The sequence below is a fragment of the Lactuca sativa genome, chromosome 2, assembly GCF_002870075.4.
Source record: "Lactuca sativa cultivar Salinas chromosome 2, Lsat_Salinas_v11, whole genome shotgun sequence".
Classification (NCBI taxonomy): Eukaryota; Viridiplantae; Streptophyta; class Magnoliopsida; order Asterales; family Asteraceae; genus Lactuca; species Lactuca sativa.
The window spans coordinates 177,678,161-177,750,249 of record NC_056624.2 but is presented as its reverse complement, the minus strand read 5'-3'; the positions used below and the strand labels follow the sequence as shown (position 1 = coordinate 177,750,249).

At 38.5% G+C, this 72,089-nt stretch overlaps 1 protein-coding gene across 3 annotated transcripts; it reads right to left on the bottom strand.

The window, feature by feature from the left end:
- Positions 1 to 22,482: 22,482 nt before the first annotated feature.
- LOC111902737 (uncharacterized) lies at positions 22,483 to 24,223 on the bottom strand. 3 transcript variants are annotated; one of them, XM_023898546.3, is made up of 4 exons: positions 24,001 to 24,140; positions 23,691 to 23,917; positions 22,902 to 23,354; positions 22,483 to 22,815 (listed from the first exon to the last, which is right to left on the bottom strand). In XM_023898546.3, exons 3-4 carry the CDS (start codon positions 23,343 to 23,345, stop codon positions 22,663 to 22,665), a joined length of 597 nt encoding a protein of 198 aa, XP_023754314.1. In that variant the 5' UTR covers positions 23,346 to 23,354; positions 23,691 to 23,917; positions 24,001 to 24,140; the 3' UTR covers positions 22,483 to 22,662. The 3 variants fall into 3 exon arrangements, with proteins under 3 accessions (XP_023754314.1, XP_023754313.1, XP_023754312.1); XM_023898545.3 differs by having other exon boundaries at positions 23,691 to 23,909; positions 24,001 to 24,139; XM_023898544.3 differs by lacking the exon at positions 23,691 to 23,917 and having other exon boundaries at positions 24,001 to 24,223.
- Between the last annotated feature and the right edge of the window lie 47,866 nt (positions 24,224 to 72,089).

The window sequence follows — 72,089 nt, the reverse complement described above, 5'->3', positions numbered from 1 at the left end:
GCGTTCCAGAGTGCTTAGTGTAGATTAATGTGATTGTGATTATCAAGTTATTAATTCAAGGTAAGTATATTTATTCGTCTATGTAGATACCAAATGTTATTCATGAATGAAATTTGTAGCTTGATCTGTCTCCTTCATTTTTTTATGGTTTCTTCACTTGGTGTAATTTATGATTAAGTAAAGATTAGTACTTTGTATTCAGGTTTTCGTTTAGGACTTTGGACAAATTAATATTCTATTTTTTTGCAACATGCTACTGCAATGTGAATGGAACAACTTGTGAATCTTAAATCACTTTTGATGCAATTTGTTAACTGTAGTTTTTGGATTTTTGAAGTTTTCGGGACAAAAAGTGAAATTCCTTTTAGAGTTGTAGTGGACTTGAGGAAAATAAGTGCACTGTACGATGTAACTTTTCCTGTTTATAATCTCTAAAAATCAACATTATAAGAACCAACATTTTGTAGTTTATATAGGGTTAATTGTAAAAAAAAAATAGCAACACCTGTATTTATTTAGGTTTATCGCCTATTTATAATGTTAAATTATGATTTTGATTATTATGTTTTATGTAGTTACCATAGCAGCAAAATTCATTCGATTGTGGTCTATTCCTGTTGCACTATGTTAAATTCTGATACGATTAGTTCAGATATTTTTTTTTATAGGAAATAGCATATATAAATGCTTAGAGATTAATTTCTAACCTTTTTTTTTATAGGAAATAGCAAACCTGAACCCTTTCTGCAAAAAGAAGAAATAGAAGCTATGGAAGATGACACAAAGAGTTTAAGTGTAATCCAAACGGATCTTACACTCTCACAGAAGCCTGAAATCACAGTGGATCAACTTAGAAATTAGAATGAGGTAAATTTTGAAGTTGATGACACCAAGAACAGTTCAACAAGTGTTGATTTAAGTGTAATCCGAATGGATGTTACACTCTTACAGAAGCCTGAAATCACAGTGGATCAAATTAAGGATAAGAATGAATCGAATTCTGAAATGGATGACATCAAGAACAGTTTAGCAAATGGTGTGTTTGCATTTTTATTCCCAAATATAATAATTTCTCTCTTTTTTTAATATAATTTTCTCACAATCTTTTACCCTTTCCAGGAATATCCAGAAAGGCTTATGCTGACATACAAACCAGAAGAAGACATCGACCCTCAAGAGGTGACAGAAATATATTATATTATTATATATAGTAATTACTGCAGGCCATGTTCCTTCAATCATAAGTCGATTTTCAAAACATGTTTTAATACCAAACTAAGTTTTTATAATTTTAGGTGATTAATAAATAACGTATTATATTATTATATTCTAAGCCAAATAACCAGGAAATCCTTTCCTTCAATCCAAAGGATCAAAAAGATTCGGCAAAACAGCACGTGTTATTACCAAATAAAGAACAAAAGATTAGATTTTACACATTGAATGAGAAGAAGTAAACAAAGAGGTTTGAATGGTATTATATGAAATTACCATTTTATCCTCGTTGATCAAATTAACTATTAACATGAAAATAAATGTACATCAATATAAACCACTAACAGAACCTAAAAAGAAGTGCAGATCTTGTATGTGCTTAAGGGTCATGAGGAATAAATGCTAGCAAGTCTTCTTTCGTTCCTTTAATATTTTGAACATTGAATATTTTAGACCCAAAGCATTATGTGAAGTATGGTATATTTAATAAGTGATCATCCATGCCATTGACTCCATTCATTTTTTGTTTTCTAGTTTATTTTTTAAACAACAATTGATTGAAAATAAAAGCACAGACCTCTGATTCTTTGAGGACAAAACTAGATTGGGATGCCCTCGGCTATTGGTGCATGAGTATAACTGATTTTTTCAGTTTTGCTACCACTAATACAGCCATTTTACTTGAAACAGTTGCTCATAGGATTCTAACTGTTATAGACAGTGACATGGTCATGGTCCTCTCCTCTGGTATGTATGCTATTCTTCAGAAACCCATATATCTCATAAAATGACACAATTACCCTCTACAAAATAGTAAAATTTCATGTATAATAGGTGAAATGATGGAATATGATGCGCCCTCCAAGCTAATGGAGTTGGATCTTATTTCTCAAAGCTTGTTGCTGAGTACTGGTCCAGCTGTAGGAGATGATCCACGGGTAATTTCTTTTCAAGTTAAAAGTAAAAGTAAAATTTCTTATTATTCGTTATATGTAGATATGTATATGTATGTGTATATATGTATACACATATACATATATCTATTAATTCATTATTCTTTATGAAGATTTAAACTTGATAGTAGATGATAATAATGGAAATCTGGAAGAATAATATGCAAGTTATACAAAACTTTCAAAAGGCTATTTTGGGTATTACATAGGGAGGGATCTTATAACATTGTAACATAATAACATTGTAAAATGGAAACACTGCAGTGCTCACAAATTCTACATGTTTGCCACCTGCAGATGTGGTACTTGTTAACTTGGGCATGCCAACCAATTCAAGAACATCTGCAATTTTTGTTCCACCCCATATTGCTGACACAATCACAACAAAACACAACTTAGGTATTTGGTTTCTTCTTTTTGATTTGATAATGTCATTTAAGATGCAAAATCCCTACTTCTGGAATCTCAAATCAACCCTAATTATGAAAACAATCCTGCTACATACATGGGATTAATATGTGTCATAATTCATGAATCCTTAGACAATTGCATTTGACCATTTTTTGACGTGTATTTTATAGTGTCATTTTCTTTGAATCTTGATAAAAAAATATACCTTTTTGGAGAATCCTTCTTAAATTATAGCATCAAATCCTACACTTGATCCCTTTGTTTGCTGCGTAATTTGATAATGTAGTTCATTAGCTATGACTAATCCTACAAACACATAAATAAATTTGATTCATGTCCCTTTGTTTACTTGTATGCCTTTTGCCTTTATAATTGATGATGTAAGATGTAAAATCCCTACTTCTTGAATCTTGAATCAACCCCATATGCGAAAACAACCATTATGGTTTGAAAATATTAACTTTTTCACCTTAGAATGTAAGATCAACCCCATTCCTTGAATCTTGAATATTGAATCAACCCCATTTAAGATGTAAAATCTATTTATTTCTAATGTGAAATTTAATTTTAAAATTAAAATTACTGTTTACTAAATATTGTTACTGTTGACAAAAACCAAGTAATTGTTTCTTGTATGGAGAAGAGATGGTCTGATGGAGGAGATTGTATGTCTCAGGGTACCCTTCAAAACTTAATACGAACTCATGACAACAGAAATTGCAGCTTCTGACAAGAGCAAACTCAGTTTGTGCTTCATGTTTATCTTTAGGGGGAACGACAATGCAAGGGCGTTCTCATCAAAAAGGTACCCTTCAAAACTTGCTACACCACACTCTACACCTAAAATTGGTCCAAAGGCAACTAATGTTGAATCATCAAATCAAGCAAATGTTGATCTTCTAATGTTGTTCTTTTACAATGTTGTTCTTTAACAGGTGGTTGGAACTGGACCTAAAGTTGGTTGCTGATATAGGAATAGTGGGTGCTCCAAATGCAGGAAAAAACATGTTTTTAAGTGTTATTAGTGTTAGACATGTAGTGTTGTTTTGACATGTAATGCTTAAGTAACTTGTTTGAGATGTGATATTTTTTTGAAATGAATTATCGTTCGTATGATAATTTCAATCTGTTGTTAAAAAAAATATTATATATAGATTTACTAATTTTCAAATTAAGTTTGCATTTAATATTAAATGCAAATTTAATTTGAAAATTAGTAAATCTATAAATAATTTTTTTTTAACATTTAAAATTACGATACGCAAAAATGTGTGTCATCTTCATTTATGACATGACCTTTCTTGACAGGAGCATCCATGATACGCACTGCGTGTCATTAACACGCACGTCGTAAGGTTACGATGCGCGAATGCGTGTCGTCTTCATTTATGACGGGGCCTTCCTTGATACGCATTGTGTGTCATAAACACGCGTCGTAAATGAGCGTCGTAAATGCGCGTCGTCTATAGACGATGCGCAAAAGCGCGTCGTCTCTCTTTATGACAGGGTCTTCCTTGACGCGCATTTGCGCTTCGTCTGAGCCTTTTACGACGCGTAATGAGCGTCGTAAAAGGCTGTTTTTCTAGTAGTGGTTGGCGCTCAACCCGAGGAGGAAACTCCGGTTGAACCGATTGACAAGTCCTTACCTCTTAGACGTTTCGAAAGAGTTAGGTTTCAACCCCAGTTATATGGTTTTCATATTACTATAGAAGGAGATACATATATTAGTGATAGTACACTAATAAATTTGGTCGAACCTAACAACTATAAGGAAGCCATGGCAGGCCCGGAGTCTGCAAAGTGGAAAGAGGCGATGGACAGCAAGATTCAGTCTATGTATGACAACCAAGTTTGGAATTTTGTTGACAATGTACCAGGTCGTAAGACGGTCAGGTGTAAATGGATATTCAATAAGAAGACCTACATGGATGGGAATGTGCACACTTATAAGGCGCGATTGGTCGCAAAGGGTTTCACTTAATCTCCTAGAGTTCACTATGATGAAACCTTCTCACCGGTTGCGAAGATAAAGTCTATTAGGGTGGTGTTGGCCATTGCTGCATTTCATGACTACGAAATATGGCAGATGCATGTCAAAAACTCTTTCCTTAATGGCAAGTTGGCTGAGGATGTTTACATGGCTCAACCAGAGGGTTTTGTCAATGCGAAGCATCCCAATAGAGTGTGTAAGCTTGAGAAGTCCATTTATGGACTTAAGCAAGCGTCTTGCAGATGGAACCTTTGTTTCGATGAGAAAGTCAAAGAGTTTGGTTTTCTATGAAGCAAGGATGAATCATGTGTATATATCAAAGCCAGTGGGAGTATAGTAAGCTTCCTCGTATTGTATGTCGATGACATACTACTCATAGGAAACGAGATCCCGACACTGCAGCAAGTTAAGTCCTGGCTCGGGAAGTGCTTCGCTATGAAGGACTTCGGAGAGGCTGCCTATATTCTCGGAATAACGATAGTGAGAAAAAGAAGTAAGAGACTAATAGGACTTAGTCAGAACATTTACTTGGACAAGGTACTAAAATGTTTTAGTATGGAGAATTCAAAGAAGGGAGAATTACCAATCCAAACTAATGCCAAATTGAGTAAGACTCAAAGTCCGAGTACCGAAGTCGAGATAGCAGAAATGAGCCAAGTACCATACGCTTCCATAGTTGGCTCGCTTATGTATGTTATAACTTGTACTCACCCTGATGTGGCCTTCGCTTTGAGCATGGCCAACAGATATCAAGGGAACCCTGGCAAAGCACATTGGACCGCAGCCAAGAATATTTTTAAGTACCTTCGGAGGACAAAGGAATGGTTTCTAGTCCTCGATGGGAGTGATGACTTAAAGGTGTGAGGGTATAGTGACGCCAGTTTTCAGACCGACAGGGACAACTATCGTTCGCAGTCGGGCTGGGTCTTTACCCTAAATGGAGGAGCAATGACATGGAAAAGTTCCAAGCAAGAGACCGTAGTTGATTTAACGTGCGAATCAGAGTACATTGCAGCGAGCGAAGTGTCAAAGGAGGCAGCATGGTTGAAGAACTTCATTAGAATTTGGAGTTGTGCTAGCCATACAGGAGCCTATGTAAATTTTGTGTGATAATGATGGAGTTGTTGCCTTGACCAAGGAACCGAGGGATCATGGTAGATCTTGACATATCGATAGAAAATATCACTTTATTCGACATCGGGTGGAAGAAGGACTCCTCATAGTGAAGAGGGTATCGTCAGAGGATAACCCAGCAGATCTGCTTACGAAGGGATTGAGCAGGGTTAAGCACATGCATCACGCTAGGAGCATCGGGCAGAAGGATGATATTAGTTTAGATTAGATAGTTTAGAAATGTGTAATAGATAAATTGTAATTAACATTTGATGATTAAAAAAAATAGTATTATTTATTAGTAAGGTTACTGTCCTATGTTAATTGTTTACCTATTGTTTCATTTTGCATGTTTTGACTTCCTAAATAATAAGATTATTAAAACCGTCCACAGTCGTTCATATGTTGGAAGTAGATATGAATGAAGACTGTCATAAATTGGTGTGTAGATTGTCTAAAGTATTTTGGACATAGCAAAAGTTTGCTACAACGTTCGTGAGTGCTTATGAACAAGAGTTGAGCATTGTAATAAACCCACGCTTGCTGGAATCACTTCATGGAATTCATCACAAGTGATCGCAAGACGATAAAATCATATGGTCTTAAAACCTAGATATATGGTTTATTGTTTGCTAATTGGTTGTGCATTGATAATGCGTAAACGCATCAGTAACTTGATGTTATAAAACGCATTGTTGTGTATGATTTGATTAGTGGATGGTAAATGCATATAAGTCAAAGTGTATCTGTTCCTTTTATCCTAATAGGTTAAAAGTGATATCAGGTCCCCTCGATGGTTTGATTTGACTTATGTGTCGGGCCCGGTCAGGACTGAATTAATATGTTCAATTAAGTTCTATGTCAAATGAATCAGAGATCGAGAAACGAACTACTGGACAATAAGTATGACTATTTTCCATGTAATTGTCCGCGTGATATCTAGAATAGAGGATTATATGATCCCTTATCTTAAGGACATGTTATTGATAAGATCAAGAGTTTTGAGAACTATCATTGCTAATCAGATCCAGAAGTTCCATTTGCATTTATAGTTATTAGACTTATCCAAGTGGGAGACTATTGGATTAGTGTTTAAGTTCATAACTGTATTTGGTATGTACTTGACCCGGTTGTGCATGGTCCTTTTGGGTTGCCTTCACCAAAGCAACTTGAATGGAGGAATAATATAGAAAGAGGTGATTATGATTTATTAATATATTATAAGACTAATACATTAAAATAGAAATCATATTTGTTTAATTAACATTGGTTAATAATTAATTAAGAATTAGTTTTGTGATCAAAAGAAGTTAATTAAACTTAAGGGGTTGAACCGTAATTATGTGATAGTTACAAAGTTGGGCAAGGAAACCCTAGTAGATAGGGTGGACGAATTCTCGGGATAAAGGCTTAAGGGGCTGAACTATAATTATGTGATAGTTATAAAGTTGGGAAAAGAAACCCTAGTAGTTAGGGGGGACGAATTCTAGGGATAAAGCCTTAAGAATTCGTCCATGATAGGGATTCTAGAATTATCTTATGGGCTGCTTGGTGGCTAAGTAACCAGATAAGGATAATGACTGAAACCCTAATTCCTACACCTATGTAAAGGACCCCTAGGCATGGTAATTTCGACTACTTGAACCCTAGAAGTCCTAGAGCCGAAATTCTCCTCTACCCCCCCCCCCCTCTCTCTCTCTCTATTCCTCTAATTGCTATTGGTGTTTGTGATTAACTAGAGCCACAAAACTTGAGGTGCTAAAGTTCTCAAGGCTTCAAGATCTTCAATCAACAACAAGGTAAACATCTAGATCTGTTTTGTTGTGTTAATTTCGATTATATACACTAGATCTAGGGTTTGAAAGTCTTGGATGAATGCATGTACAATTAGAGAAACCTAGATCCAAGCATTAGGGTTTGCATGAGCACATAGGATGTTATTTTGGCTTAAACCCATCACTTACTTGAGTTATGTGCTATTATGCATTTTGTCTATGTGATATATATGCTATATTTTGTTTTTATCAAGATTGGACCGGAGGGTCCAAACCGAGTTGTGGGACCGGAGGGTTTCCACTGAGACAGGACTGGAGGTTCCAACCCGAGCTGTGAGACCAGAGGGTCCTCACTGAGACACATGAACAGAGGGTCCACATCGAGACGCATGAGACCGGAGGGTCCATGCTGAGTTATAGCCATGAGAGGTTTATTATTTATGTATGTGGTATTTTTGGGAACTCACTAAGCTTCGTGCTTACCGTGTTGTGTGATATGTGTTTCAGGTACTTCTTAGGACCGCGGGAAGGCACCAGCGTGATTGTACACACTTGTTCAAGATTATGTTGAGGGTTTTGGGATTTGACTTTTGTTGTGGATTTATGTTGACATTGAGACACTTATGGTTCTTATGAAATATAAAATATGAGTTTTATGTGTTTTAAAAAAAATGAAAATTTTGGTTTGAAATTTTTCATCGTTACAAGTTCGTATCAGAGCCTTGGTTTGAGGGATTCGGGTGCACCTTCGGGTATGTCTAGACTCAAACTAAGAAATTGAGAATTTTTTTCAAAAGAAATGATTTTTCTAAACCGAGTAAGAGATTTTAAGAGAAAAAGAGAAGAAGCAATGTGTACAATCAACCAGAGCACGAACGGTGGTTTCCCAAAATACCCTAAAATGTTTACTTTTCGGAGATATTTATGAGATATTAGTGATGCATGCTTGAGAGTAGGCTAGGTACTTCATATTCTAGGGCTAGAGTTGCCTGATTTGTGATGCCTTAGCCTATGAGATGCTTTTGATCAGTGTTATCTGTTATTTGCTCTGAGTATGTGTTGAGTTCTGAGTCAAGAGAAAATCTAGGAAGAGATACCTAGATGAGCATATAAATAGCCTACTGAAAGATTAGCCTGATATTTGTGAGAGATAGAGTACTTGTGAATTAGAATCCTAGGAGGAGGACTTGGAATGACTAAAGGTTGGTGCGGAAGGTAGTATTGGGCCTGTACTGCTGAAAGCACCGGATCTGTATGCCACCCAAGTAAGAATCTTGAGGATACTAAGGAGCCTGTAGGGGCGGGAATCGAGTGTGAGTATGATCAAGCGTCAAGCGAATTTATGATAATTTTTGTGTTGTGTTTCAGAGACATCATGGTGGGTACACGCCACAACCCTCGGAGTAGCGGGACCAGTGATGAGGAGATTTGCAGGATCATCCATGACAAGTTGGTTGCAACCATTTGAAAGGCAATACCAGAGATGTTTGGGTCTATGAAGACCATTCTAACTGAGACATTCGACGAGAAATACATTGTTGTTACTGAGGTTGTTGTTGCTGTAGCCACAACGGTTGTTGTTGCGGCTAGGCCACAGGAAGGTGACTCATTGTTTTGGAAGCTCAGCAACATGAAGCCACCAGAGTTTGATGGGACACAGGATCCGATTGCTTCCATGAGATGCATTGCTAACATTGAGGGGGTGCTTTTATACTTGTTCATTCCCAGAGCATCTGTGAGTTCGATTCGACCTGAACCAACTTCGCTTGGGAACGAAGGACTGGTGGAAGTTTGTGACGACTGATTTTACCCCGGCAAATCATGCTGCAGTGACTTGGGAGAGGTTCACCAAGTTTTTTCGAGATGAGTATGTTCCCCGGGTGGAGAGGGAGCGATTGGCACAGGAGTTTCTGTCTCTCAAGCAGAAGACATAGTCGGTGACTGAGATTACGAGGATGTTCCATGAGAGGGCGTTGTTCTGCCCTGAGCAAGTGTCCACCAAGCAGGCGTGTGTGAGTCGTTATTTGAGCATCTTGAGGAGAGACATTCGGGATTTCGTGGTAAACTCGTCTTATCGAACATTGGCTGAGTTGCAGACCAATGACAGGAGAAGTAAGATTAAGTTGGAGATTCAATCTAGAGAGGAGGTAGAGCAGTAGGGGAGATATAGGAGACCAACACGGCTGCAACCAGCGGCTAAGCGGGCGTATGATTCCAAGTTTCTATCCAACTGAAAACTTGGGCAATGAGAAGCTTTCCTTATTTGGTAAATTTAGACACTACCACAAATGAAAGAATCAAATTCATATTTCCATTATTGCTAAAACATACAAACATCAATTTTCCATAAGTGCCATTGCAAGGACATATAAAATAAAACAAAATTTTATTGATTTATCAAATGCATAAAAACTTTCCTTACAATGCAACTTTAAATGAAAACTATGCTATTACATATTTTCTAGCAATCTATCATAACTCTCTAAGTAGTAGCTCAAAAATCCGATCTTCGAACCATGTGATTGAGATCCATCTTCGTGATCAGATTCGACATACACTTTCTTTAAGTTTCCTTCCCATTGTTTGATCCTGCCAAATACCAAAATGTAATCGAGTCACATTTTGTATTAAGAATCATCAATAAGGATCTTAAAAGAGTTAGATAGTGGACTTACCTGAAGCAGAGTCAAATCCTTTTTTATTTTTACCTTCTCTCTTAAATCTTTCAGGTAGTTAGGGCAGTTTTGCAACCAATGCCCCTTCTCTTGACAATGAAAACATATAGACTCTTTGGGAATGGTACACGGGACTATCATAGACTTAACTTTTCCCTTAGTCAACCAGGTTGACCAAGGCCAATCCCTTTCCATTGGGAGGATAAATCTTTTCTGGACTTCCAATGTTACCATTGTCAATGTCCATGGAAGTTTGAGAAATAGACCTTCCACCCATATTTGGTTGACCATTGCGCCACATCATTTCTGACTCAGCAGCAACAAGCAAATAAGATAGATCTGTTAGGGTCATGTCGTGATCTGTCACATAGTAGTTCTTAATGAACTCACTATAAGACTCAGGAAGTAATTGAAGAACCCAGTAGCCAACTTCCTTAGGACAATGCCACCCAACATTCTCAACCTGTCAAAGTGTGACTTCATTCCTAATACATGAGTGCACACAGGTCTTCCATCTTTATGTTTCATTGCTAGTAGGGCTTGAGTGACCTTGAATTTTTCAAATCTTCGAGCTTGTGGGTCAGGGAGAATAAATGGAGGAGGTGGAGGTAGAGAAGTATGATTTCCATGAGATTTGGGAAGATCACAATTGTCTAAACCAGACATGTACAATGGGAGATATTCAATTTAGTTGATTTAAAGTCCTTAATATAACACCCAATATAAAATATTAAGGCTAGGACCCAACACGATATTTTATAACTTGGAAGAGGGATGTCGTAATCCAAGCTATAGAATATTTGAAGGTAGGTGAATGACGATTCACCAATTTCCACCATGAAAAACGAAATAAATTATTAGGTTTTAATTGGATTTGAAACTCCTAGATCTTTTGAGATTCATTGAACTTTCAATAGCCTGTTTCAATCTCGAGTGTGCCCTTCAAATTTTGTGGCTGGGATTCCGAGGATCACAAAACAAGATGTAAGGAACCATGCAAATTACTTGGTACCCTTAATATTTACCCCTCAATCGATGTGTCGGTTAACCAAATGCGCTCCACCGATACTATGATAAATATTAAGTTACCCTTTGCCTACCTTTTTAAGTCCAGCAAGTGTGCCGGTTAACCACACGCGCTCCACTAACCGTCTTAAGAAAAGTGTAAAGTGTAATTTCATGGATTAGCACCTTATTCACATTTTCATAAAGTAACTAAGATTGGGAATTATAAAAAATATTTAGTTACTTTATATTTATCATTAATAACTTTATTGAATAGAGAATTCTAGTCCTTGTCCTACCCGTTCGGCTAACGACCCTCCACCGATCAAGGAGGCAGTGGGTGAGAGTGGACACCCATTAAGCTACGATTTTATAGGCAGCAACCTTATATCCCTCTTATAGACCGACTTCATGAATGAGGCCTACTAACAGTAAAGCGACTTGTTCTTATACATATATATATATATATATATATATATATATATATATATTATTGACTTATAATATTATAAAGTATAAGGGTTGAATTTTAACTTTTAAAATTCTAGGGGTTTAACTTGGAATTAAAGTATTCATAAGGGAAAACTTTTCAAATTCCAAAACTTGAGGGCAAGTTTTGAAACTATTAAAAACCATTCAATTCCATAACTTCTGTGTTTAAAGTAGTTTTAATTCAAAAAACTCTTCAAGTTCCATAACTTGAGGACAAGTTATGGAAGACTTTAAACTATTAAAAGAATATGAATTTTCTTTGTTCATAACCTATAGAAATATTTATGAGTTTTATGAATCTTAAATGTGACTTTTCATATAACTTGAGGACAAGTTACAAGAACACATTTTAGAACCAACTCTTAGATTAATTTGGATTGAAAACAACAATTTCATATAACTTTTCTATTAAACTAAGCAACTCATAAGAACAACATAATTTAATCAAATTTTTTCATGTAGTTAGCCTAATAATTAAACTAATACAAAACATGAATCTATTGACAATTATCTTTGAAATTCAATTAGCATGAACCACATCAAAAACAGGTTTATAAGTTGAAAAAAGTTTAGGGTAATGTTTCTAGTCCAATTCCAGCCAAAACAGTCGAAGATATGTTGTCTGGGGGTCCAACTCGTCGAGTGCATGAACCAACTCGGCGAGTTGGATGAATTTAGCCTTGAACTCTTCGAGTCCCTTCATGGACTCGGCGAGTCTGCTCAGCCAATTTTGCAAGTATAACAAGAAAACAAGCCTAGGCTCTGATACCACTGAAGGGTTTTGAGCATTCTAACACTCCTATGGTGTACATGCAACCCTAGAAACCTTGGATCTATGTTTTATCTGTGATACATGCAAAATTGATTTTCCAAGGTTCTTAACCTATCTAGCATACAAGGGAACTTTTAATCATAAAAGATAGTAAGAAAACATACCTTGTAGTACTTTGGATTCCTTGAGAACCTTGTGAGCCTAGCACCCCAAGTGTGATGCCTCAAATATCTCACATAACACCAAATTCACTTGGAATAAACTTTGAGAGAAATGTCACACTCTTAAAATCGGCTAGCCCTCTTCTTACTTGTTTAAGTCCGATTTTGGTGAACACATGGATCCTTATATAGTGTGCTACAATTAGGGTTACACCATGTAAACCCTAATTGTCATGACCGTTCATTTCCATGACCCATGGGTTCAAAGACACCATGGAGCATCCTATGGGTTTTAGCCCAACTTGATAATCCATGGAGCATTAGCCCACCATACAAGTATGGGTGATTTACACAATCAACCCATATATTTAAGTAGTCTTCTTTTGATCACTTAATTAATATCAAATTAATTCTTGATCAATACTAACTAAATAATCCTATTAATATATTAGAACTTATAATATATTAATAAACCATATGTGTTATTTCTCTCATTTTAGTCTATCCAAATGCATGATGCCATGCAACCCAAATGGACCATGCTGATCGGGTCAAGTACATCCCAGAATAGTTATGAACTTAGACACCTAATCCAACAATTCCGGTCTCCATTGTTTCAGGCCGTGATGTTCGGTTTACCTCCCTTTTTTGGAAAAAGTTCCATGAGGAACTAGGCATGAGGTTGCACTTCAGCACAGGTTATCATCTGCAGACCGACGGCCAGAGTGAGCTGTCGATAAAGAATCTTAAGGATATGTTGCGAGCATGTGTGGGAGCTGGGACTCATACCTACCTCTTGTAGAGTACTCCTACAAGAACAGTTTTCACTCTTGCATTGGTGCTCCGCCTTTTGAGCTCTTGTATGGGCGGAGGTGTCATACCCCAGTCTTTTGGGGCGATGTTGGTCATAGGGTTATGGGGCAGACCGAGGTGGTCCTTCAGATTATGGATGTGATTTAGAAGATCAAGCAAAGATTGTAGACTGCTCAAAGTCTACAGAAGAGATATGCCAACCGGCACCGATCCGAGTTGGAGTTCCAGGTAGGTGACATGGTGTTACTGAAGGTATCAACTTGGAAAGGTGTGATTCGCTAAAGGCAGAGGGGGAAATTGGGTCCCTGATATATTGGGCCATTCCAGATTATTGCCAGGGTTGGCAAGGTTGCCTAAACATTGGATCTTCCTAGGGAGCTCAGTCAGATCCATATCACTTTCCATGTTTCGCATCTGTGAAAGTGCGTATTGGATGAGGATGTAGTTGTGTCATTGGACGATATTCATGTTGATGAGTGCATGAACTAGGTTGAGAGGCATGTAGTTATTCTGGAGATAAAGGTGAAGGCTTTGTGTATGAGTGCCTCACCCTTTTAGGTTTTGAGGAGTTTTTAAACATCTTTATGGATCATTTAGCCTCACCCTTTCAGTCTCCAAGTCCTTGAGTCATTCTTAGCAAACCCTAACCCCATAAAAGAGTGTTTTGAGCTTAAAGTGTGTTATTTGTGTGCTTAAAAGAGAAGTGACTACATCAAGGAGTCTAGGAAGGAAAGCATGCATGTAGATCTTGGATAATCATCTTCTTGGGAAGCTCCAGAAGGTAAAAATTTTCTACCTTTATGCTTGGTTTGATTAGATCCCATCTTGGTAGCTTTATTGTGTTCTTCTGTCCCAAAAAGTCCCATTGTTGTGCATGCTTTGTGTTGGACGTTTTGGGTTGTCCTTTCAGGCCCTAACAAGAGTTCTAAGCCATAAAAATGAGGTCCCTTTAGCTAGTTTAGCTCCATGCTTCTTATGGAAGGTCTTAATGGATTAAGACCATGTATTAAGGACTTTTTGGACATCTAAAGTCATAAAGTTGGAGACTTTATGACTCTAAGGTGCATTTGGACCATGGATTTGAAATTTGTGCTTAAGCCGTTAAGCACTTATTGAAGTTTGGACTCTGCGAGGGTACACCCCGCGTAAGAGGGAGTACGTCCTGCGTACTCGGTCATCCACCCTATTGTGGGTCAATGCGAGGCTCATTGTACGTCCTGCGTACCGAAGGAGTACGCCCTACATACGCCTTCTAATGGATTTCGGATTTTGGGCTTCGAGTTTTGGGCCACCTTTTAGGCTTGAATGCTTGGGCCCATATTGGTCTACCTAAGTATGAGTGCTTTGGGCCAAGTGAAGAGTTGGACCATAGGATAAGGCCCAATAAAGGAGTTTGGGCCCAATTTGGAAAATTAGGCCAATGATGGGCCTTGTATAATTTTAGGCTTTTGGATCAAGAATTGGGCCTGGGTCTTGGCCCAATTATGGATAGGGTAAAGTAGCCATTTACCCTAATTTAAGGTCATTAGTCAAGGATGGTATTCAATTGTTAATTGGTTGTTTATTTTGTTGTGATAGTTCGGGATTTTAGTGGGCCAGCGACTAGAGGTTTTTTGTCTGATTCGTCAGTGTGAGGTGAGTGTTCCTCGTTGTACTTTTGGTTCAAACGCACCAAGGCCGTCCCCTTTTGGATGGTTATCCTGATTATTGCATGATTGAGTATTATAGTGATTAGTTAGATCTGTGTCCTGGTAGATATGTTGATGTTATACTTAGTGGTCTATAAGATCTGCCTGTTTGTTATTGACTAGTTAACTGCATGATTATTTATTATATATATATATATATATATATATATATATATATATACATGTGTGTATGTGTGTATGTGTGTGTCGACACAGGGTATGAGTGGTTGGGTTAAGGTGGACCTGCTTTGTGTTAAAGGCCAACAGACCCAGGGTGTCCCGGATAGACTGAACACCAGTGGGGCATACTAGTCAGGTCAAACGCCCGGAGAACGTTCCAGATACGCTGAAGGACCGAATAGGCATACCAGTCATGCTGAAAGTTTTGTGAGCGTACCAGATAGACTGTAGGCCGGTGGGGCGTTCCAGTCAAATAGAAGGCTTTGTATGCATGTTGTTTATTGTATTATTTTGCTTTTGTGTTGTATTGGTACTTTGGGGGGGGGGGACTCACTAAGCTTTGGGCTTACAATTTTGGATTATGTTTCAGGTACCTCATAGGATCGCAAAAAGGCAAATGCGTGATCATGCACCTCCTCATGTTATGTTTTGTGATTTTAGGAATAACTCTGATGATGAACATGTTTTTAAAACTACAATGTAAACAATTATGATTTTGGTTGGTTTGAAAAAGTTAAAATTTTTTTTGAAATTTTATGAATGTTACATGTAGGCAGCTGTCTGAAGCAATGTTCATTAAGTATGTTGGTGATGCTACCGTTGTCTATGTAGATACGCTAAACTTGCATTTGGCGTATGTAGGCAGTAATCAGGAATGGATCCCTGGGATCCTAGTTGGTTGGCTTTACTTCATCTATCGAGAACCCGATATTGATCATGCTTCAAGATAATACCTCAATGATTTCCTCCTCGTTGTGGGGTTCACGTCTCTTACAGGGCCTGGTGATGGTGAAGATGTTGCTCTTTTTGTCTTGGTGTTTGCATGCGTCTTTTTGAAAACATGTAACTGAATGGTAGATATTTTTTTTCTTGTTACAACCAATGGGTTGTTTGTTCGTAGAATTATTACATTTAAAGAGAAAGAGAAAAAAAAGAAGCAGAGAGTGTTAGAGATAAGAATCGAAGACCATAATTTTTTATTAGTGTGGGGTAAGATTCATGTGTGCAGATAGATTAGAGAGAAGAAAGAGTTCCATAAAAATGGGTCTTAAAACGAGTCATAATGGATTAAGAGAGCAATTGAAGTTTACATGCATAGAAGAATTGTTGTAGAAATGCACTCTGCCAAATCCCAGTTCTGACGACATGAGCTTCTATTTCTCCGGTCGTGAGGCATATACCATCGCGATTCGAAATTCGATTTTAATCATACTCACGACGTAACTTCTTTATTCACACGATGTGAGCCATCAGATATTGCATTTCACTCTTTTCTTTCAACCTTACAATATGGAGTATGCTATCCCACATTATGATGCGTTACTTTGAAGATTTTATGCACCACACTTTTCAAAGATGCAATTTTTTTATTGCATTTTATTCGGCACATTCAAAGTTAGCTGCCTTAGTCTAGTTCCAGTTATATATTCAAGATGTTCAAGCTTTCCACACACTTTCAAGAATTCGATCCTGCCACTACTACATCAGGGGAGTTTGTTCCTTTTTCTCCCTTTTACTGCTTTTATGTGGTTAAATTATTTTAGCATACAATGAGGGCATTATATGAAATAAGTTTGGGGTAGGGGTTGTAAAAGAAAAAGGAATTTAAGTTTAAACTGGAAAATAAAAATTGCTAGATTAGAAAATTTTAAAAATTTATAAACTTGAAAATTGTTCAATTTGGAATCTAGTGATAATTAAAAACTTAAGTTGCTAGTGTTGTGTGGGATGATCCAATGCGAACTCAAATGTTTAATTGAGTCAACATATGTTATAGTATGTTTATCGTTTCCCATTTCTGGTGAAAAGTCATGGGATATGAAAGGTAATCTGGTAGTTTGAATGACATAAAAAGTTTTGCAGCAAATACCATAAATGTATCCAGGAAGGCTTATGTAGTCATTACACCATAGACTAATATCTCTAACCAATAAAGGTTGAAGTTAAGCTCCCTTGATTAAGCATATGCTTTTATTTTTAGAATTTTATATTTGAGCGAAAAAGTGATATATATATATATATATATATATATATATATATATATATATATATATATATATATATATTATATAAGAGAAAGTTACAAAAGTGGAAAGAATTTTGAAAAAGCTATCAAAGTATGAAGATAAAGAGATAAAAAATTCTAAAGAATAAAAAAATTGAAGATACCAAAAATCAACCTATAAGGTCACACCTTATGACCTGATGAGTCAAACACATGACACGCTGATAGATCAGTGTTAGCAACTACTACATCTACATTGCTAGCGTATCAAGCTTATCAGCATCAGCTGATAGTACGGTTATCCGATTGTAATCTTTTGTATATTATGTATATAGATAAGTATAGAATAGATCATAGATCTGGTATCTTTGTGATAAGATCGGTTCTTAGTATATGTTAGACGCAATCCCCTCAATCAATGGATTCACATGTATAGATTAGTATATATACAACATTAGGGAAAACCCTAATGTTGCAATCGTGGCTTTGTGTCAATCGTCTTTGTGACAAACCCATCTTATTGGTGAGGAAAAAACCTCTTTCTTGGTGAAAGAAACAATTTAGAGAACTACTATGTTATTTACTTTATGTTCATTGTTTTTCTTAGATTAGTTTTATATTTGTTCTTAATACTTGAAGTGTATCCAATAGATACAAAGCTACAATTGGTATCAGAGCGGGTTTTTGATACACTCAAGTTATTATGTTGACTTTAAGAAATTCCAAATCCTTTGGTCTCAACCAAATTTCTTCGTTCGATGAACACAACTTCTCCATGTGGAAAACCAAGGTCATCGTGGTTCTTGAAACCATAGACTATGAGCTGAGAAAGATTGTTGAAAAAGGTCCCCATGCTCCTATGTACCAACCCATGGTTAACAATGCTCCCGTTGGCCCCCTGAAGCAAAAGCTAGAGACGATTTATGATGACAATGACAAAAGAGTTCTTAGTCTTGATGTAAAAGCCGGGGCTGCTATTGGAAACTCTCTTACATACCACATGTATCATCTCGTATAGATGTGTGAATCCACCCAAGAGATGATAGACACACTGATCGTGGCTTATGAAGGCACCGTGGAAGTCCAGGCTACGACCATCAATAACTTTAATCAAAGATACAAGCATTTATTTGCTCAACAAGGTGAGTCTCTTACCCAAACCTTCAATAGGTTTAACTACTTGGTTAATGATATGTGTAGGATGGGAATCGTCAAGCACTCATCACAGATGGTTCTGAAGTTTCTTGATTCTCTTGGGAAAAGCTGGGAACATCATGTTGATGTTATTAAGAACGGTGAGAAGATTGATACCACGGATCTGAATTCTTTGTTCGGTAATCTGCAAAATTAAGAAGAGACCAAAGCTCTTCGTAAAGAAATCATGAAGGACCCGAACAAGGAAAAGTTTGTTGTACTGGTGTCACGAAAGGAAACAATGAAGCACATCAGCGAGTTAGATAATTCAAATCAGGGTGAAGAAAGTGATGAAGATCTCACTGATGAGCTTGTTGCCAGCGTTGCACTTATCGTTAAGCGTTACGAAGAAAGCAGAGCAAATGGGGTTAGAAGAGCTCAGCTCAAGGGAAGCAGTTCATCAAGGAGATCCACTTCTAACAAGAGAAACTCAGGTAATTGCTTTAATTGTGGAAGCCCTGATCATTTTGCTAGGGACTGTAAGGAGAAGAAAGAAGCCCAAAGTCCTGAGAACTATGAAGTTTTGTACAAGAAGTTGGTGGCTCATATGAAGAAGGAAAACATCTCTTTGCCAAAAAGCTTTCATTGCAAAAAAAGAGGATCATGAAGAATGGGTGGATGAAGAGGAGACATTTGAAGATGAGGGGTTGAATGTTAAGGGTTCCATGGCACTTTTCAATGATTCCCTTGATGGCATTCATGACGTTGATGGTTCTCAGGCTGGTAAAGGACCAAGTCCAAATCTAGGTCAAACTTGGTACCTAGACAGTGGAAGCTCTAGACACTTGACCGGTTAGAAGTCCCTTTTAACAGATTTTGCAGATAAGGATGGTCTAATGGTAACATTTGGTGATAATAGTGGAAGAGTTGTTACAGGCGTTGGAACTTTTGAATGCATGAAGATTAAGTTGGAGGATGTGTTTTATGTAGAAGGTCTGAAAGGCAACTTCATCTCCATTAGTCAACTTTGTGATTCTGGTTACAAAGTTCTTTTCAACCGTCATCAGGGAAAAGTGTTTGATTCTAAAAACAAAATCACGCTTTCTGCTCTCAAGGAGAAAGATATTTATATGGTTTGATTTATTAGTTTAGACGTTGATAGATTATTTTTGTTTTATGCTTTGCTACTTTTGAACATAAGAAACTATTTTTTTCATTTACTATATTTTTCGTGCATTAAAATTTTCTTTTGTTTTACCAAAGGAGTATACATTGTAAATACACATTTTGCTACTAACATTGCCAATATTTGTTCTTCTCTTTCCTCTGTATGTGTTAGGACCTTCTATCTCCATCTCGACAAAGATCTTAATTTATAAGATCATCATGTCATTACTTGAATGCATCACCTTTCTTGTAAGAGCTAGTTGACACTGACTCTACATCCTTTCTTTAGCACCAACTGCCCTCTCACTCAAGTTGATGCTCATGTTGATAAACATGTTGCTTCCCATTGATGAGACCAGATAGGAGAGAATTGTGACAAAGGATGTTCTTCTAGATAGATATATCCTCTGCCTTGAACAACCTATTTCAGTTGCAATGAGATGAAGTGAAGTTTTGTGACCTGGTGTGACTAACTTCTAAAGAAGTTGTCACTAAAACTCCATCACCTCAAATATCCAAAGGCGTCTTCAACAAGATAGTGATCCCACCTTCTCTTACCTCGGGGATCTCAATGTATGGAACCTTCAAGTTCTGTCTTGGTGACTCTCATAACTTGAAGGTTACAAAGATTGGATCCCTCTAACTCGTTGGTTACAAAGACTGGTACATGTTCTTTTTTTCCTTGGTGAACATGAAGATTGGAATCAATCTGTAGAACCTCAACGATTAAAGGAATTATCCTTCCTTGTTTACCATGAATTGTGTTGTTTTTTTGTGATAAGGTTGATCTTGTTTGTTCTCTTTTATACCAGAAGTTTCAAGTGGTAGATATCTCGAAAAATGGAAGTGCATTAATTACCATTCAATTCCAAAAGATTTGATGGAACGAGTCTTTATCACCATTCTGAAAAAGTTGCACATATTGTTTAAGCTATTTTCTTGTTTAACTAACTCTTTTGTTTGTATTCTTATATTGTTTATTCTTTTGTACTATTTTGTAAAGGAATCTGACGGTGATAATTTGAGCCTAGTATGCAAATTTTGACACATCATCGTCCCTAGAAGCATGTTGTTGTATGTGACTAAATCTCTCTAAGTTTCTCATCAATGAGACCATCTACTAAGAACATTGAGTCGCCCTCTCATGCTGATTGTCTAGCATTGTCTAAACTCTCAAAATGAGATTGCCTGGTCCAAATAAAAAATTATTGATAGAAAGGTTGGGGTGTTTATATTTAATTTAATCATCTTTACTTGACCCTGTCCCTAGAAGTATGTTTGTCGTATGCATCAAGTCTCATGTTTTGCTAAAATATTGAGCAAAGCCTAATGTCTTGCCCCGATTGCATAGTCATCAGCGTAAGAGATATTTGTTTGGTCCGTAAATAACAAAGGGTTGTTCATGTCCCTAACCTCCTAGTTTGAGGTATGCCATAGTACCATTATGATTTAACGGTGAATCTTTGATTCTAGATTGCAACTTACTCCATGATACGAAAGTTTAAACCACTTCTTATTGACGAGTAAAACTGTTAGTGATTCACACCGATTTCACCTCAGCATGACTGAAACAATCCATTCTCTCATTTATCTTCTTAATAAAACTTGATGATTCACTGTGTAAAACCACACACTGATAAAAGTTTGCAATTATGTGTCGATGGTTAGCCTATGTACCATAGACTATCACACGCACCAATCCATTATTGCCTTGATATTTTTCTTTAGAATTTTATGAAGCATATGATACTAGATGCTAATGAGAATTCGAAAAATCTTTGTCGATGGGTACATTTCATTCCGGAATGTATTACACGCAACATACCACTCTTGTCTTTTTTCTTCTAATAAAAGTAATTAATGATTATTGATGAGATCTCGCAATACTATACAATATGTTTCATCTTCTTCATTTTGTTTATGTACAAGTCTTTTAGTCTTTTTCATGTCTTTCTTGGTCAACAGAATCATTGTTGTCTTCGAGTAAATTCCAAGCAACCCTTAAGGCTTTAAACAAATATATATACTTTCACCTATAGGATAAGTTTCATTCTTAGGTTTGGGGTAGTGGGTGGCAAAGAGTCGACATTTGCTTGGCATGCCACACAAACACCACCCCTCAAACATGACATGGCAAAATGGCATCTTAGTGGCGATGAGAGAGAGAGAGAAAGAGAGAGAGAGAGATTATTTATTTTGTTTTTTTTTTTACCAAGTTGACCCACCTCATAAAAATCTCTTACTATTTATGTTGTGTGACAAAAATGATATGATAAATATTATATGGTTTCAAAGAGGATGTGGGGGTATGGCATGCCATGCTCTACTCCCCCAAGCCTTAGTTTAGTAATTAATTGATGATATTACCCTGCCACTAAAAGCAACTCAAACCATAAATCACTAAATTTGTGATTGTTTAACACTAAATTGATGTTTGCATTCCAACCAAACACAACTCAAACCATAAATCACTAAATTGGTGAATGTTTAACACTAAATTGGTGTTTGCATTCCAACCAAACGCTAAAGGTGTGATTTTTAGAGGCCAAGTAGTTTGACCTTTATATATGGTGTGTAAAGCTATTCCAAACACTAAAATGACGTTTTTTTAAAATTGATTAGAAAGAAAAACACCACTTTATTGGCCTTTATAATTATGTTTTAGTAGGGTTGGTCTAACAAAAAAAAACAAATTCCAAAGCCACAGTAGAAACAACTTTGATAGTTGGTAAATCATGAGCTATGATGACTAGAATAGAAATAGTGGTTCTTTTTCTTTCCATCAAAAAAAAAAAAAGAATGACATTTTGAGAGGTGTGACAAACCCAGTACAACCAACACCAATTTATGTTAAGTTTAGATGGGTAAAATGGTCATTTTGAGCAGAAAAAACAATTATAAATGTCTATGAAGCCACATTTGAAAAAAAAAAATAAACATTTTTAACCACCAGATCCAATAGCCTAACATAATAGTAGTGCTTAAAGCATCATTTGAACATTTATACATTCACATAGATAGCCTAAAGTATAACATGTGCATTTAGAATAATTTCTTAGAAGACAAAAAAAAAACGATAAAAGCTACTCCACCATTATATTTTAATCTAAAAATCAAAAATCATTATAGCTTGAACCATAACGAGCTCCCAATCGCCTAAATGTCCCATCACCTTGTGCACTATCGATCAACTCATACTTCTTAAAATTTGCTTTCAAACTCACTTCCTGTTGATTATGCAACTTCTCTTCTTCTTCCATTTGTTTCTGAAATTCACCATAAAATGATTAAAATCAAACATCAAAACTATTTATTTCATACTTCAAACAATTATATACCAAACGCAAACTACCTCCATGAGAAAGGAGGCCTCAACAGCATGCTTTTTGGTCAAATTCTTTAACTTTTTGGCAACATCAAAGTTGGGATGACTTGGATCCATCCAATAACATACAATCTTTTCGCGACGCATTTTAGGGCGATCATCAAACATTTCAATTTTAGCTTTTTGTGCTCTCACAGGTCTTGGCATACCAGATATCATAAATGGTGAGTCACTTATTTCTTTCACGATTTCTTGAGCTTGTTTTGCTGTTTCCATTTCCACTAAAGCAGCATAAATGGTGCATGAGTTGAAGTATGTGGGGATAAACTGAACATTTTTGACAGTTGCAAACTGATCAAGTGCAGTTTTTAAAACAGCTTCAGTCACCTGATTTGAGATGTTGTCAAGGTAAATTGTTCTTTCCACCTTTTCTATAAATGTCTCGTATTCTTCCTCCGATGATGGTTCCATTAAATTGATCTATTTGGGAAAGATATCAAAAACCAACAAATTTGGTTTACACTTGAAGTTGATGCGTGTAAATTTATCATCAAATAAACTCTTAACTACATGTTTAATCTAAACTATGTGGATTTGTACAGCAGTGCATTCCATTCCTAACCATAGGTAAAGGACCAATTGATCAAATGAGTGATTAAGAAAACTCAAAAAAAAAAAAAAAGCTAATAACAGATAATCGATCAGTCATCTAAAAGCTAAAATGAAAGTTGTTCAATCGAACAAGTGAAGATGATGAGATAACCGGTGGCAGTTCGAACAAAAAAAAAAGCAGGAATAAGAGAGGGTTTTTCTTACCGCTGGAAGGAGGCCGGAGCTCAGACAAAGCGGCGCTGGACGGAGGCGAAAAAGATCCAAGGAGAAGGAAGAAATCGCGTCAAAGGCTAAGAAGCAGGAAAAGGGCAAATATGGGCAATTTCTCAGTCGGCGTCTTTTTTAGGGGACCGAATATCAAACGGATCAAATATAATGCATCACATTATGTCACGGATCAAATATAATGCATCACATTATGTCCTACAAAACTAACATGTATAAGATTGTAATAACTTCTCATAGCTTAGGGCTTACAAAATTAAGAAACTAAAATTAGGTTTAGGGCACTTACTTGAGAATAGTAGAAGAAGAGGAAATTGTGGAGATTCCACTGTGGAATCGCCAATGAGAGGAGCCGAGCAGCCGGCAGCGTGCGTCGTCGAAAGAGCGACGGAGACACTGTTCGGAGAGCTTTTTGTTCAGCGTCGAAGTAATCGTTCATACGCCACCAACTCCATCAATCACCACATGAAATTTGAAAAGTGAAAACATACCTTTTTTGTTGGACCGGATTACGCAACATAGCCCATTCAGGGTTTTTTAATATGTTGTTTTAATATTATTAAGAGAACCCAATCTTTTAAAAAACCGATTTTTTCAGTTGAACTGATGTGGTGATCGGTTTTCAGGTTAATCGATTTGATCATCGGTTCTCGTGTTAATCAGTTTGACCGTTGGTTCAACTAGTTTGTATAATTTTAGGACGTGCTTTTATGAAAAATCATAAGTACTTTTCAGCTTATAGTTTATATCTTATAAGTTGATAAGTTAAGGATCTCTTACTTATGGATTTTGACTTATTATCGATATGGCATCAGTATAAGCTATTTTTATCCAAACATCATGTTTAGCTTATACGAGTGTGGAACCGATAATAAGTTAAAAAGCTCCATTTTTAAGCTTTGTTAGAAATCCCCTTAATTTTTTTCCTATACACACATAGACATCTACAAGTTTAAACATTAAAAAACACGTAAATACAAGTTCAATCTAAAGACATTAAAATACATAACCGTAAGTTTTACATTAATCTACGTACATCAAAAATAGAATAAAATAAAATACAAAAAAATATAGTTTTAGATGAATACAAACACATTAAAAAAAACTTTATAACATTTACTACGTATTTTTATTCAAAGAAACCCAAATAAATGTGAAAAAAAAAAACAAAGTTTGTTATGAAAATGATTAATTTCTATGTGTTTTTATTTAATTTAACCGGTTCAACCGGATTTTTGTAAAAACTAATTAGTTCATTCCGGTTCTGAAATAGACATAAAATCGGTGCTAGTTGAAATGTTCTCCTTTCCGATTAAACCGGTCGGTTCAAACCGTTTTTTAAAACATTGAGAGAAACAACAAAAATACATAAAATTCATAATATTTTAGACTTTCAGTTATTTTAATAGTTTATTTATTAAATCTTAGCTTTATATTAATATAAGTTCGATGTTTTTTATATATCAATTACTTCAACATGGTATGATCTGCAATACCATATTAACAATTATTAAGAAAATTTTGATATATTATAACACTAGGTGCAAGACCCGTGTATTATACGGGTTTATAAAAAAGAAAAGTTTAATATAAAGTTATATGTACTTTAATTTAATCTACTATAATAAATGAAGATTTTTTTGCTACATGTTACATTCTCATTCAATTTGTCAAATGTAATTTTGTGGTTATTTTGAATTAATTTTTTTTCACATGTCATAAGTTTTTTATTTTATTAAACTTTATATAATATTTTAATATAATTATTACAATAACTTTTAATAAATGGATATTAATTTCAATTACTATACTAAGACATAACTATACTAAGACATAGTCTTTTTGTTCATCTCTATTCTCAGCCCAATTTCGTATTGGGCCAGAAGTATTGGACTAATTAAGCCCTTTTTTTGTCCAAAAGAGTTTACATTTTAACTTTTACAAGTATAGTCCTGTGTAGAGAGTCTATTATCAGTTTTCAACTTCTCATCCCCACTTTGTTTAAGTTATCTTCCAGATTTTAAAAATAAATAAATAAATAAGAGTCATTTTTGGTATGAGTCACAATCCCCTTTACATCCACCGTTACAATTGTCAACATCACGACCCATGATGAAATCATTTCGTTAATGGTGCAGTCAATATGTTCCAACAATTATAAGGTTTTCTTTTACATTATATATATATATATATATATATATATATATATATATATATATATATATATATATATATCAAGTAACGCAACTAGTAAGTCCTACCAGTTGTTAAAAAAAAATAGTTATTATTATGCATCAAATGATATGAGTCTATCCTTAGGTTCTATTCGGTAGAGACTAAAGAGCCAATGGAAATAATGATTAGTGTCGATTTGTTTATTTGTGTTATATGCATGTTAGAGGAAGAAAGACGATGTAACGTTTTTTTATTGAAACACGTGATTCAATAAAAACAATTTGATGTTTGCTTCTTGTTTTTTTAATCCTTTAATGGAATTGGTTTATACTACAATGAATCAATGAATATGTGATGATAATATATATATCATGTATCACTGGTAGAACCCTTAAGGAGCTTGAAGGGGCAACGGTTTTTTAGCCTACTGATACCAATAAACAATTAAACATATTAATTAGTTTTTGAAAATGTCAAAACTGATGTATTTCTTAGCAAACTCCACAATATAATCCCTAAAACATTAAAGAGACTACCAATTTCATTATGAAAGTAATTAATATAATCCCTATAAAACAATAAATAAAAAAATAGAGTCTAGTTTACTTATTAGCTCAATTTCAATATTTAAAAAAAAAAAAAAAAAAAAAAAAAAAAAAAAATTATCGACATAGAGTGCTCACCAGAAATAAGATTGGACAACTCCTTCTTGACTTGCTCATGGGTGAGCTTATGAATATTGGTCCCCTTCAACCAACCCTTTCTATAGATCCAAAACATGGGCCAAAAACCCCCCATAAACATAGCTTTCATGTTTCTTGGCTGGGATCCTACATTCAACGAGTAGTTAAAATAAATGAATTTAAAACATTCTCCCTTTAATCCTTTCATACATAGACTTTGTGATATGTTTCCCATTATATCTCTTTAACAAACATTCTTGACTGGGATCCTACATTCAAACGAGTAGTTAAAATAAATGAATTTAAAACATAGAATAAAACTGATTGAAAATGACCAAGGCTGCATCTTTTCATAATCTTGCATATAGTATGTTATGATTTGTTAATTTAGGTGCAACAACACTAACTATGTTTGAGAATTTTACAACTACAATAAAGATATCATTTTCAACAATGAACCCTAAAAACAACTTTCCAAAGTAAAATTAAAGATGGGTTTTTATATGGCTTATTGGTTTGTATTTCGAAAAAAAACTTCTGTAAAAGATTAGTTTAGAGACAATTATACCAAACATGAAAATATTGACATGCTTTATTTTTTATAAACAATGTAAGAATATTTTTTAATAATTATCCTAAAAATGAGTGAATTAGTTTCGATAATATTAAATAAATAACTTAAAGTGAAAAAATGAAAAGAGATAATAGTACTTTTTAAATTTTAACCTTTAATGGCTAGAATAATTTAAATTCTAACAGATGAATTACTAGCCGTTATCAAGCAGTCAAATCAGTTGTTAGTCCAGTATAAATAGAGATGGTTTGCCTCACGATTTTCTTTACTCTTTTAGCTCCTACTTTCAACGTTCATTGAGTATCATTTGAAGGTATTTTTCTCGTTTTATTTAATCTCGATCATTGGCAAGAAATCTACTCGTTCTCATGGAACCATCATCATCATTCCTAATGATGATTTTACAGATCAAAAGATTTTATCTTACGAGGAAACTTGCACTTTTACCGATGATGACATCGAAATGTTGAATTCGTCTAGACTTTTCTTATTGGCATTGTTTTTAGGCTCTTTGACGCTAAGATTCAACCTGATTTCATTTCTTCTACTTGGGTCTGTCTTCCCTAGTATCCTTTTACCCTTGGGCTTTCCTATCCTTTCTCTGAAATTGTTTCTGAGTTTTTCAAGATCAAAAATATGTCATACATCCAAGCTATGCCAACAATTTGGAGGATCTCTATTGGCTCGATCATTTGAATCGTTCTAGGGATCTTTCCATCGGTATGAATGAATTAACTCATGCTTACGATCTTACAACTTTTAGAAATTCCCGCTTTTTGTTGAAGGTCAAAGCCAATAGATTTCCCCGCATATTGAAGTTCAAGTACAATGACGCTTGGAAAGGGAAATATTTCTTTGTCAGGCGTGACTCCATTCCCAATAAGAACCTTTTACCTCAGTCTTGGATTAGAAAGGGTAGGATTCTACATTTCTATTAGGAGGATTCTGGTACTCACTTCTCTTATCTTTTTTGGTGTTTTGCAGCCTTTAAGTTCGACAAGCTGGTCCCTCCCGCTGATGATATAGAGAACATAATGAAAACATTCTTCACTTTGTCTGAATCAGAGAGGTATTTCAAGCTTAAACAACTCGATTTTCAAGAGAGCTCATCTAACACCATCTCCATGTCGAAAGGTAAAAAATCCAAGCTTTTCCTCTTTTTATCGTATGAGGGATCCTGACTTATTGTTCGGCTCTGGATCCAAAAGCACTCATTTTGGCGGCCATTTTACCCTCGTTGATATGGATACAACTATGTCCAGTGGTCAGTTGGTGGTGAAGAAATAGAAGACCTCGCCTTACATTCCTACTACAAGAGCTCCTATAGATTTGGCCGTGACAACTCCAGGATCTCGAAAAAGAAAAACTTCTGAGGCTGCGGATTAGTGCCTTGAGAACCTCAGTATCGAAGATTCCTTCGGGAAATTGACTTCCTTTCTCAGGCGGTGAGCTAGTTATTTTTCTTTACTTGTCCTTTTTATTGACATTGTACTTATTTCAGGTTTCTGCTCATGTTTCTCGATTCACCGCCGATCTTAGGATCTGTGCTAAAAGAGTTGAACATGCTTTGAAGGAGCAAGAGAAGCTTTGGAGGGCAACCAGCGAGGATCTTCTTTCGAGGGTGGAGAAGTTGAGCAAACAAAAGGCTGAGAAGCAGGAAGAGCTGTTGGATTAGGTGTCTAAGCCCATAACTATAATTGGTATGTACTTGAATTTATAGTAGCATAGTCCTTTTGGGTTGCCTTTATACTAGCAACTAGACAGGATGACCTATTGATATAGAGGAAGAATTTCTTATTTGGAACAATAAATTAATATATAAAATGATTTATCAATGTATTATGTAAATAATATATTAATTTGAAATCATGTTATTTAATTAATATCTAAACAAAAATTAAATTGAAATTAATTTTAGGACTAAAGGAATTAATTAAAAGTGCGGGGGCTATTTAGCAATTTTCTGATAGTAGTGAAATTGGGCTTTTAGACCTCCCTAATGAGGGTTGGACGAAAATTTCTAGGGAGGCCCTAGAATTTTCGTCCAAGGCCTATTGGATAAGGGTTCATTGGCTGCTTTGGCCTTAAGCTAAGGAATTAGGGTTTCCTCCTTAAAACCCTAGCTTTGGCCCTAAGCTACTGACAGCTATATAAAGGGCCTTAACCCCTCTTGATTTCGGCCAAGTCATTAAAACCCTAAGGATAACCGGAATTTTGAAGTATATTCCTCCTCTCTCCTCCCATCCTCTTGCTAAGTGTGTTTGTGAGCCATTAGAGGTGTTACACTTGTGACACTTGCTCTCAAGTCCAAGATCTTCAAGGATTTCATTGTTATTACAACATAACAATCAAGGTATGTAAACCCTAGTTTATTGTTAATTTCGAAAATTATAGATGCCTCCTAGGGTTTCTTGTTTTGTGTTCAATACTTGCATGTCCAATAGTGAAAACATAGATCCTACAAATTAGGGTTGCATGCATGCATAAGGATTGTTTGTTATGCTCAAATGTCACACCTCCAAACCAGAACGGTGGAAACGTTTGGGGGTGGATGGAGTGACTTCATGTGTAGTATCATAACAGTTGAATATAAATGAATCATAGCATCACAAACATTCATACGTTAAGGATACAAGGTTACATTGTTTACAAACTTTATTTTCTCCAAAAGTTAAGTACAAATAATTGAAAATGTAGAAATCATGATGTAGTGACTATTGTCCTCAAAACGTTTTCGTAATACATGTTCACTGGTTTCCTGAGAATACAAGCAGTTTTGAAAAGTTTCAACATTAAAGTTGGTGAGTTCATAAGCGTTTTTGTATGAATAAAATCTGTAATGTTTCCTTGTAACTGATAGCGTAAAACTTTCCAGAGAATTCCAATATTTTCTTAAATGTAAACTGTACTCTTAAAACACTAAGACCAAAAATGTAAGTGGTGTTGTATTGTAAAGTAGTATCACATAGCTTTATATATTTTATAAAACCAAATGAAGATTCATTAGCCCCGTAAACCAAATGAGTGTTAATACCCTATGTGAGTTATTATAACCATACTTAATATGACTAGTGGCCTGTATGACGTTCTTCAGGCGTCGGAGATGGTAGAAATTTGTCACCTTAGACTTCTGGTCTAACTGTAGCGAACATCTTAGGTGCGGGGTTGTCAATCCTGTATAGATCTATACAAAATGGTCTCACTCTCCCTCCAAGAGACTCTGGTTATAACGCATGATTTAAGGTGGACTTTAGGTAAAGTACTTGAAGAGAGTGTATCACACATACTGTACCAACGATTTACATGTAATGTAGTGAAAATCCTTTTTGTATGTAGAAGCATTTCTTTTGTATAGTAGTTATATAGAGTGACATAGTGTTAGTTTGAAACATTTGTCTGTAAAATGCCTGAAAACTGATAACTAGTTTAAATGTACCACAAACTATACCCATTATAGTTTAGCTGAAAATTTTGTGGAGTTAGAGAAGTGTAAACCCATTTATGCATTTTGTTATACAAAATACTAGGTTTAGAATATTCATAATTTGGTTAAAACCCAAGAATATATTGCCTTAAAATAGTTATGAAAACTCATTCTTGATAGAAAATTTCCTTTTATCATAAAAGTCGTAATTTTCTCATTTGTTCATGTAATATATTTTAAACTTATTTTTGTATAGTTATATACCATAACCAACCCATATTGTGCATGAAAGCTTGAAATAACTAGTAAAATCACATAGCATGCACATAAAACCTTATACATAACATAAAGATGAACACACATAACAACATTTTGTTATAATATACTTTTGCTTGAATCCCCCCCCCCCCCCCCCCAAAAAAATAGGAAAAATCTCGAAAAAGTGGGGTATGAACTCACTTTGAATGGATTCTTGTGGGTGATTTAAAGTATTGAGATGATGATTCCGAGCTTGGCACTTGATTGGAGTGGATGAACTTCTAGGAAAGGTTATTATCCTAAGTGGGAGACTATTGGACTTATCTAGGTCAGAGTTCGACAACGGCTTTGAGAGATACAATTTGCTAGTCAATTTTGAGGTTATACTTGCAATAATAGTTATTAGACTTATCCAAGTGGGAGACTATTGGATTAGGTGGCTAAGCCCATAACTGTAATTAGTATGTACTTGAATTGATAGTAGCACAATCCTTTTGGGTTGCCTTCATACTAGCAACTTGACAGGATGACTTTTAGAGAGAGATGTTGAATTTATTATTTGGAATAATAAATTGGTATATAAAATGATTTATTAATGTATTATGAAAATAATATATTAATTAGAAATCATGTTATTCAATTAATATTTAATCAGAAATTAGTTTTGGGATTAAAGGAATTAATTAAAAGTACATGGGTTGTTTTGCAATTAATTAAAAGTACATGGGTTGTTTTGCAATTAATTAATAGTTGGCTTAAAATTCTAGGGAGGCCCTATAGATTTTCGTCCAATGCCTTGGGAAGGGGAATTTATGGGTTGCTTAGGCATTAAGCAGGAAATTAGGGTTTCCACCAGCAAACTATAGCTTTGGGACTAAGCAACCTTGACTATAGAAGGAGCCTTACCCTCTAGGTTTTAGTGATCCTTATGAAACCCTAGAAGAGCCAAAAATTTGAGCAACTTCCTTCCTCTTACCTCTCATCCTCTTGCTTAGTGTGTTTGTGAGCCATTAGAGGTGTTACACTTGTGACACTTGTTCTCAAAGTCAAGATCTTCAAGGAATCTCTTGTTATTACAATATAACAAGAAAGGTATGTATCTAAACCCTAGTTTTATGTTAATTTCAAAAATTGTACATGCCTCCGTTTTTGTGTTCAATGCTTGTATGTCTAATAGAGAAAACATATATCTAACAATTAGGGTTGCATACACACATAGGAGTGTTTGCTATGCTCAAAACCCATCACTTGGGACATGCCTTGTTAAAATCCGTATAGTCCACACACATTTTCCATTTACCATTCTTCTTTTGTACCACAACCACATTAGCTAGCCATCTTAGGAACTTCACCTCCTTGATCATGCTAGTTTTGAGAAGTTTTTCTACTTCTTCTTGTATAACTTGGTTTCTTTTGGGTGCAAATTTCCTTCTCTTTGATGTCTTGGCCTGAAATATGGGTTAATGTTAAGTCTATGGGTTATTATGTTTTTGTCAATACCTGTCATTGTAACACCCGCAGATTCGGGTTAGTCAATTTAGAGACGATAAGCATCATAAATAACTTTTTTGATATAAGATTATTTAGAATAAATAATCATTACCAAGTTATAGTATATGTCACAAGGGTTCCATACATATAAAGAACGTTGAAATCCGAGTTATACCAAAGAAGTTATGACCCGTCGAAGTTTTACAGCAAAACCGGCATGACACCGGGAATCATAAAAAGTGAATTTACGATAAAATACTATCTAGCCTTAGCTATCTAAACGAAATTTGTATTATACGTTAAACCAAGAGTGTACATAAAAATAACGTCCAAATCTCACTTCGTATGAGGAAGTTATGATTTTTCTAACATTTAGCATAGCAGTGCACAACCCGAAATTTGAATTTTAGATCGGTCGATTTTTAGCAAAAATAATCTAAAGAAGAAATGAAGATATCGTTAATAAGAGTTCAACGATAAAAATATAGTAAAAAACGGAGCTCATATGCGAAAGATATGGACGAAACTTAGTCCTTACTCTTCAAGCACGGCGAATTCGATACAGTTTTGTAAATCTGAGATATAATGAGAATTAGACGACGGGTCTACAAGAAAGTTGTAGTACTCATAAATACCAACACGTGGATATAAATAACGTCGATAACAGAGCTTGTATGTTAAAGATATGGACGAAACTTAGTCCCTACTCTTCGAGCGCGACAAATTCGATACAGTTTTTACAAATCGGAGATAGAATGAGAATTAGCCGACGCGGTCTAAATGAAAGCTGTAGTACTCGTAAATACCAACGTGTGCATATAAATAAAATAAAAAACGGAGCTCGTACGTGGAAGATATGGACGAAACTTAGGGCCTACTCTACGATAAAATCCCTATAAATAAAGGGTGAATCCTTCATATTTTCTTCACACCATAAGCCTTTCTTTGTCTCTCTAACTTCTCTCTAGACTCCCAAAACCCCACTGAATCCCTAGTAACCTCAAGTTGCTAGAGGAAAGAACCGGAGTGCCCAACGGCTCTGAGAAGAAGAGCTTTTCGGCTCAAAAGCTTTGCTCCAGCGAAGCCCAGTTTTTAATAAAAACCCGTTGTAAATGAGATAAGCCCACCATACTTTAAATATAGCCTATATTTAAATATAATATCGTTATTATGAACCTATAAATAAGGTTTATCAGTGATTCAAATTCGTTATACTGATTGATCTACTTACGGGAGAGGTGTCTAGAATAGTCACGTTGGGTTTGGTTGTTGGATTTCATAAAAGCTATATGCCGAAATGGTCCTACCTCCTAACTGTCCTACCTGGCTGATCCTTACTTGATAGATCATGAAGTAGACTCTGAGTTAATGATGAATCTAGACTAATAATTAGTCGCAATAAATATTAAACTAAAATCTAGTGGTAATAATACTAGGTTTCGTCGAAGGAAAATAGAATCATTAGAAACGAAGTGCTGCCCGAGTTTGGAATCATCACTTTAACAAGTGAGTGCATAGTCCCTTTCATGATCATGATTTTAGTACAAGTATTGATTGAAGTATTAAATATATGTTTATGTGCGAATTATTTGATGTTGCCTGAAATACGTGTTAAAGAGCATACATGATTATATATGATGATGTAGGATAAAAAGTAAACCTAAATTAATTATGGAGAATATTGGGTAGTATCATCTTATGATTACAAGTGAGTTATACACAGAGAACAGAACTTTAAATTATGTCATGGATCTGGGAGCATGGATTAGACACAATCATTGTCCCTAGTCCGAGAGTATGGATTAAACATAGTAAATTTTCATTAATCCGGGAGTATGGATTAAGACATAGTCAGTTGTCATTAATCCAGGAGTATGGATTAAGACATAGTCAGTTGTCCTTAGTCCATGAGTATGGATAGGACATAGTTATTTGACATTAATCCGGGAGTATGGATTTAGACATTTATCCATGGTTCGAGAGTATGGAATGGGCACAGTTGTTGAACCAAGAGCATGGATTAGATTCGGGAGTATGGATTAAGTAAAGAGATAAATTTTAAGGTCCGAGAGTATGGATAGTGTCGTTGTGAGGATCAACGGGGTGGGGTAAGAGTTACTTATATATATATATATATATATATATATATATATATATATATATATATATATATACATATATATATATATATATATATATATATATATATATATATATATATATATATATGGTGAAATTGTATATTTTGAGTTCTCAATTATATATATGATATAACATTGTGGAATTGAAACCCCTATGTACTCACCAGGTCTCCCTACCTGACCCACTCAATTTATTTGTATCGCATGTGTTGATACGAAGCTACATTACACTGAAAGAATATGGAGATCTATATCACTAGTGTAAATGAATGTAAGGTCTGTTTATGTTTATGTTTCTGTATTAACAATGATATCCCAATGTTTTAAAAAGGAATAAAATACATTTCTTCTGAAATGATTTGATAATACATTTATCATGTTTTCTAGGAACAAATCCCGCAACATATTTCTTTAAAAGATACTATGATCTTCAAAATAAAGCATAAACAAATCGGTCTTTTCTGGCCGTGAAAATGCGGACGTCACAGTTGGTATCAGAGCATTAGTTTAAGCGAACTAGGAATTGTAGGAAATTTTTTGACTTAAACTTAGAATGTTAAGCGATGATCGTGAGGAGTGTGTCTAATATATTTTAGGTAGTACACCTGAATAGACACAAGCACTAGCTTATTTAGGGAAGATGCCTATAATGCTTTTATGTGCTAAATGATTTGTGATGCTTTATGATGCCTCTATTTGAATGGATCTATTGTCTGTTGTCGGCCGGATCTTAAAATTTTACGTGCTCAGGTTTCTAAAGGTTTAATTACGATATTAGAACTGGCATGTAACTTTCCGGAGTATTAATGTAACATCCCAAAATTCAAGACTAAAAATTTTCTTTTAATAAAACATTACTTAAAGCAAAATCATCAATCCAATTATAATCAGAGTATTAATTTCCAAAACACATGTTCATTATCACAGTAAAACATTCTCAGGCTGTTGATGTGTGTGAAACAAACTAGTTTTAATCCTACTAACTTAGACACAAAATGAACACACGAAAAGCAGTGTACCTATCGATTAGTAATATAGTTCAAGCAAGTAGGGTATCGAACACAGGGAACGGTAAACAATTAAAATAAATGCTAATATTATCTAAATAAAACAAGTAATAGAAAGAGTTTTCTCTAGTTTTGCAAGACTAGAAACTTAAATACTTTACTAACACGCAAACTAAGCAACTAATAGCTAAGAAAACAAAGATCAACTAAATTTAATGATTAAAAAGGCCTTCTGTTTAGGTTCGAATCATTTGTTCCCATGGATGATTTTATGGTAAATATATCGGATTAATTCTTCATTGGTTACCGACTAAAGTGATTAGATTCACATTCGCTATAGCTAATCCTTAGAAAACAGATTAATTCAAGCAATGGTCAGTTATCTAAATTAATGAATTTCCTAGTTTGTTGATTCGGGTTTAGAAAGACTTGTAATTAGCTAATCAAATTGGCGATTCAGTTAACCTCTTGTTGATGGTGTATCACACAAGCTCACACATTAACTTACCTATCTTCAAGTTAATTCTAGTTTCACATTCGTTATTCCTAGACATACAACTATGTGGTCACAATAAATCATATGAAATTAATAACTAAGAGATGTTCATACAACTTAATTACTAATTTATTAACAGAAGAATAGTTATTGTTAACACATAAGGTTCTTTAACAAGCTTAATAAAACATAATCACCAATTAAAATTAATCCTAATCAAATAACAAATTCATCTACCTAAACATAAGTTATGAGTTTTTAGCTCATGATTACAGCAGAAACAAGCACAAAAACGAAATCAATTGGTAAAAACATAGTTCAAACAAGAGATTAGGTAAAGATTAAACTTGATTTTGTCTTGATTCTCCTTAAAATTGAATGTAGGGTTGATTCCCTTGCTTCCCATGCTCCAGCAGAACCTTTAGTCGACAATTGGCCTCCAAGGGTTCATCTATATGCTAGGGTATCAATCTGAAAGTCCCTTTATATAGATTCTCACAAAACAGAGGCTACTCGGCGAGTCCAGTGACCTACCCGGCGAGTCCGTCACTTAAAACTCGTGTACGGCAAGTCAGCGCGTCCAGAATCGCGAAAGTTCGATACAACTCGCCGAGTAATCGACCCTACTCGCCGAGTACATTTCGAATCAGCATTTTCTCAAAACACGAAAGTCGTCCGAAATTGTGTCTATTTTTCAGAACATTTTGAATCTCGTCAATCGGAGTTACGGTTCATGAGATATGGCCAAAACACTGACGAGGGGTCAAGCTGTCCAGCAACATCCTTCTTTCTTCAAAATCCAAGATTCAAGCGTCCAATCGCCAATTCCGCTTCATTTTCCTTTCGAGCATGTCTTTGTGCTGAAAAATGAAATTATAAACTAATTAAGTACCTTTTGTTCATTAAATGAGATAAAATCAACATAAAGTATTAAGATAATGCATGAATTTTATAACTAAATATGCCCATATCAAAATACCCCACACTTGACTTTTGCTTGCCCCCAAGCAAAACTGAATTTTACTACACTAATATTACATAAGACAATCCCAATCGAACCCAGCCATTATGCCAAGACCGCAACGCATGCATTTGTGTCTAAAAGTTTCCTAAGGAACCCCCATACTCTAAATACTCACAATCCTCATAAACATTCGCCCACTTTTTCCGAACAATGCTCATTTTATGCATCCCTCTGAATCCATCCGCAGAAAACCTCCTAACCTCAAGGTATTTTTGTTTGAGCAACCCAAGCGTACATAATCTAGACAATTACAATTTATGATACCACATTGGAGCTCTTTGGAATTATTCACTTCTTTGACATTTGATCTTTAATTTCTTTGAATTCACCACCTTGTTGTTTGATTTTTGGTATCTTCAACTTTTTGAATTTCTTCAGAATTTTCGATCTTTTGATCTTCACTTTGATTGCTCCAAAATTCTTACAACTTTTCTTGTAATTCTTTTTTTTTACATGTACCTCACTTTTTTTTTCACTCAAAACCTACATGCTTAAGCAGGGGCGCTCAACTTCAACCTTTATTGGTTAACGATAATAATTTTCCTGGATACATTTCTGGTACACGATGCTAAACATATTGCATCCTTCAAACTAAGCGAGGTCGTATTTTTGTCCCATGATTTCACTAGAATAAGGAAGCCACAAATGCACTAGAACGTATATAGGCTCAACTAAACATTTGGGTTTTCATGCAATCATCAAATATAATACTAGCATGATCCTAATTACTTTTACCAAAATTTTCTAAATTAAGTCCTAAGCAACATTTTTGGTATGCAAAATTTTAAAATTATACCTAAAATAGGATTATAATTCAACTAATATGACCAACCCCCTACCCCACACTTAATTCATGCAATGTCCCCATTGCATGCTATGCATGATAAAGAAAAATACTAAAGTAAAGAGGGAATTGGAACAAACTCCCTTGGGATAGCAGTGGCGAGGCTAATCATCTTCAATTTAGCTCCATCTTCAATTAACTTTAGACATGGGAACAGCTCTTCCATGCCTTGGGTGTCAAGTATCGTATGGTATAGCTCCAAATGTAGACAAAAAAAACTCTCGGAAACGCTCGGAAAATGTTCTTCAAAGGTGTAGCCAATTGTCCTATCAAATCATCAGCTTGAGAGACAAAATAAGGATCAACTCGTCGAGTCTGTAGGGTGGCTCGCCGAGTTGTAGCGTAATATTGGTAGAAGTCGAGTTTTTATACTGGGACTCGTCGAGTAGGTAAGTGCACTCGCCGAGTCCATCGTTGTATAAAGAAAATGTTTCTGCTCTAGGTCTGATTCTGATGTGTGTGGGGAATATTAAATTGATACTTTCCCCATTTTTTTTCTTTAGTAAATGAGCTCTTAATAACCTCTTTCATCACCGGACTCGTAACTAGACACAAAACTTCGTTTTCTCTCTCGCCTAGACTCGATTCTTTCCCTAGGTTATCCTTGACTCTAGACTCTCGCATGCATCCTTACACTCAAACTGAAAAGATCAAAAACAAATACCAAGTAATAAAAAAAACATCAAAATAAAAATCCTAAATTATCCCTAAATACTAGAAGTTTAAAAAGAAAAGCAAACTCTAATGACGGGTTGCCTCCCGCAAGCGCTTCTTTTTGTGCGAGTCTTTAGCTGGACTCCCAACTTAATAAACTTCCAATAAACTCAATGCCAATCCATCCGTTGCATTAAATATTTTCTTTGGACCAATTTGTAAACTTTGGCTCTTTCCTTCTAAAATTGGCCAAACGAGCTTGAATTCATAAAACCCAAGAATATTGACAAGGGTTGGAACTGGGTGGATACTAATCAGAAATGGATCGCGCTTCAGAACTTTCTCCAAAGTTGGAGTCGTCACCCCACACTTCGAAACACAAACTGAAAATACAGGGGGCCATGTCATGGTAATGGTCAAACCACAGCTTGGTTCCTGCAATTCAGCTTGTTCTTGTTCTTCATCTGACCCTTCTGCTAGCAATCTTTCCAGCTCCTCCAAGTCTCTTTCTGGATTAAATTCTTCATCTTGTAACTCAGATGTCCCTTCTGTGTTGGGCAAGATGTTATCTAACCATCTTCCAAATTTCTTCAAATCTTCATCTGAGTCACATGCTTCATCTTCTTGCCCAATTTCCTGCACTTTTTCCTCAAGAAAAGCATCAAAAGCATCGAGATTTGGAAAATACATAATAAATTAAAATTAAAATTAAAATTAAAATTAAACTAAATAAAAAAATTAATCAAAAAATAAAATAAATAAAATATGATAACAATTAGCAAATAAAATTAACTATTTAGAACCGTTCCCCGGCAACGGCGCCAAAAACTTGATGTGTGTGAAACAAACTAGTTTTAATCCTACTAACTTAGACACAAAATGAACACACGAAAAGCAGTGTACCTATCGATTAGTAATATAGTTCAAGCAAGTAGGGTATCGAACACAGGGAACGGTAAACAATTAAAATAAATGCTAATATTATCTAAATAAAACAAGTAATAGAAAGAGTTTTCTCTAGTTTTGCAAGACTAGAAACTTAAATACTTTACTAACACGCAAACTAAGCAACTAATAGCTAAGAAAACAAAGATCAACTAAATTTAATGATTAAAAAGGCCTTCTGTTTAGGTTCGAATCATTTGTTCCCATGGATGATTTTATGGTAAATATATCGGATTAATTCTTCATTGGTTACCGACTAAAGTGATTAGATTCACATTCGCTATAGCTAATCCTTAGAAAACAGATTAATTCAAGCAATGGTCAGTTATCTAAATTAATGAATTTCCTAGTTTGTTGATTCGGGTTTAGAAAGACTTGTAATTAGCTAATCAAATTGGTGATTCAATTCACCTCTTATTGATGGTGTATCACACAAGCTCACACATTAACTTACCTATCTTCAAGTTAATTCTAGTTTCACATTCGTTATTCCTAGACATACAACTATGTGGTCACAATAAATCATATGAAATTAATAACTAAGAGATGTTCATACAACTTAATTACTAATTTATTAACAGAAGAATAGTTATTGTTAACACATAAGGTTCTTTAACAAGCTTAATAAAACATAATCACCAATTAAAATTAATCCTAATCAAATAACAAATTCATCTACCTAAACATAAGTTATGAGTTTTTAGCTCATGATTACAGCAGAAACAAGCACAAAAACGAAATCAATTGGTAAAAACATAGTTCAAACAAGAGATTAGGTAAAGATTAAACTTGATTTTGTCTTGATTCTCCTTAAAATTGAATGTAGGGTTGATTCCCTTGCTTCCCATGCTCCAGCAGAACCTTTAGTCGACAATTGGCCTCCAAGGGTTCATCTATATGCTAGGGTATCGATCTGAAAGTCCCTTTATATAGATGCTCACAAAACAGAGGCTACTCGGCGAGTCCAGTGACCTACCCGGCGAGTCCGTCACTTAAAACCCGTGTACGGCAAGTCAGTGCGTCCAGAATCGCGAAAGTTCGATACAACTCGCCGAGTAATCGACCCTACTCGCCGAGTACGTTTCGAATCAGCATTTTCTCAAAACACGAAAGTCGTCCGAAATTGTGTCTACTTTTCAGAACATTTTGAATCTCGTCAATCGGAGTTACGGTTCATGAGATATGGTCAAAACACTGACGAGGGGTCAAGCTGTCCAGCAACATCCTTCTTTCTTCAAAATCCAAGATTCAAGCGTCCAATCGCCAATTCCGCTTCATTTTCCTTTCGATCATGTCTTTGTTGCTGAAAAATGAAATTATAAACTAATTAAGTACCTTTTGTTCATTAAATGAGATAAAATCAACATAAAGTATTAAGATAATGCATGAATTTTATAACTAAATATGCCCATATCAGCTGTCTAATCTATGGTGTGTGCCATGCGATCACCTCGAGCTCTTCTCTCCACTACCGGAAGTACGTGAAACCAAAATTGAAAACCGTAAGCACGAAGCTTAGTGAGTTCCCCACCCTACCACATACCATGCATAACCACATACTGCACATACTGGGCCACGCCCGCTATCCTGGGCCTCACCCGCTACAACGGCCCCGCCGCTCCAGGCCCCGTCTGGCTTTGAGCCCCGCTCGGATACAGATTGTTTCACTTAGGCCTCGCCTGTCACAGGGCCTCGCCCGCTAACTTATATTAGCACATAAACATATCACATCACATCACATAAGGTAGACACATACTAACGGATCTTGTCCTAAGGCCTCGCCTATCTCTGGGCCCCGCCCTTGTCCTGCTACTGATGAGTCATGGAACCCCGTCCATACTCCTGCTGATAGTGAGGTACGGGCCCAGCCCACCCTCATTCTTTCCCTAACTTGGTCCTCGCCCCTGATCTGCTGCTACTGAGATGTGGAACACCATCCACACTCTGCTATTGGTGAGATACGGGACCTCACCCACACTCACCTCCCTACCAGGCACATACAAGTATCACACAGACAACAAGTATAAACTATCACATAAACCATTCCTTGGGCACCCTCCCTCTATCAATGGACCTCGTCCCGAATATCATACTAGCATACTGTGCCTAGGGCTAACCCCCGGGTCTTCTACTCATAACTACATGGGCCGGCTTTGTGGCCGTAGACCCATTCTACAAAGGGAAACTCACCTACACTGGCTGAACTGGCTGATGAACCCACTAGCTGCTGCCCGACAACTCTCTAAACTCCTGCTCCACTCGCTCCCCGAGCTACCAATATCAATGGAACACTGAGTCTAACCGACCCTCGAAAGACAACCAAGTCAGCTCTGGTCAAAGTCAAAGTCCTGGTCAAAGTCAACCTTCCAGGTCAACCCTACTCGCCGAGTCACCTTATTGACTCACCGAGTTCATATGTTCAGAGTCCTTCCATTCGCGACTCGACTCACCGAGTCAGTCCATGACTCGCCAAGTCTACCGATTACCGAGTCCTGACCTGTCAAACTCACCGAGTCTCCATTCGACTCACTGATTCGAGTCTCAACTCGAAGGGTTTGGGATTTCGCGACTTGACTCGCCGAGTCCAAGACAACCTTCAACAGAATCACCGAGTTGTTCATCCAACTCGCCGAGTTCCTGCCCAACTTCATCTGACTCGACGAGCTGTTCATCCCACTCGTCGAGTTCCTCCTCATCTTCATGCTACTCGCCGAGTCCACTCAAAGGACTCGCCGAGTCCATTCAGATCTCTATACATGCAGAGGACTTTTGAGTCATGCATGGAATCCAAACTGTAGATCTACCCTTCCCAAGCCTATCCCTCACGTAAAGTTGCAAACTTTACGTGTAGAGAAGGAGATCTAGGCAAAATACACCATAAACTAGGGTTTAAGGCAAAGAGGCTCCATAATCAACTCAAGGGCTGAAACTTTATGCTTTCCAAGACCAAAATATACTTAGATCTGAAGTAGCAACTCCAGATCCGGCTTCTAACTCAAATGGATCACTACTCATGGCTAAAAGCCCCAAAAGTTACAACCAAAACAGATTTAAAGGAAGGGAAACGACTTAACACCTTCAGATGTTCAGAAGTATCTTCCCAATCTCAGATCTATAGCCCCCTCCTTGCACCTTCAAGATCCTTCTTCCTTCTCCAAGCTTTAATGCACTCCTCAAGACAACAATTGGCTCAATCAATGGATATGGCGGCTAGGGTTTGGCATTCTGGGTTAAAGAGGCAGTAAAGGAACCCTAGGGAAGAGAATGAGGCGCTTAAATAGGCCCCAAGTCCCGAATTTAGGGTTTTCCTCGAACATACCTGACTCGCCGAGTCTCCTTGGCCGACTCGCCAAGTCGTTCACTTACTCCTCGACCCGGATCTCGCTTGGACTCACCGAGTCCCCCCTTAAAGTTAGGGTTTTCTTTCCTTTCTTGGCCTTCAAAACTTGGGTGTTACAACTCTCCCCCACTTAAACTAAACTTTGTCCTCGAAGTTTGCTATGGCCCACCGTCTGCAATCTACTTTCAAAACCCACCAATAATCCCAACACCAGCTGCCTACCTTCGCTGGTCTTCCTCCCGGTCATTCTGACTAACATAATCCCCGTGGATAAAAACCTCTGGTCAAACCTAACCCTAAACAATTTAGAAACACAACTTACTCAACCGACAATCCTTCTGGCACTCTCCGAGTACTGCACTTGAACTCATAGGGGTTGACCCCTTCCTTCCTTACACGATTCCCTTGCCTTCCTAAGGCGATGCTCCATAACCAACTATTTCCTCTGTCACTGTGAAGATCCTATCTTCACCAATCCATCATTCCCGCTACGTCCATTACGGGTCATCACCGCCAGTAACCACTGACACTCTTCTCTGTCAAAACTTGGTGCCGAGCACCCCTCGATTCAACTAACTGAATTCCACCATACACTGCTTACCCACAATACTACTGAATGAAAAATTCTGCTATTCCTTGTCTACCTTCTGGATGAACTGAGACCACCCTGGTCCCTACCAACCTATCAATGTCTGGATTACCGGCTCCCACCGGTAGCTAGTCCCAACACCACCACTAGTCGCTCCCAGTGACTTCCGAAGAAACTTCGACCACCTATAACTGCTCAATCTATTCTGCCATTCAGGCACTACAAACCTGGGATCCCCGATCCCCTAGCTTGACACTAAGGTCCCTACCAGGTCCCACCTGCGCTGTTAAAATTCACGGGCCTCGCCCACGGGTCCCACCCGCCTCTATCCTTCTAGTCCCACTAATCTAATCACTCTCGCTCGGGCTCGCCCACGGGTCTCACCCAACCATACTACTGAGCAACCCTGCTCTCAGGTCTCATCTACACTACTAATCTCATACGGGCCTCGCCCACGGGTCTCACCCAACTATATCCTGGAGCGGCCTCTCCCAAGGTCTCACCTCTCTAGGGCTATATAGGCAACTCCCTATCATTCTCATCCACTACCCATTCCTGATCCCTGACCGATCACTAGGAGGTAAGGGCCTCGCCCAACTCCGCTATCGAAGCTACTAAGGAATGCTACAGCTTACCCGTAGTCTTACATCACCATGCATTACTGACTGCTAGTGAATGCTACGGCTGCCCCGTAGTCTTACAACACTTCCACCACTAACTGCTAGTGAATGCTACGGCTGCCCCGTAGTCTTACATCACTTCCTACCACTGACTGCTAATGCGAAGGCACCCATGTGCCATTAGCTCTCAAGATCCTCATTCCGACTCCCTCGAGTCCTACGGGCGATCCACAACCTGAATTCCCAACCACGTACTAACCATTACCATCACACACACTAGCTGATAGGGAGTTTCTCAAACTCCCAACCCTGAAATTCTCAATCCATCAAACGCTGAACCATTTCTTTTCCTTCTCGGAGGTCGGACACTCATTCTGGATCTGCGTGCTCCTACCTTTGCACACTCGGAGGATTCTCCCCCACTCCGATCCTGCTTACCCCTTGTTGCTCAATACTCAAAAGAAATCCTTGCCACCATTCCATAATCAATCTGCTGAGGAACCCAAGCTTACCATAGCTAGGGATATAACCAATCCATCTCTAACACTATACAACTCCGACCTAGCGAGATATACCAAGTCTCTCCCAAGCATGCTACAGTTACTGCATCCTATGCAACCCTCTCCAATAGGGCACATCCCCTCTCTACCATTCGAATATCCAAGGTATGCAGATGGCATATAACTCGATCATAATCAACCGCTTAAAAATAAAATACTCATACCGATAATGATGCAGAACCATAACAATATAATCATGCACAAATAAAAGAACTGAAAACAGAAATCGCATACCTGCAACGTCCGGTGCTGATCGCGCCTCTAAGGTAGTCATCTGAAAAGCTCTGCCTCCTACCGCAGGTGCCTCTGCACGGCCCTGACGGCCGTCTGTGATCCTCAAAGTTGCAGGGGCAGGTGCCATCACCCGTCCTGCTGAAAACAAACTGGGGCACTGGGCCTTCTTGTGGCCCCGTTGATTGCAGTGAAAACATAACAAGTCTGATCCCTATGCGGTGGTAATAGTACAATCCCTGCTGAAATGACCAGTCTGACCGCACTTGAAACAGCCAGACTCACCACCGCTATCACTCCTGCATGCGCCCCCGTGCGCCCTGCCACACTTCCTGCACCGACTGCGGTCCTGATAATCTCTCGATCTCGAATCCGATCCCTTGGGCCATTTGCCCGAACATGCAGCTACCTGAACCTCATCCGGCTTCCTCTTCTGGATCTGCTCCAAATCAATTTCCCTCTCTCTAGCCCGAGAAATCATATCTTCCAGCGTCTTACAGCTGGATCTACTCACGAACTCCCTGATGTCATCCCTCAACATCTCATGGTATCGGGCCTTCTTCATCTCCTCATCTGCGACATACTGCGGTACAAGAAGAGCCCTCTCCCTGAACTTGGCGGTGATCTCCGCCACAGTCTCAGTGGTCTGCGTCAAATCCTGAAACTCCCGTGCCAACTGCTGCACGTCAATAATCGGCGAAAACTCCGCCCTGAACCTGGCCGAGAAATCGCTCCAAGTCATCGCGTCCAACGCGGCATCATCCCCCAAAGCATGACCAATCTCCTCCCACCAATCCCTCACTCTGTCCTTCAGAAGACAGGAAGCGAGTCTGACCTTGTCCCCCTCAGGACACCGGATTGTTCGGAATGCGTTGGCAACATCATCCAACCATCTGCTGCTAGCGATGGGGTCCCTAGCCCCATGATAATCTGGTGCCCCGCAAGCCCTGAACTCTCGAAATGTCAAGGTATGCGCTCCCATCAATGCCATCATCTCAGTACGGAAGGCTCCCAGCCTCTCATCCAAAATCTCCAATATACCCTCCTTGACCGTGCCAAAGATCACAGGAGTCTGATCTAGAATACTGCACGTAACCTCAGCTGATATCAACTCCCTCATTCACTCCTCGAGCTGCTCGGCTCTTGAATCCGAGCCTGATCCCTCTCTGGCGCCTGATCCGCCTGCTGATCTCTCTCGCAATGTCACCATACTGAAAATATAATACAACCACTATCAAAATACTCATCACTGATGCAAGACCAAACACACTCCCTACCAGGTTCCCGGTCTTGTCTCGGCCCTTCCCGAATTGAGTACGGATCCTCTGCTTTCAGTAGTACGGGCCCGTACTACCTTCCACATCTATCCGTACTTTCCTCAGGAATTGCTTTGACTCTACCAGGTCCCTTATCCACTACTACTGCTCCCAGCACTATCTCATCCTAGGCTTACCCTAGGGAAACCTCTGACTCAACTCAAACCAGTCCTCAGCTGCTGAAGGTCTCCTTGTGATGCCAATTAGCCATCATCTGGATACCATCACATGTAACGAGGCTCAGATAATCCTTCAAGTAAAAGACTCGTCCCTACAACAGTTGGACTCAAATAAGAGCTGCGCAATAGGACCAAATCCAGCACTCTGAGATTATTCAACCCTGATCACATGTGACGTGTCGTATCCACCTAATGGCTAACTTCCATCACTCAGAATCCCACAATGCACAAAGCAAGCATCATTCAGACAAGGGAAAATCTAACCACAACATACTCAAGCAATCATATCCACATAGCAAGAAACTGAACTAGCATGCAACGCAAACTCATAGACCCACACAAACTCATAAACTCAGGCATAACCTAAACATGCTATCCTACTACTGTCTAATCAGCACTATCATGCAGCTCGAAAGCACATATAACAGGCACATAAGGCATCATTCCTAGATCCTTAGTCCTAATCTAACATGTTGTTCTATCAACTGATAATCATAACATAAACTTGTATGGGTATTTTGGGGTACTTACTTGAGCTCGGTTGATTGCATGCACCACACCCTTTTTCTCTTTTCAAAGTTCTTATCTTTCTGAATTATTTTTTCTCTTCTAAAACTGTTTTCTTTCCCAAAACTCTCTTTTTACAAAACTGTCTTTTCATTTTGAAAACTTCTATACCAATCCCTCAGTTTGAGTTCAGACACACCCGAGAGCATGTCCGAATCCCTCAAACCAAGGCTCTGGTACCAACTTGTAACATCCCAAAATTCAAGAATAAAAATTTTCTTTTAATAAAACATTACTTAAAGCAAAATCATCAATCCAATTATAATCAGGGTATTAATTTCCAAAACACATGTTCATTATCAGAGTAAAACATTCCCAGGCTGTCTAATCTATGGTGTGTGCCATGCGATCACCCCGAGCTATTCCCTCTGCTACCGGAAGTACCTGAAACCAAAACTGAAAACCGTAAGCACGCAGCTTAGTGAGTTCCCCACCCTACCACATACCATGCATAACCACATACTGCACATACTGGGCCACGCCCGCTATCCTGGGCCTCTCCCGCTACAACGGCCCCGCCGCTCCAGGCCCCGCCTGGCTTCGAGCCCCGCTCGGATACAGATCTGTTTCACTTAGGCCTTGCCTGTCACAGGGCCTCGCCCACTAACTTATATTAGCACATAAACATATCATATCACATCACATAAGGTAGACACACACTAACAGATCTTGTCCTCAGGCCTTGCCTATCTTTGGGCCCCACCCTTGTCCTGCTACTGATGAGTCATGGAACCCCGTCCATACTCCTGCTGATAGTGAGGTACGGGCCCAGTCCACCCTCACTCCTTCCCTAACTTGGGCCTCGCCCCTGATCTGCTGCTACTGAGATGTGGAACACCATCCACACTCTGCTATTGGTGAGATACGGGACCTCGCCCACACTCACCTTCCTACCAGGCACATACAAGTATCACACAGACAACAAGTATAAACTATCACATAAACCATTCCTTGGGCACCCACCCTCTATCAATGGACCTCGTCCCGAATATCATACTAGCATACTGTGCCTAGGGCTAACCCCCGGGTCTTCTACTCATAACTACATGGGCCGACTTTGTGGCCGTAGACCCATTCATACAAAGGGAAACTCACCTGCACTGGCTGAACTGGCTGATGAACCCATTAGCTACTGCCCGACAACTCTCTGAACTCCTGCTCCACTCGCTCCCCGAGCTACCAATATCAATGCAACACTGAGTCTAACCGACCCCCGAAAGACAACCAAGTCAACTCTGGTCAAAGTCAAAGTCCTGGTCAAAGTCAATCTTCCCAATCTCAGATCTATAGCCCCCTCCTTGCACCTTCAAGATCCTTCTTCCTTCTCCAAGCTTTAATGCACTCCTCAAGACAACAATTGGCTCAATCAATGAATATGGCGGCTAGGGTTTGGCATTCTGGGTTAAAGAGGCAGTAAAGGAACCCTAGGGAAGAGAATGAGGCGCTTAAATAGGCCCCAAGTCCCGAATTTAGGGTTTTCATCGAACAGACCTGACTCGCTGAGTCGGTCACTTACTCCTCGACCCGGATCCCGCTTGGACTTGTCGAGTTCCTCCTTGTACTCGCCGAGTCCCCCCCTTAAAGTTAGGGTTTTCTTTCCTTTCTTGGCCTTCAAAAATTGGGTGTTACAATTAAGGTGGAATACGCGTCTAAACCTTCCTCTATCTAAATTCTTGTCTCTACACCGAACGCCTGTGTACAAACGTCATGGTGAAGATTCGTAGCGAATTAAGTAAATGAGAAGGCTACGATAGTGAATGATACCTATCAGAAGATATCATAAGAGAGGTATCTTGCCTTTAGAATGCATCTAGTAAATAATACGTTTATTATGGGTGAAGTACACTTTTGATTGGTGGAAAGAAAGAATTTTTGGTTTAATCCATGAATTTATCCCATTGTCTGACATTTCCACCACCAACCAAGTTGAAGAAGAATTGATGATTGAAGATATGCATGGAAGGAGTCCTAGTAGATTCTAGGGAAAATTTTATCATTTTTTGGACACATTTGTATGTGTTAAAATTGTTTTTGTGATAATAACTTGGAGAACTATGAGACAATACTTGGGACGAGTATGAGTAGGTGTGAAAAATAGTAGAGGCCTATACTACCGGAAGCACATGACTCACGCTTGGATCAGGGAAAGTCACAAGGTTACTAAGGTGCTAGTAATTGATTCCGTTTTGTTCATGTATGTCGTTACCATCATTTTGGTAATGACTAAGAAGATGATTATTATTCCGACCCTAGTGGTCATATCATGTCGAGTCCGAATAAGATGAGTATGTTACATGGTTCAGAGAACCAAGATCGATGTAGCATCTGACTTAAGTCAGAAGATTGAAGTGAAAGATAATCGAAGCGATCAATAGAAGTATTGCAACCGTTGTTAAGGTTAGAAGATTGTACCTAGATGTGATACATGCTAGAATGTGATTATATCACATTAGAACATGAAGGAAGGTATATTCCGTTCTGGAATTTGACTCTAAAAGACCTGATTCTAAGCGTTTTATCATACGACAAGATGTCATTAGAACATGTCCCATCGGTATGTTATGGTAAACAAAGTATAGACTGTTTCCAAAGGAGCAGGAGTCCCCAATAAGGATCAAGAATGTGACTTGAAGGTCATGATTGAAAGTCCAACGTGAGATAGACAACGGGTGCAAAATCGAGCACCACCTGCAATCCAGAAGTCCAAGAGTTAGATACTCATTCGAAGGAACATAGGAGTTACGGTTATTACCTAGGATGAAAAGATAGCATATGGATTCATTATACAAACTCTATTTCGTTGATGATTCCGGGACGTAATCATCCTAAGGGGGAGATAATTGTAACACCCGCAGATTCAGGTTAGTCAATTTAGAGACAATAAGCGTCAAAAATAACTTTTTTGATATAAGATTATTTATAATAAATAATCTTTACCAAGTTATATTATATGTCACAAGGGTTCCGTACATATAAAGAACGCTGAAATCTGAGTTATACCAAAGAAGTTATGACCCGTCGAAGTTTTACGGCAAAACCAGCACGACACCGGGAATCGTAAAAAGTGAATTTACGATAAAAAACTTTCTAGCCTTAGCGATCTAAACGAAAGTCATATTATATGTTAAAACGATAGTGTGCATAAATAGAACATCCAAATCTGACTTGGTATGAAGAAGTTATGATTTTTCTAAGATTTAGCATAGCAGTGCACAACCCGAAATTTGAATTTTAGATCGGTCAATTTTTAGCCAAAATAATCTAAACAAGAAATGAATATATCGTTAGTAGGAGTTCAACGATAAAAAGAAAGTCAAAAACGGAGCTCGTATGCGAAAGATATGGACGAAACTTAGTCCATACACTTCGAGCGCGACAAACTCGATACATTTTTGTAAATATGAGATAGAATGAGAATTAGCCGATAGGGTCTAAATGAAAGTTATAGAACTCATAAATTCCAACATGTGAATATAAATAATGTTCAAATTAGAGCTCGTATGTTAAAGATATGGATGAAACTTAGTCCCTACTCTTCGAGCGCGATAAATTTGATATGGTTTTGCAAATCAGAGATAAAAGGAGAATTAGCCGACGAAGTCTAAATGAAAGTTGTATTAATCGTAAATAAAAATGAGAATTAGACTAATAATTAGTCGCAATAAATATTAGACTAAAATCTAGTGGAAATAATACTAGGTTTCGTCGAAGGAAAATAGAATCGTTAGAAGCGAATCGCTGCCCAAGTTTGGAATCATCACTTTGACAAGTGAGTGCATAGTCCCTTTCATGAACATGACTTTAATACAAGTATTGATTGAAGTATTAAATATATGTTTATGTGTGAATTATTTGATGTTGCCTGAAATACATGTTAAAGAGCATACCTGATTATATATGATGATTTAGGATAAAAAGTAAACCTATATTAATTATGGAGAATATTGGGTAGTATCATCTTATGATTACAAGTGAGTTATACACAGAGAATAGAACTTTAAATTATGTCATGGATCTAGGAGCATGGATTAGACACAATCATTGTCCCTAGTCCGAGAGTATGGATTAGACATAGTAAATTTTCATTAATCCGGGAGTATGGATTAAGACATAGTCAGTTGTCATTAATCCAGGAGTATGGATTAAGACATAGTCAGTTGTCCTTAGTCCGGGAGTATGGATGGGCATAGTTATTTGACATTAATCCGGGAGTATGGATTAAGATATAGTCAGTTGTCATTAATCCAGGAATATGGATTAAGACATAGTCAGTTGTCCTTAGTCCGAGAGTATGGATAAGACATAGTTATTTGACATTAATCCTGGAGTATGGATTTAGACATTTGTCCATAGTTTGAGAGTATGAAATGGGCACATTTATTGAACCGGGGGCATGGATTAGATTCGGGAGTATGGATTAAGTAAAGAGATAAATTATTTAAGGTCCGAGAGTATGTATAGTGTCATTGTGAGGATCGACGGGGTGGGGTAAGAGTTTATATATATATATATATATATATATATATATATATATATATATATATATATATATATATATATATATGGTGAAATTGTAGATTTTGAGTTCTCAATTATATATATGATATAACATTGTGGGAGTGAAACCCCTATGTACTCACCAGGTTTCCCTACCTGACCCACACGGTTTATTTGTATCACAGGTGTCGATACGAAGCTACATTACACTGAGAGACTAAGGAAATGTAGATCACTAGTGTAAAAGAATGTAAGGTCTGTTTATGCTTATGTTTCTGTATTGATGATGACATCCCAATGTTTTAAAAAGGAATAAAATACATTTCTTTAGAAATGCTTTGATAATATATTTATCATGTTTTTCTGGGAACAAATTCCGCAACATATTTTTATAAAAGATATTATGATTTTCAAAATAAAGCATAAACAAATTGGTCTTTTCTGGCCGTGAAAATAGGGATGTCACAGTCATGTTCTTGTGTCTCCATGCACGTGTTTTGCTTCTGGCCTTGAGGAACTTTATGAGATCCTATTCTATTTGTTCAGGCATTAAGGATCCTATTAGAACTCTGGCTTCAGGATCCTCAAGGTTCAGGGGCACTTTTCTTATGTCATGCTTACTTGCTTCCAACACGCCTCGTGCCCCCTGCCTTAATTGTTATGCTTGTCGTGGTATTGTTAAGGACTTCATCGAAGTCTTATAGCATTCCTTGGATTCTGGTTGGTCTCCTATGATCTTCACCATCCCGCATGGGGTGGGCATCTTTGCACATTGATGATACGTTGATGGAACGACCTTCATTTCATGGATCCATGGTCTACCTAGTATGACATTATAAGAAGATAATGTGTCAATCACACAAAAATGTTGAACATAATTTACTCTCTCTATGTATATTGGTAGCTTTATCTCGCCGACGGTGTGTTTAGTTTCTTCGTTAAAGCCAATTAGTATTGAGGATATTGCAACTGTCTCAGTCTCTAGGATGTTCATCCTTTTTAATACATCCAAGATGTCACACCCCCAAACCAGAACGGCGGAAACGTTCGGGGGCGGAGGACGCCATATTCGGTATCATAACAGTTCATAGTAAGGAAAGTACACACCACCATATATATATAAAAAGGTTTCCAAAATGTTTACATAATTATATTTGTTACATGTTCAAAATATAAATACATAAACATCTTTCAAAAGAAGTAATTAACGTCAGAGCGTTAATCCCCAAAAGTTGATTTCCAAACCTGCTTAGCGGTTCCCTAAGAATACAAGTTATTTCAAAGAAAAAGTGTCAACAATTAAGTTGGTGAGTTCATAAGCGGTTTTGAGAAAATGTATGCCATTCCAAAGTTCGTGCGTTTTCCAAGAAAATCCCTTATTTTCTTATAAAAGTATGAAATGCATATGGATGTTCGTGTTGTGAATTGTGAATAGTTGTACGAGGAAAATCCCTTATTTTCCTATTAGTTGATTGTTTTGGATACAAGAAAATCCCTTATTTTCCTAAAGTAACAGGCAATCTCTAATGTCCAAGACCGAAAATCGCAAGCAACTGATATGCGTAAAAGTTTGAGGCATAGTTTTATATAATAAAGCTATAAGAAGATTGCACTCATTAGATGAAGAATAGTTTTAATAGCTACCCATTCGTAGAAGCAGAATACCATAATAATTGTCTATCCGGTGAGTTTTATAACCATACTAAACATAATATGTCTGTGGCGAAGGTCTTCAGGCGTCGAAACGCTTATGACAAATTGTCACCCAAAGGACTATAGCTAACAGTCAGGGCGCGAGATCATGACTTCCCGTATAGATCTATATACATTTGACACGCTCTCCCAACGGGAGACTCTGGTTATAATAGATAGGACTTTAGGTAGTACCTTTTTTAAAAAAAAGGTAGCATTTGAAGATGTAATCGTCTCACGGATTCTCAACCAAGTCTGTATTAAAATAATAGTTTTGTATGCAATGTTTATCCTCTTTCATAATGTTTGACAAAGCATAAATCATAAGTTCTTTGAATGCATCAAATGGTTTAACAAGGATGGCTACCCTGGATACTATGCATTTTGTATAAGTCTAATGCATGCAAAGTATGACAAGACTTTTCACGTTTTCACTCGGAATCAACCGTGTGTTTGTTGGATTAGTGTCTAAGTCCATAACTATTTTGGTATGTACTTGACCCGATGGTGCATGGTCCTTTTGGGTTGCCTTCACCAAAGCAACTTGATAGGATGAATTATGGGGAGAAAGGATTAAATATGATTTATTAATATATTATGAGAATAATATATTAAAGGAGAAATCATATTGTTTAATTAATATTAGTCAATAATTAATTGGTAATTAGTTTTTGTGACTAAAAGAGATTAATTAAACTTAAGGGACTGGAATTGTAATTATAAGATAATTGCAATTTGGGCTATGGATTGTCTTAAATTAAGGAGTGGACGAATTCTATGGGGAAGCCCATAAGGAAATCGTCCAAGGCCTTAATTAAATGAGTCCATGGGTTGCTTAGGGCTTAAGCATCTAAATTAGGGTTTCCTTGTTAGATAACCCTAATAGCCTCACTATATATAGATCCCTAAAGGACCAAAAACGTGAAAAAAGACTCCTCTAGGGTTTGTAGACATTTTTGGGCAGCCTCCATCCTCTCTCCTCTTCATCCTCTTGCTTATGGTGTTTGTGAACCATTAGAGGAGTGACAATTATGACTCTAAGCTTTCTAAAGTCAATACAAGTAGATTTGGGATTGTTATTGCTACATAACAATCAAGGTAACATCTTAAACCTATTCGCATGTTAATATGATTACTTGAATGCTAGAATTAGGGTTTATAGTCTTGGATAACTTGCATGTACAATAGAGAAACCTAGATCCAAGCATTAGGGTTTGTATGAGCACATAGGATGTCTTATGACCAAAACCCATCAGTGGTATCAGAGCCTTGATTGGTTTCTATTGTATTGATGCCTTGTGTGTTTATTCAAGTTGCAAAATCGATTTTTGGGCTCCCTGGCTGATGAACTCGGCGAGTACCACAGTGTACTCGGCGAGTACAGTGTGGTACTCGGCGAGTTCGAGCGTCAGATGGAACTCTTTTCGGGATTTCTTGTTGTTTATCTTTGAGATACTTGCCTTTATCATATTAGATCAATATAAATCCGATTTTATGATATATTTGACTATATTCTTGATCTAATTGAAGATATTTATCAATTAATAAAATATTTGTTTCCTTATGTGATAATTGACTAAGTATTTTGATTAAATTGGTAAATTGTTTTGCAAGAAATCATTAAATAAATCAAATATGGATAATTATGTGATTAAATGTTAATTTAGATTATTTGTTATTTGATTCTTGTGCTTTGAAAAGTTTTCATATTTTCCACCTTAGGTTTTATAGTTTAAATTTGAACCCAAAAGTTTTGTTGTTTTGAAATTTAAATAGTTGAAACCCTAATGTTTTGAAAAAGGTTTCAAAACTTGCCCTCAAGTTTTGGAATTTAAATTAATAGTTTAATTTTGATGTATATTTAAATTCTAAACCCTAATGTTTTGAAATGTTTCAACACTTGCCCTCAAGTTTTGGAATTTAAAAGTTGATTAAAAGTTTAATTAGGAATGTTAAATTCTAAAACCCTAGTATTGTTTTGAAAAAGTTCAAATCACACCCTTATGGTTTTATTAATTAATTAAGGTGTATAATTAAAAGAGGTTTAATAAATCCATAAAGTTTTTGGTTTAAAATTTAATTGAATTAAAAGTATAATTGTTAAACTTGACCACCTAATATTTTAAAAGTGTAAAATACACCCTATACTATATATAACATTAAAAGTCTAACATTATATATGTATGAGTAAAAGTCAGTCTTACCGTTAGTAGGCCTCATTCACGAAGCTGGTCTAGAAGGGGTGTTTAAGGAAATTGCCTATAAAATGGCGATTGAATGGGTATCCACTCTTACCCACCGCACTCTTGACTAGTGGAGGGTCGTTAGCCGAACGGGTAGGATAGGATGAAACCTTCCATTATAAGTATAATAAAGTATAAAAGTAACTAAATGTTTTCATAAAATTCCCAATCTTAGTTACTTAGGCAAAAGTGAATTGATGCAACTCCATGAAATTATACTTTGTGCCCTTGTGAAGACGTTAGTGGAGCGTGTGTGGTTTACCGGCACACTAAATGGGTCTAAGCAAAGGTAGAAAAGGGTGACTCAATGTTTGTCATAGTTCGGTGGAGCGTGTGTGGTTTACCGGCACATCGAATAGGTGACTGTAACATGTGAGGGCACCATGTAAGTTTGCATGGTTATTCACACCCGCTTTGTGATCCTCGGCATCCCAGTCACAAACAAGAGGGGCATATCAATATTTAAACATGCCATTGAAAGTTCAATGAATCTCAAAGGATCTAGGAGTTTTCATAGATTTAAAACTTAAAATTTCTTTTCCGTTTTTCATGGTGGAAATTAGTGAATCGTCATTCACTTACCTTCAAATGTTCTGCAATTTGGGTTACGGCATCCCTCTCCCGAGTTGTAGAATATTGTGTTGGGTCCTAGCCTTAGTATCTCATTTGGGTGATTTACTAAGGACTCAATCAATCAACTAACTTGAATTCGTTTTCTCCCGTTTTGTAGATGTCAAAGTTTGACAACTATGGTCTTCTCAAATCCCGTGGAACAATCATTCCACATGAAGATGATATTCCACGATTCGCTCGAGGAACAAGGGATCATAGTTCACTTCCTCCTCCTCCTCCTCCTCCGATTGTTCTCCCTAACCCACAAGTTCGAAGGCTTGAAAAGTCCAAACTCACTCAAGCCCTTTTGGCAAGTAAACATAAAGAAGGAATGTCGGTGTGTGCACATGTCCTAGGGATGAAGTCACACATTGATAGGTTAAGAATGTTGGGATCCGTTGTCTGTGAGGAAATGGTTGTTTATTGGGTTCTTCAGTCACTTCCTAACTCATATAGTGAGTTCGTAAGAGAGTACTATATGATGAACCGCGACGTGACCCTTATAGATCTCACCTATATGCTTATTGCTGCTGAATCAACAATGGTTTGCCGCAATAGAAAAGCAATGTTGATTGGTGAATCTGCCTTCAAGACCTCTATGGATATAGACGATGGCAACGGAAGACATGCTATGAGAGAAAGGCAATGTCTAAAGTAGTTCCATGTCATGTTCCAAAAGAGTCAATTTGCTTTTATTGCCAAGAGAAAGGGCATTGGAGACGAAGCTGCCCCATTTACCTAAGAGATCTAAGAGATGGGAGAGTCGAAACATATGGCTCTATTATAGGTAAAATCCATTAACTAACTCTTTTAAGCTTCTATTCTAGATTCTTAATACATAATGTGATAAGATTGCAATTGATGTTTTTTGTAGGATCGAAGAAAAGAAAGGAAGCTTAAGGGAAGAAGTGAGCAGAATCTAATCGTGAAGGAATGGATTTCGATCGCATTTCTCGAAGATTAGATTCTTGAGCTACTACTTAGAGTTAGAATTAGATTGCTAAGAAAGATGTATTAGCATAGTTTTTCAATAAATTGCATTGTAAGGACAAAAATTTTCCGCAATAAAATAAATTTTGATTTTATATTATTTATTTATCCTTGCAATGTCGTATATGAAAAATTGATGTTTGAATGTTTCTATTATTAGCAATAATGGATTTGGTTCTTATTTACGTTATTTATGGAAAGTCGAGAATTTACCAAATGGGGAGAGTTTCTCATCGCCCAAGTTTCAATTGGACAGAAATTTGGAATCACGCAACTTGGTTGCATGATGAATGAGAAATTTCATATTTGGAAATTAGACCAATTCGTTGACAAAGTGTCAAGTGAAGGACTAGGAGATCGAGCACACAAAGTTGCGTGTTGATCAAGTCCACCATAAAAGTAACAATGATATTCGTCATGATTTACTAAAGGTTTAGTAAATATGATTATACTTACAAGATTAAGTGTAATTATGAATTGATTGAAAAAGTTTAAATCAATAGCAGTACGAATAAGAAGAATCAAGTAGGCAGAAAGATAAAAGTTTCTCCTTTCTAAGAAGAAGGGAGAGTACTTTTTATGCTTTATGATAGGTCTTAATGATTAAGAACCATATCTCAATTGATCCTCTAAGTGAGTCTTAGTACAATTGTATGTTTAAGAAGAGGAATCAAGGATTGGAGAAATGATTAAATCAAGAAGTCAATCGTACATCGTTCCAAAACAAGTCTTAGAGTTAAGGTTGTGACATTGAGTGGAAAAGTATTAAGAAGGTTTATAACATTCATCAAATGTGGAAAGTTGTGATGTCTTGGATAAGACAAAGACCAACTAGGACCAATTTATGAAGAGTTTTGATAAAAGCTACACTAACTCTTGAATATTTGTTTGTCAAGAAATGTTTTGACAAGAGAATCTTATATGTCAAGGAGTTAGTGGGAGTGTTAATGGTCTTGAAAGGTTTCGAGAACAAATCAAAATAAACCTTATCGGTCATCACTAGCACACGAGTTGAGGTTTACAACCTATCGTGTTGACATTATTTTGTTTCTGTGCCGTTCCAATTGAGTTAATTATGCATGTGAGTTCTATGAGTTCTCATTTTGAACGCATAAAAGGCAAGGCACCTTGATCAATGGAAAGTACATTGATAAGAAAAGGTGAGCTGCTTAACTACTTGGAAGACATGGTGGGCAGCTGTGCTACCATAAGGCAAGAAATCGAGATTGAGAAAAGTTCGATCCATATGAGTTTGAATTTGTCGTAAACCTTGGTTTCGACAAATTCACACGGATAGGAACAAATACACCGTTTAAATCTAAGTGTCATAAGATTTCCTTCTTCATGAAAATGATTGTGAGGAAATGCTTTCACCAAGAAAGATTTTAAGAAGATAGTGATTGTAAAATTGCATTCTCGAATTCAATTATGGTTACGGTATCCCTTTCCATAATTTGAATTGTTAGGTTTGGCAATTGTTTAGACACTCATATGAACTATCTAAGGCAAAGGTGTATAAGTTCAAGAAGCCTTGATAAAAGATTATCAAAGCATTAAGTATTAGAAACATGAATTTAAGAAATTCAATAAGTATTATTTTTCTGAAAGTTTAGCTATTTCTGAATACATGTCGAAGCTAGTGGGAGCATAAGTGTTATGTTTTATAATAATCTGTTGGATTAGGGTCTAAGTCCATAACTATTTTGGTATGTACTTGACCCGATGGTGCATGGTCCTTTTGGGTTGCCTTCACCAAAGCAACTTGATTGGAGAAATAAATTAAGAGAGAGGTTATTATGATTTATTAATATGTTATAAGAATAATATATTAAAGGAGGAATCATATTTGTTTAATTAATATTGGTCAATAATTAATTAAGAACTAATTTTGTGATCAAGTGTAATTAATTAAACTAGAGGGGCTGAATTGTAATTATGTGATAGTTACAAAATAAGGTAAGGATTATCTTATTAATAGGTTGGACGAATTTAAGGTGATAAGGCCTTAGAATTCGACTAGGATAAGGGTTTCAAGACTTATCTTATGGTTACTTGGTGGGCAAGCAACTAGATAAGGATAAGGACTAAAACCCTAATCTCTACACCTATATAAAGACCCCAAGGCTCATTAGTTCGTCCATGCCTTCCCAAGAGGTCCTAGAAACGAATTCAATACCTCCCCTCTCTCCTTATACCTTCTCCATTTGCTCTTGGTGTTTGTAAGCCATTAGAGGAGTGACACTTGTGACTCTAAGCCTTCCAAGGTCAATTCAAGGAGGAATTGGGATTGTTATTGCTACATAACAATCAAGGTAATATCTAAAACCTAATTATATGTTAATATCGATTTCCATATGCTAGAATTAGGGTTTATAGTCTTGGATTCAAAGCATATACAATAGAGAAACCTAGATCCAAGCATTAGGGTTTGTATGAGCACATAGGATGTCTTATGACCAAAATCCATCATAATCATCATGAAAGTGGGAGCATAAAAGTTATGATTGTATGATTATTAAGGCACGTATTGCAAGTTGGCAATATTAATTATAGAAAACAAGATTTATACCTTGCAAAGTCGTAAGGGAGTTGTTTTGCTATAATTAAGGGAGAGAATATTATGCTTAATTTCAAATCTAAAGGATTAGGTTGAGAAATGTTAATAAATTTAGTCAAGGGTACATAGTGTGTTCTTAAAATTTCGATTATGATTACGGCATTCCTCTTCACAACTCGAATTTTGAGAACATAGCAAATAAAACATTATGCGTCGTGTCCCATACGCTTCGGGTATAGGATCGATTGCAAATGCTTTAATGTTTGACCATTCTAAAATTTTCCAAATGTCGAGCACATTTAGAGGGAGACTGTTGGATTAGTGTCTAAGTCCATAACTATTTTGGTATGTACTTGACCCGATGGTGCATGGTCCTTTTGGGTTGCCTTCACCAAAGCAACTTGATAGGATGAATTATGGAGAGAAAGGATTAAATATGATTTATTAATATATTATGAGAATAATATATTAAAGGAGAAATCATATTGTTTAATTAATATTAGTCAATAATTAATTGGTAATTAGTTTTTGTGACTAAAAGAGATTAATTAAACTTAAGGGACTGGAATTGTAATTATAAGATAATTGCAATTTGGGCTATGGATTGTCTTAAATTAAGGAGTGGACGAATTCTATGGGGAAGCCCATAAGGAAATCGTCTATGGCCTTAATTAAATGAGTCCATGGGTTGCTTAGGGCTTAAGCATCCAAATTAGGGTTTCCTTGTTAGATAACCCTAATAGCCTCACTATATATAGATCCCTAAAGGACCAAAAATGTGAAAAAATACTCCTCTAGGGTTTGTAGACGTTTTTGGGCAGCCTCCATCCTCTCTCCTCTTCATCCTCTTGCTTATGGTGTTTGTGAACCATTAGAGGAGTGACAATTGTGACTCTAAGCTTTCTAAAGTCAATACAAGTAGTTTGGGATTGTTATTGCTACATAACAATCAAGGTAACATCTTAAACCTATTCTCATGTTAATATGATTACTTGAATGCTAGAATTAGGGTTTATAGTCTTGGATAACTTGCATGTACAATAGAGAAACCTAGATCCAAGCATTAGGGTTTGTATGAGCACATAGGATGTCTTATGACCAAAACCCATCAGTGTTTACTTGTATTCTCCCCCAAAATGTATTAAAAGTACATTATAAAGTATTTGAAGGTGTATAAAAGGGGGTATGAACTCACTTGATTGAGGTGGTTGTTTTAAAGTAGTCGAGAGAAGAATCAAGCAGAACTTCGACTAGAGAGAGTTGAAATATCGGGATTCTCGGGGATCTCAGGAGTGTAGAACTTCCTTCGGGACTCGAGTATGAAAAACCAGGGCTTCGGGAAGGCTTCTCGGGGTAATCACGCAGAGTAACGACACTTAGATGGAAAGAGATGAGCACCAAACCCAGCACCCTTAAGCTTCTATTTATAGGGGCTGATTTGGGGTCTCACGTCGTGAGTTTTGGATTTATCATGTCATGAGGCTTAGTCAGCATGATCCTCTTCGACGATTTGACATGGCTAACACTCTGGAACCCATCAGTCACGAGCTCACATCGTGAGCATGGTTCCCTCACGTCGTGAGGCTGAGTCAGCCTCGGGTTTTGTGTCCCGAACTTGTAAAATCCATAACTTTCGTGTACGAGCTCCGATTTTGACGTTCTTTATATGCACACGTAGGTGTGAAAAGGTTCTACAACTCTCGTTTAGACTCAGTTGGCTAATTTTGACTTTATTTTTATTATATTATTTTTAACAGGCCGGGCCTGGAAAAGTTTGTTTAAATTCCATAACTCCTTCATCTGGTGTCCATTTTCGTCAGACTTTTTACTGTTGTACTCCTATTTTCGGGGTCTTCAACTCTCGTTTAGGTTGTGCCGGCTAAAGACCGCTCGATCTCTATTTCGAGTTTTTAGCTGTTTACTGCTAGGTCAGAAACTTCGAAAAATCATAACTTCCTCATACGAAGTCTAATTTGGGGCGTTCTTTTTATGTATGTTTGCGGTTTAAAGATATCTACGACTTTCATTTAGATACCAAAGGCTAAAAAGTATTTTATTGAAATTTCTCGTTTTATGCTTAACAGCGCTTTACCGGTAGTGTTACGAATCTTTGATTGGTCATAACTCCTTCGTTATAACTCGGATTTTAGTGTTCTTTATATTTTTGGAAACCTTATCATGATATCTACCACATAGTGTACCCAAACAGAGCTTTTTGAACATTTCATTTTCGATGATATTCTTATTACTTTACAAAGAGGTTACAAGACTCGACTTTTAGTCATTAGATTGACCTGAAATAACGGGTTGTTACACAAGAGTATGATATTAACTGAGGATCCTTCGTCGACGAGGATCCTTTTGATGAAGTGTTTGGCAATGTAGAGAGTAATCAATAGTCTGTCGTGGTGAGGATCTAGGGCGTCTTGTCTATCTGCTTTGTTGAAGAATATCTCCTTTTGGTTGGTGATCATTGTGTTTTTTCGTGGTCCTCTTTCCTCCTCTGTTTTAGACACCTTGGCATGCCTTTTTGCTGCAGATTACGAGGTACCACATATGTCAGATCATCCAGAGATCATGTTGATCACCTTGGCGTCAGCTGGTGGGATCCTGGTCTTTCGAGGATCTTCTAAGGAATCTGGTCTTTTTCTTTAGGTTTTTCCTTTTTTCTCCCAAGGATCTCTTTGAGATATCCTTTGCCCAGAAGGTAGCTAGTTTCCTTTTTGAGACTTATGCAATCCTTCGTGACGTGACCAAAGTCCTCACGATATGTACACCATTTGGACTTGTCCTTCCAAGCAATGGATTTTTCTCCTTGCCTTGGACATGGCTTTGTCTCCAAGATCCTGCATGGCAAAGATTACACCTGAAATATCCATAGAGAAATAATAGTCAGTAATTTTAGGGAAGTCTTCCTCCTCCCCTCATCTACAAGGGCATTAACCATGTGATGGTCGAGTTTGGATTAAGGCTTTGACTTATAGGATCTTTGGGCCAAGGAGTCGACCTTCCTATTGGGGTAATCATAGGAGATTGGTGGGTTGCTCCTTTTCTGGATCTCCTTGTCTTCTTCGAGTCTGATAAACCTCAATGCCCTACTCCTGACTTCGTCCAATCTCCTGCATGGGGTCATTACAAGATCCTCGTAGAAGGGAGAATCCTTCTTTAAACACATTTTGAAGGCTTCAACTGCAATTGCCATGTAGATATTGGGGATGCTTAAGGCTTCCCTGCCAAACCTATTCACGAATGTCCTAAGGGATTACTGAGGATCTTGAACCACTCAATAGAGATCACTAGTGATCTTTTCAAATGTCCTGCTGTAAGAGAGCTAGTTATTAAATGAATTAATCAAATGAGCAAATGATGTGATTAAGCAAGGAGGAACATTAAGGAGCCATTTTAGGGAGGATCCTGTGAGTGTAGAACCGAAGCCCTTGCATAGACATGCTTCTTTTAGATGTGTGGGGATGGGAATAATTTCCATACTCTCCCTATACTATGCTACATGCTCCTTAGGATCTGTGGTTCCGTCGTATGGCTTCATGTTGGGGCTCTAGAAGTGTTTTGGTACTTCAATGTCAACTATCATTGGGATGGATCTAAAGATCCTGTGACTTGTGGGAGATGCTTCTGGCACTGGCTAGACTACTCCGGGCACGCTTGAGATCATCTGTCTTAGCTGTTGTAAATCCTTGGTCATGATCAGGCTCAAACTTTTGTCAAGACTCATTGAGTTAGTTGTCAAATTATTATTATTGATAGAGTTACCAGGATCCCTTTTATTAGGAGTAACAAAGGTTTCATTAGGATCCTGAATCTCGCGACGGATCGCTGAGGATCCTGGATTGTCAAAGTTTAGGATCTTGGGCTACAAGACCTAGGACGCTGCCTCCTGAGGTTTATGGAATTACGTACTCATTCTCTCCACTTCCTTGAGGATCGTCGTGTTATCTTCCTGCTGTTGGGCGACCTGTCGCTCCAGACTCTTAATTATAACAAAGATCTCGCTGTTGGAAATCAGCACAGGAGGATCATGGAGTCCCGGAGTAACCAGAAAGGTGTTTTTCTTTGGAGTTTCAGATACTTTCTTGGGAGCTCCAACAAGTGGTGGTGGAAGTTTTTTAGAGGAAATGGGAGGAATCAAGGAGGAGGAGGGAGTCGATTGAGTAGAAAAGACTTTCTGAGGGATTTTGAACACCATGGCTCGACGGTGGGCGCCAAATTGTTTTGGTCAAAAAATAGTTGAACTAAAATGGACCAAAATGTAGGAGAGGTTGTGATGTTCAACATAAAGGAAATAAGTAAAATGAATAAAAGCAACACAATTCAATTACAAGGAAAGCCCTTGATCCTTGTTAGGATCTCTGACATAAAACTTTGGGAGGTGATAATAATTACCTGCATTGATGTTTTTTATTGATTAAAATGAAAGTTATAGAGAAAACGGAATGATTGTGAGTACAAGTGATAGTATTCTACTAAATCTCGTGTGTAGTGTGATGATTACAAGTGTTCTATATAGTCAAACCTTAATAACTAGCAGTCCGAGAATTTCGGGATCCTCCGAGATTACTTATAGTTGTTTGCTTGACTTGGTCATTCGAGTCTTCTGCATAATGGTGATGACTATCCGTTGAGTATACGACTTTGACCAGTTATTTATGCACATATGAGAAAGACAAAGGAATATATGTCCATAATAATAATAAAAATATTAGTCAAGATCCTAAAGTATATTCAGGATCCTGAAGTTTGAGGATCCTGAGCTATTGAGGATCCTTAGACTTGAGGATCCTATAGTAATTTCAAGATCCTAGCCCTAACAATGTGTATCAAATGGACGTTAAGTGTGCATTCCTCAACAGAGTTTTAAAGGAAACAATATATTTTGAACAACCACCTGGTTTTGTCAATGATAAGTATCCTAATCACTGTTATATTCTAGATAAGGCAGCCTATGGGTTGAAACAAGCACTTCGTGCATGGTGCGTAAACTTGACTAATTTTTTGAAAAGTGCTAAATTTAAACAAGGATCAGTTGATCCCACCTTATTTCGAAAGAATGTTGGGAGTCACATGGTGCTTGTTCAAATTTATGTCGATGATATAATTTTTGGTTCGACCGACCCTTTGTTATTTAATGAATTTGAGGAGCTTATGAAAAGCCAGTTCGAAATCAGTAAGATGGGGAAAATTAATAATTTTCTGGGTTTACATATTCGTCAAAGCAGGGAAGGCATCTTTATTAATCAGGAAAAAAATACGCAAAACCAGCTTGAAATATTTGGGATGACGAATAACACTAAAGTGAAAGTACATATGGAGGTTAACACTCGCTTAAATCCTTCGTTAGATAAGCCTGCTATGGACTTAACAACATATAGAAGCATGATAGTTTCGCTCTTTTTGTAACGACCCAATTTTCACGTCTAAAAATTTCGTTTTTAAAACGTTACTTTAGAAAACATTAATAATTAAAAACATTGTTGAGAAAACCACATCACAACGTAAACCATATCTAAAAGCCAAATCATACAACCAATCAAAATATCAGAGTATAAATCCCAGAGAAATCACGTAAATGCGGAAACCAGTGTGTGTGCATGATGTGCCGCTACCGCGCCAGCTCCTTCCCCTTTGATGAAGAGGTACCTAAAACCAAAACTGTAAACTGTAAGCACAAAGCTTAGTGAGTTCCCGCATCGTACCACATACCATACAACATATATCATACATACTGCCAGGCTATTTTGGGGTGCCTGACTACCCGATACGGCCATTCTGGGGTGCCGACTACCTGTGCGGCCATTCTGGGGTGCCGTCCTACCCGTGTGAAGCCATTCTGGAGTGCTGACTACCCATGTCAAGCCATTCTGGGGTGCTGACTACCCGTGTCAAGCTATTATGGGGTGCTGACTACCCGCCGGTCCTGACAACCGATCCTCGGGGACTATTTCACCCCATACTGCTACTACTATCACATATCATAACATAACATATTATCAGAGATATCTGGGGTGTCTGAACTACCCTTCGGTCCTAACAACCGAACTCGGGTACTGCTCCCCTCCTACTACCTCTAACTCATATAACAGATCATGCTAGCATATAAACAAAACATCACATACTGTCAGACGTATCTGGGGTGTCTGACTACCCTCCGGTCCTAACAACCGAACTCTACTACTATCACATATAACATATCATGCTAGCATATAAAATATCAAGTAGTAGCAAACCTAGATGATATCACAGAGACAATCATCTGTCATACGTCTCCTACCGGTGGGCCGACATTGTGGCCTTAGACCCACCGCTACTGGAAGGTAACTCACCTCAAAGTAGCTGCTGATCTGATTGGGAACTGACTGTCTACTGCTGCTGCTGCTGCTTCGGAAATCCTCCGGCTGTAATTCCCACAACATACTCAATCAAACACTGCTAACTGTCCTTTAGGTAAAATGACCATTTTACCCCTGATCATGCCCTAAGTCAAAGTCAGAGTCAACTTTCAGTTGACCTGACTCGCCGAGTTGGCTCTCCAACTCGCCGAGTCCCTACCCATACGATTGTCCTGAATCCCGTTTCTACTCGTCGAGTTAGGCGATGACTCGACGAGTTCTCCTTCTAAACTGATATTTAAGTCCTTCATCCTACTCGCCGAGTTGTATGAACAACTCGTCGAGTTCATCTTCATCCGATGAACACTTATGCTAAGACTCGCCGAGTTGTATGAACAACTCGCCGAGTCTGTTCTTGATCTAAGAAGATTGCCTTGAACTCGCCGAGTCAGGGCATTGACTCGCCGAGTTCCTCCATGGATGAGTTCGGCTTCCAACTCACTGAGTCACACCCCGTGACTCACTGTTCACACTCGACACTACGAAAAAGGGGACAACTCGAAGACTCGCGGGCAGACCCGCCGAGTCAGATGAACGACTCACCGAGTCGTTGCCATGCAATTACCAAATACGCGGTTTTGCTCGATTCTAGTCCATGCCATTCATAGATCTGGGTTCCTAGATCATGAATCACACATAAAGTTTCCAACTTTACGTGTAGATATTCACCAATAAGGGTTTTAGGGTTCAAAATGCACCCAAAAGGGTAGATCTAGGGTCTTCATGCAATGTGGGTCCATAAAGGCAACAGATCTGAGCTCCTGGAGCTCAACCATGCCTAGATCTAAAGGCCAATCAACTTATTACGGATTATATTGCATATACAAGCTTGGGAAGGGCTCAAGAAAGACTTAATGGAGTAATAAGCATAGAAACAGAGGGAAAATGGGTTATACCTCAAAGGAACCACTGAGAGAACACTAAGATGCTTGGTTTCCTTCCCTTCCTCTTGATCTACTCCACTTCCTTCTCAAAACCTTCAAGAACACACAATAATGCTTCAAACTCTCAAGGAAATAAGCTTTGAACGAGGGTTGGGGGCTCTGAGGGTGAATGGGGGCTGGCTTGGGGGCAGATATGAGGCTTAAATAGGGTGCAAACCCCTGAAACTTAGGGTTTCATCCAACAGCGGTGAATCGCCGAGTCCGGAATATGGACTCGCCGAGTCGCCAACTTAAACATGTCCCGGGTCCCGTCTCTACTCGGCGAGTCGGACCTATGACTTGCCGAGTCCAAGGCAAAAAATGGAAAATAGTCAAATAAGATTTACGTACCAGGGACCAGGTGCTACAAATCTCCCCCACTTATTTTAGACTTCGTCCTCGAAGTCTGCTGCTCGATCCTGAAATAGCTCGGGGTAATGCTCCATCATCTCGTCCACCGGCTCCAAGTCCATTCTGAACCCTTCGGTGCTGCCATTGCACCTTCACTAGCTCCACCCTCTTGTTCCTTAAATCCTTCGACTTCCTGTCGAGGATTGCGACTGGGCGCTCAATGTAATTCAGGCTGTCATCAACCTGAATATCCTCTAACGGCACTACTGTTGAGTCGTCCACTAGGCACTTCCGCAGCTGAGAAACATGGAAAGTGTTGTGGATCTGGCTGAGCTCGACTGGCAGATCCAGCCTATACGCCACCTTGCCCACCCGGGCTACAACCCTGAACGGCCCAATAAACCTTGGGCCCAACTTGCCCCGCTTCCTGAATCGAATGACGCCCTTCCAAGGCGACACCTTCAGGAGAACCATATCCCCGACCTGGAACTCCAGGTCGGATCGGCGCTTGTCGGCGTAACTTTTTTGCCGACTCTGAGCGGTCTGAAGCCTGCTCCAAACCTGCTGGATCCTCTCGGTCATCTTGAGCACCACTCCGGTGCTCCCCATGACTCTCTGGCCTACTTCACCCCAGCATATCGGGGTCCTGCACCTCCGACCATACAACATCTCGAATGGGAGACGGTCAATACTCACGTGGTAGTTGTTGTTGTAAGAGAACTCGGCCAATGGAAGATAAGTATCCCAGCTACCACCGAAGTCTAGCACGCACACCCGCAACATATCCTCCAGAGTCTGGATGGTCCGCTCGCTCTGACCATCTGTCTGCGGGTGAAAAGCGGTGCTAAAATGCAAACGAGTGCCCAACTCGTCATGAAACCTCTTCCAAAACCTGGAAGTAAAATGCATACCCGTGTCCAAGATAACCGATACTGGCACCCCGTGCCGCGCCACAATCTCCCTAATATAGATGTCGACCAATTTCTCGGCCGATATGCTCTCCTGAATCGGGATAAAGTGAGCACTCTTGGTCAATCGATCCACGATGACCCAAATCGAATCCACTCCACGCGCGGTCTTGGGAAGCTTCGTGATAAAATCCATCGTGATATCTTCCCATTTCCACAATGGGATGTCCAGCGGCTGCATCTTGCCATGCGGTCTCTGATGTTCTGCCTTGACATTCCTGCAGGTCAAGCACCGCTCAACGTACCACGCCACATCCCGCTTCATGCAAGGCCACCAATAATCTAGACGAAGATCCCTATACATCTTCGTCGCCCCGGGATGAATAGAGAATCAGGACTTGTGCGCCTCCTCCAACAAGATCTGGCGCACACCTCCGTGATACGGCACCCACACCCTACAGTGTAGTGTCAATAGTCCTCGGCTATCATAATCGAAGGATGAAACTTGACCCACCACACGCTCGCTCTTCCGATGTTCCTCCTTGATAGCCTCCTGTTGAGCCTCCCGAATCTGCTCCAACAGGGGAGTCACTATGGTCATCCTCATGCAGATATCCCTGATCGGCGCCGCTTTGCGGCTAAGTGCATCGGCCACCACGTTGGCCTTTCCCGGGTGGTAAAGGATCTCACAATCATAATCCTTCACCACGTCCAACCACCGACGTTGCCTCATGTTCAGATTCGGTTGATCCATGAGGTACCTCAAACTCTTGTGGTCCGTGTAGATGGTACATCGAACCCCGTAGAGGTAATGTCGCCAAATCTTTAGGGCAAAAACCACCGCCCCCAACTCCAAATCATGTGTCGGGTAGTTCGCCTCGTGAAGCTTGAGCTGCCTTGAAGCGTAGTCAATGACATGCCCCCTCTGCATCAGTACCGCGCCCAGCCCTGAAATGGACGCGTCACAGTATACCACAAAATCCTCTACGCCCTCTGGCAGGGCTAATATTGGCGCCTCGCACAATCTCCGTCTCAGCGTCTCAAACGCCGCCTGCTGCTCGGGTCCCCACCGAAAGACTACAGCTTTCTTCGTCAGCCGCGTCAGGGGTACGACTATCTTGGAGAAGTCCTGAATGAATCTCTGATAATAGCCTGCCAATCCTAGGAAACTCCGAATCTCAGATGGAGACTTCGGAACCTCCCACCTCATCACGGCCTCGACCTTGGCCGGATCGACCAGAATCCCGTTCTGGTTGACAAGGTGTCCGAGAAATTGCACCTCGCGCAACCAAAACTCACACTTGGAGAACTTGGCATACAAGCTCTCCCTCCTCAGGGTCTCCAATACCTCTCTCAGATGCCCCTCATGCTCTTCCTGTGTCTTCGAATAAACCAAGATGTCATTGATAAAGACTATCACAGACCGATCCAGCATCGATCTACATATGCGGTTCATGAGGTCCATGAACGCGGCAGGAGCATTGGTGAGCCCAAACGGCATCACCACGAACTCATAATGGCCATAGCGCGTCCGAAACGCGGTCTTCTGCGTATCCTCCTCCCTGACCCTCATCTGATGATAACCCGAACGCAAATCTATCTTGGAGAACCAAGATGCTCCCTAAAGCTGGTCAAAGAGGTCATCAATCCTCAGGAGTGGGTAACGGTTCTTCACCGTTACCTTGTTCAGCTCCTGGTAATCTATACACATCCGATGCGACCTGTCCTTCTTCTTCACGAACAAAATCGGGGCTCCCCAGGGTGAACTACTCGGTCGAAAGAATCCCTTGTCTAACAGCTCCTGCAGCTGTGTAGACAACTCCTGCATCTCAGGAGGAGCCAACCAATGCGGTGCCTTGGCTATCGGAGCCGCACCAGGAACGAGGTCAATCCTAAACTCAACCTGTCGCTCCGGAGGTATCCCAGGAATCTCCTCTGGAAAAACATCTGCAAACTCTCGCACCACCGGAACCTCACTCACCGTCGCCTTACCCGCCTCCCGGGTATCCATCACGTACGCGACATATCCTGCGCATCCCTACTGAAGGTATCGTCTAGCTCTCGCTGCCGAACAGACTGTAGGTCCACACCGTGGCCTCTCGCCATGAATCACTAACTCTCCCCCACCTGGGGTCCTGACTCGCACTAGCTGTTGCGCGCAATCTATCACCGCCCCATTGGGGCTCAACCAATCCATACCTATAATCACCTTGTTCCCACGCAACGGAATGGGAACCAAGTCTACCTAGTAGCGCTCCTCAAACAAACGCAATACGCAATCTCGAAACACCATCGATTCTCGCACCGATCGATCATCAGCAATCTCTACCTCTAAAGGGCAATCTAACTCGCCCGAAGACTCATGAAACTTCTTGCTAAGCGCAAGGGAAACAAATGATCGGGATGCACCCGAGTCGAACAACACCTGAACTGGGATGTCGTTCACATGGAACGATCCTAATGCATACATATACATATGGAGCACATATCAATATCATAACATCATAAAAATAAAATAGAGGGAAAGAATCATACCCGTCACCACATCGGGTGCGGCGCGTGCCTCCTCGGCGGTCAGCTGGAATGCCCGACTCCTCACCACTGGAGCCTCTGCCTTGCCCTGCCGGCCATTTGTGATCCGTAGGGTCGCTTGAGCTGGCGCCTTCACTGGCGCTGAAACTGTCAACTGGGGGCAATTGGCCTTCTTGTGGCCCCTCTGGTTGCAGTGGAAACACAGCAACACAGACGTCTGAACAACTGCTGCCGGAGTAGTGCAATCCCTGCTAAAGTGCCCAGACTTGCAGCAGCCTGATGATCTCAACCTGCACAACCCCTCGTGCGGCCTGCCGCATTTTCTGCAGCGGCTCGGTCCTGTCTGGCCCTTCGGCCTACCATCTGATCCCATGGGCTTCCTCCCCGAAGCCCCTCCTGTCTGTCCCTCCTCTGACTTCCGTTTCCGGATGTGCTCCAAATCTATCTCCCTCTCCCTCGCCCTGGCAATCATGGAGTCCAAGGTGGGGCAAGCTGAAAAACTAACGTGCTCCCGGATATCAGCCCGGAGCATGTCATGATAGCGGGTCCTCCTCATGTCCTCATCGCCCGCATACTGGGGCACCAACAGTGCCCTCTCCCGGAACTTGGCGGTGATCTCCGCCACAGTCTCCGTCGTCTGTCTCATGTCCAAAAACTCCCTGGCCAGCTGCTGAAGCTCGACAACCGGCACAAACTCTGCCTTGAACCTGGTCACAAAGTCCGACCATGTCATAGCCTCGATAGCTGATGCTCCCAACGAATCACCCACTGACTCCCACCAATCTCGAGCTCGGTCTCGTAAACATCCTGCTGCATACCTCACCTTCGACCCCTCGGGGCAGAATCTAGTAAACTGTGCAGAATCGATGTCTGCAATCCATCGCCTGGCAGCAATGGGGTCTTTCACCCCGTGGAAATCCGGCGCACCACTACCCCTGAAGTCCTTAAAGGACAGCGTGCGAGATCCCGACTGGCCAAATGCCATGTCACTCTTGAACGCCCTGAGGCAATCCTCCATCAACTCGATGATCCCTTCCTTGATCAACCCGAAGATAATGGGAGTCGACTCAAGGATACCCCTGGTGATCTCTGACGCGATGAACTCACGTAGTCCCTCATCTAGCGGCTCGGAACCTAATCCTGAACCTGACCCCTCTCCTAAACCGCCATTTATCGGCCTCGATCGAAGTACCACCATTATGCAATACATAATACAATCATTAGTGATACTGATACTTCCTGAGGGATCACTGCTACTTACAAGTTCCCTGGTCTTATCTTGGCCTTCCTTGGTTCGGGTACGGATCCTCTGCTTTCAGTAGTACGGGCCCATACTACCTTCCACATCTATCCATACCTTCTTCAAGGAATGCCTCGACTCCACCAGATCCCTTTCACTACTGCTGATCACTGCTATACTCATCCTAGGCTTGCCCTAGGGAAATCTCTGATTCTACTCTATCCAGTCCTCAGCTGCTGCAGGCCTCCTTGTAATGCCAATTAGCCATTACCCGAATACCATCACATGTGACGAGGCTCAGATAATCCTTC

Excerpts from the sequence above, each read along its gene's own strand:
- LOC111902737 (XM_023898544.3), bottom strand. The coding sequence starts at position 24,150 with ATGAACGATTACTTCGACGCTGAACAAAAAGCTCTCCGAACAGTGTCT. Across the intron at positions 23,355-24,000 it reads TCTTCTTCTACTATTCTCAA|ATCAATTTAATGGAACCATC; the intron begins GTAAGTGCCCTA and ends TTTCCCAAATAG. Across the intron at positions 22,816-22,901 it reads AGGCCTCCTTTCTCATGGAG|AAACAAATGGAAGAAGAAGA; the intron begins GTAGTTTGCGTT and ends GGTGAATTTCAG.